Genomic DNA, 72089 nt, shown 5'->3' with positions numbered 1-72089 from the left:
GAGTGGCAGAGCCTGGAACGTTCATGTTGTATTCCCTTGGTGGCCGCTAAAGTGATAGAATCACAGTCCTGCAGATCCAGATAGCGTTGGTGGGTCGAATTTCAGTCAGAATCCCTTTTGGCCTGTCACATATCCCAGCCCTCAAAGTGGAGACAGAGGAACACTCAGCAGACTCTAACAGATCACAATGGTACCGCTATGGGATAATATGTAGCATAATCTACCGCAACTAAGACAAAACAATGTTCTGGGACAGCACCTTCTAGCAGGGCTACAATATCCATCACAATTCTCTCAAACTGGGTTTTAGTAAGGAGCACTGGGACCAGCGGAGCAGGCAAACTGTCTTCGGAGTGACTTGTGGACATTCTGGACACACTCCACATATTTCTGCACCCCACCATATATCCCGGGCGAATATAACCAGGCCAATATCCATTCCAAAGTCTTTTTACGAACAAGGTGTCCTGAAAATATTGTGCGCTGCTCTCATCACCTCGGATCAAAAAGACTTTGGAACAATGAACTGTGACACTGGCTGTCTGTATCCCAGAAGAATATTAACAGTGGCAAACCTTAGACAGCACCGCTATTCAAATCTATATTCATTCAGATACTTCAAAGGTTGATTTCTTAAACCTCATAGTAACATCATTAAAACTACCAAATAGATCAGGTATGAGGGGTTTGGAACTCTAGTGTGGTGTACATCATTAAGATAGACACAAGCAACATTTTACTGCAGCAGTATTACTTTTTAATGCATGGCACATTTAAAAAAAAAAAGTGTTACATTAATGTTCGCACAGGCTTTCTGTTCTATTTGGTGATCAATAACTGTGTAGTTCATAGCACTTGTATTATCTTAGTTCAAACACGGTTGAAATTGGATAGGATTTATTATATATATTTATTATATTAATGGAAATGTGGCGCACAGTTCAGAACTGTTGGATGCAATCTTTGGAAGAACTCAGACCACAGTCCAGATGTGTAATATGATCATTTCTATTTGTTTTTTCTACTATTAAAGAGCTATTCAGTTGTGTATACCCCAAGCATATTATTGTAGGCTATTTAGGCTGTGTTTGAGGACAACACAGAATGTGGAATTAGTGTCAAATAATTAAGATTATAACCCTACAGCCTTTAATAAAGCTAAGCAGGCACATAGAATTCACAAAACTTTTCCCTTTCGAGTTGCTATTCAACCAGTGACAATGCTATTTAAGGAAAACATTATTTACACAGAACATTTGACCTGGTTCCTAAAATCCCCATGGTACATTTTCAGAATAACATAAAGAAAACCTTTTTTGGTGTGTGTGTGGGTGGGTGGGGTGTGTATGTATGTTCAAAGCTACACAGCTATTGGTGAGTAAAATGTTCCGTGAACATTGTAACGGTTCTCAAGCAGTTATCTTTAATATTGTTCTAAGTCTCACATTTACTGTTTTTGCAACTTAGACACCTTTCCAATATGACCATTAAGCTGCAATTTTTCATTTAATGCAATGCATTTAAGTTAAGGTATAATTGAACTCTGCAATTTTAAGAAAAAACAATGGTGTTGATTTGAGCCCAGGTGCCCATGCCAGGCTAGATGGCATCTTGATGGAAGCACATGCGGCTTGAATGCCAGTATGGATCAGCAGTGAGAACAGGTCCCCAAGTGTCTCCAGGTGTACAGTTGGATATGGGCTTTCTGTGAGAGTCCATGGGTACATGGCAGGACCCACCTGGTATGAATGCAATTGATTTTTAAAATGATTCATTTACAAAAAATGTGCCATTATGAGTCTGGTTATGAGATCCAATATTGTAATATGGTATCTTGGGGGAGTTGGCAAAAACAGTTTATGCACGGGACTGATACTGGTAGTCTGACCTCAATTTAACTGCTGTATCAAGAGCCTCAGAATATAAATGTTGTGTTTTCACGGTTCATGAGCATAACTCATTTTTAGATAAGTAGATGGGAGGGATGTGCAGCATCACCTGAGACCGTGTGCGTCCACAGTATGTTTTTTTTTTTTTTTTACAGTTTTAATTGAGTGTCACTATTTTTATTTTGTAGCTGCTTGTAAGAATGAAAAGAATGTTTGCTGTTGAAATGCAGATATTTTAGAATAAATTGTATACACGTATTTGAAATTCAGATGAGGTATTTATTTGTATTATGTGGGAGTCATTGTACCCATAAACTCTGTATAGAAGTAAATAAACACTGACTGCATGTATTTCACCCATCCCCCTTTGTGAAAGTCATTGTTCATTATTTGTTTTTAACTGATGTTTGTATCATTTTCTTGTTTAATAGTGTTTAAATGTGTCAACCTATTGGCTATTTCTGTACTACCTTTGATGCAATTGTATGTATGTGTATAACATGTAAATATAAGGTGTCCCTTAAACCAAGCATCCCAGGCATGATTATGATAAGGGTTGCCTAGTTCTTTCAGGTGTGAAATGTCTTTAAGCAAAGAGGAATACATTGAGATCATTTTGATATGTGGTGCAGAAAGTCAACGGGCGTGGCTCCCCGATTTAACAAAAATCATCCTAATCAGCTTGATATGATATTACCAGTGATGCCTAACTTATGGGTCACCCTGTACACAAAATGAGTTTCAGAAAACTCACACCTGTCTGTTTCCATTTTCTAAATAGAGCACGCATTACATTAAGAGATATACTTTCACAGATAGAGTGTGCATTGCATTAAGCCACTGGCTTTTCCTAAAGGAAAGTTTGCACAATATGTGGCACATGTTTCATACAATATACCCTGGTGCCCCCTCAGTTAATAGTTCTTAAAAGCTTCCCTTGTGAAAACATCTTGCATACAGATTCCTTTTTCCACAGTTGGCCTGATCAAATTACATGAGCTTTGTTTTATATGAATGGTTATTTAAGCAGGAAAACACTGAGATAGAGAGGGCTTGATGTATTAAATGTTTTGTTAGTTTTGAGACAGTCAGTTTTCATTTTTGAATAATGTGATTGACACTAATGTGAATAACACTCACCAGGCACAGTTCTTCTTTTTTTTTTTTTTTTTTTTTATAACACATCTATGAAGATGAACCATTTTTTTTTATTTTAGTCTTCAATTTTAACTACTACTACTACATGTGTAACACAACTTTTACAATAATTATGAAGTTGATTAGTTTTTTTCAATTTTTTCACAACTTGTATGAATTGTTCCCAGATGTGTCCCTCAAGGTTTAAGGGACACCTTATATTTACATGTTATACACATACATACAATTGCATCAAAGGTAGTACAGAAATAGCCAATAGGTTGACACATTTAAACACTATTAAACAAGAAAATGATACAAACATCAGTTAAAAACAAATAATGAACAATGACTTTCACAAAGGGGGATGGGTGAAATACATGCAGTCAGTGTTTATTTACTTCTATACAGAGTTTATGGGTACAATGACTCCCACACAATACAAATAAATACCTCATCTGAATTTCAAATACGTGTATACAATTTATTCTAAAATATCTGCATTTCAACAGCAAACTAGATGCTTCATGCATATTGAACCTCAGACATGGCCAGTTTATTAGGGGGTATACTTTATAAATATGAGCCAGTCCAAATAAAGGTTTGGCCAGAAGACTTTTAGTAACAATTATCTCTTAAGTTGACTGAAAAGTCCAACTAGGAAGGCTATGCCATATCTCTTTCTAAACCCTGCCCCTTCATTTCCTGTGTTTGAATTTGTTTCCATCTTTGCATGCTGGTTTATGTTAGTCTGCATGCTGTTTCCTTTATTCCTTTTGTTTCAATCTAGCCAACACATTACTGTGTCTAGGAGGGTCACATGGTGAAACAAGCATTAGTAAGCCAGGTTGAGCAAACAGGCAGGAGAACAAAAAACAGAAGAGTTATGAATGATAAATAACTATCAAAACTTGTCTATGCAGATTGAGCAGATAACCCACGTAAAATGTTTTTCAGTGTGGATTCCATTTTAAAGCCTCAGTTTATTTATTTCTGTTATTTCAAATACAGTATTTGACTTTGGTGTTTTAAAACCTGCATCCCGATTTTGGAAATCAAACACAGCTTGGTGTGGTCTAAAATATTGAACACATTTAATTAAGAAATTCAAACAGTTCATTTCCATATAAGTACCTCTATGCAGAGAAAACACCACTCCTGCAGTCTCTCATTTGAAAACACTACTGCAACAAAAAAATGCAGGTATATGTGCAGCTGAGTGTAAATATTAACAAAATTGAGCTGATTTGAATGCCAAGTGATAAGTTTGTAATAAATAACTGATAAAGCATAACCAATTCACCATAACAAGGAATCTGAAAATGAGCATTTTTGAGCAAAGTACACAATCAGAAAATCTGAAAAAAACGAAAGATAAACAACAGACACCATTATATAAGTAAGCGGCCTTACTGTGAATCTCATTTCTTTACTCACCCCTGCTGCTCTCTTTCAGTGCTGATGAACTGAAGAAAACTCTTGTTCTGGCAGAGACGAGATTGGCATCCCGTCCTCTGCCAGTTGCTAATTTGAAACCTTGTGCAGAAGGTGGCCATCTCCTTAATTAAGTGATTAATTTGTTGCTAAATTGCCTCCACCACTGTGGGAGGACTATGTGCTGCTCCCACCTCCACCAGCAGAGGGAGCATGCCCGCTGGTTTCCCCACTGCAGCCAGAGGGGGAGGAGCCCCTGCCGCCTTCGCTGCCAGAAGGGGAGGAGCCCCTGGCGCCTTCGCCACCAGAAGGGGAGAAGCCCCTGCCGCCTTCGCCACCAGAAGCAAGAGCAGCAAGAGCTGCCTCTGTTTCCACCACCAAGGGAGAGGAGCAGGAGCTGCCTCTCTCTTCACGACAGAATGGACTAGGACAAGAGGCTGCCAAGCCTCAGCAGCCCCTGCATAGGTTGCTGAGGAGAGTCGTTACCTCCCGATGGTCCGCTTCCACCGTCGCCTTCCGTGGGACCGCTGCTAGCCTGCCTTGCATTGCCCAAGGATGTCTGCATCGCACCGCCCAAGAATGCCTGCCTCGCATCGCCTGGAGCTGCCTGGTGCTCCGTATCACCTGGGGCTGCCTGTGTCTCTCTTATATCCCCTAGAGTTGCCGAGGGTGCCGCTTTGCCTGGGGTTGCCAAGGGTCCCGCTTCGCCTGGGGTTGCTGAGGGTTCTGCTTTGCCTGGGGTTGCCGAGGGTCCCGCATCTCCTGGGGCTGCCTGTGTCTCCTTTGCCTCCCCTAGGGTTGCTGAGGGCTTTGCTTCGCCTGGGGTCGCTGAAGGCTCTGCTTCGCCTGGGGTCGCTGAAGGCTCTGCTTCGCCTGGGGTCGCTGAGGGCTCTGCTTCGCCTGGGGTCGCTGAGGGCTCTGCTTCGCCTGGGGTCGCTGAGGGCTCTGCTTCGCCTGGGGTCGCTGAGGGCTCTGCTTCGCCTGGGGTCGCTGCCGGCTCTGCTTCGCCTGGGGTCGCTGCCGGCTCTGCTTCGCCTGGGGTCGCTCTGGGTGGGTGTTCGGAGGTGGAGAACGGGAGAGCGAGAGGAGAGAGATTAATTTAACAGTAAAGTATAGGATCAGTGAAGGCGATTGCCCAGCCTGACCTGTGTTTTTGTGTTTGTGATTTTGTTTTATTGAAATATTTATATTGGCTCTGCAAGCGTTTTTTCGTTTTTTAAATATTTTATTTATTTTTGTGTATAATAAACGGCGAGCTGCGCCTTTGAACTGCGGTTACCTGTGTTATTCTTCCTCATTCTGACCTGACGTCACAGCAACACCATTGCCTGCCACATATATTATAATCTGCTAATGTTTTTGTATCTCGTGTCAATTTTAGGTTCTGGTGAAGGGAAAGTGCTATCTCTTACCCTAGAAACTCAGTGGAAACAAATATTGTGTGTGTAGATTTTTGCTGCAGTGCTCAGTTATTACTTCTTGTCTGTTTTGCTGAATATTGGAATACATGTTATCCTGTACAAGTGTCAGGGTCACTATAGCAGCATGGCCAATGGGACAGTATTGCATGGTTCCATTTTTAGTTTGACCAATCTGAAACGACGTGCTTACAGAAACACCCCCTGCCCTTCCCAGTCATCTCCACACCACTGCCACTGGCACAGATTCTGGACAGTTATATAAGTAGCAGGCAGTGCCAAATTGGGACCACAAGTATTTCAGCAAGATTTTATCAAACTAAAAATACTCCTTAAAGGCCTCCTAACCTAAACTAGAATTGATTGATTTGATTTGATTACGTTTTATGCTGTTTGAAATCATTCTGAGTAGACATTTGTTTCTGAGGCTTTACATTGAGTCTCTAATTGCTGTGTTTTACATGGTAGTTACTTAGTAAATTCATGTGTGCTTACACATAAATACAATGTTATTATGCATAGTTACAATATACTTAATGTGTAAATCTTTTTTGCTATGACATAACCCTAACCCTTTTCTGATACAATTGTGTACTTACATGTATCATGCAAACATATTTACACATTAAGAGGTAATCCCTTTTATTTCAGAACATAATGCAGTAAAACTTTTGTTCAGATATGTGGAAGTCTCTTAAGTATGGATTTTCTGTACTGCTGATTTACAGTTGTAATTACTTCTTCTAATATCAATACTTGACTCCAGTCTTGAGGTGGTTGCTTGTTGAGACCTTCACCTTTCTTTGAGTTTACCATACACTTTTCTCTTCTTAAGGAGTGGTCCGAAATTAGGAAATGGGGTCACAAGGATAATGTTTTAATGCCGTTCGACATATTTGTTGAGCAGGTTACTTAACCCTCTTGTGCTCCATCATGCGAATGAGATGTTAAATCAATGTCGTCTTGTAAGTGACTCTGCATATAAAGCACAGTTCACTGCCTACCTCTATAAAGCGCTTTGTGATGGTGGTCCACTATTAAAGGCACTATATAAAAAAATTAAGATGGAGAGATAGATTTGGGAAACTTTTGAAGGTCAAAAATAGAATTGGACGATGAGAAAATGATTCTGTTCCTTTTCCACTTTCATTTGGATTTTACTTTATTTATTCTGTATCTAGCAAAAATTTGTTATGGATTGTCATGGCTAATTTTGTGAATTGTATGACTTAAAACATTGTTTATAAGGAGTAGGTTGGGTGGGTCAGGGGATCTAAAAAGTTTATGAACATTAAACAGGGACCCCTATCATCCCAGACGTTTGATAAGCTTGGTGAACATGGTTGCTTTTTGAGTTGGATTCCATTGAAGAAACTTGCTCACTTTGGCCAGTGCCTTCTTTAATAGACTTCAGTACTCTGTAGAAGGCACTAGCAGGAGCGCTTGTCAATCTTATACGTTTCTGTGGCAAAGTGCCTGCCTCTGTGTGTATTTTGTGTTATATGTTGTGTGTTAATGTTGGTGTATAGTCATTGGTACATGGGATATAAACGGGTCTGTGTAACACGAGTGTTTAAAATGTATATTTGTATTTAGGCTCGAGGATTGGAAAGCACTTCACGTGCAAGTAAAAAGTAATAATATATGAGCACGGGGAATTGCACTTTATTAATTCATGTAAAGTTGTACCGTGACTCCAATTGAATGATTGATTAGCAATCGAGGCTCGGTACAACTGCATAAAAGCTGCATGTTTTCACTCACTTGGGGTTGTGTGTTCGGTGAGTGGAGAACGGGATTGGAGACGGAGATAATAATAATAATAATAATAGTAATAATAAGTAAAATATCAGCTCACCATGTTTGTTTATCATTAGTCCATTTTGTTTGTCTGTTTATTTTGGCTACCAGTGCCGTGTCCTGTGTTTTTGTTTGTCTTACAACCGTTTATTTTTTGTCTGTCTGTGCACTATTAAATGCTGAGCGAGACCATTTGCTCAGCTTCACCAAACTCCACCTCTCTGTTGTTTATTTCCTGGTTCCTGTTTCTGGTCTGACGTCCCCCACTCCGACTGTTGACAGATTCTTATATGTTTTACCTTAGAATTATACCTGAATGGTATGAGATTCCACTGAAGACAAAAGTTGCAAACTCAGTTAAAGAGGATCTTAGGAAGCTATGCTGAGAGGAGGCTGCCAGTTGCTGTTGTCCCTGAATATGATGATACCCAGGAAACTCAATTCCCTTTCTGTCTGGAGCCAACTAGGCTCACCTTCCAGACTCTTCCAGGAATGACATCGTTGTACAACCATAAATCTGAACACTCAGTCGTTAACTTCAAGGTAGACATTGACAGATAACTCCACAAAAAAAACTATATTGGATTCAAAAGTACAAATAAAATAGAAATTTGTTTTTACACACCACTACAAATATATCAAAGGCAGCAACACTAAACTTAACTTGGGTAAAAGTGTCCCAAGGACTTATGAAAAAAATACAAACATTTGTGTAATTGTAAAACAAACCACTCTGAATGATTGCAAAAATCATAACAAATGTAAAAATGAAGAATGAGATTTAAAGCTACACTTTAATTTGGAAGATTATACAGCATATTCACATTCTTTGATCATGCGTTACTTTGCATGTACTTGTTGCCACATGGTAAATATCACACAAAACTGATGTACAGTAAATCTTGTTTAAATTTAGCCAGGAGACATAAATGAATACCATTCTCTTAGTGGGCATTATATATATATAAAATCTATTAATCACAACTACTGGTCTACATGCTGGAAGTGTTTGGAAATTGTAAAATTGTAAAAGGTAATCCCCCACATTGTAATGTGGCAATAGATTCGTCGTCCAGTGAAAAAGGCTCCAGGAACACCTATGACTGCAGGAGCATCTATTGCATATATAAACTTTGCATCAGAAAGGGGTCCGGCTCGTGCCTGCAGATACGCGTTAGGGTACAGTTTTATTTTTGCTGTAAGCTTCTGAAAGCTGTCCTGGGCTTCAACCACACAGCAAAATGTTTGCGTCAAGGCTTGGAATATGATTTTTTTAAGCAATAAGAAGTTTTTTTTGTTTGTTTTTTTGTTTTAATTCTTCTCCAAGTAAAAATAATTTTAGGATTAGGATTTTAAAAATAAACAAACAAATAACAAAAAAAAAAAAAAAACAGACGCTATCCCAGGAACTGGTGTAATAGTAAAAAAATAAAAATAATAAAAATAAAATCTTTTTTATTAACGTATTTTGAAAGCATTGGATATATTTTTATTCTGCTTGGCTTATTTTGCTGTGGGTATTTTGTCAGTTGTTAAGAGACATGTTTGAAGTGAAACTGCATTTTTTTTGTATAAAACAAACTGGGCCTCAGGTTGAGGCTCAGACTATTCAAACTCATCAAAGCCCATCTCCAATTCACTGTGTAAAAAGAAAGCATGACGATTGTAATCTTCATCCCATTTTAACCTTAATCAGGGTAAATTCATTGATATTATTTGCGAGCCTGCCCCAATTTTTTGATAATAAATAAATAAATAAATAAGATTCCACATCTTCATTGACACACAGTACAAAGTCAACTGGCCAACAAAGCTGTGACGTATGAATAATTTTAGGCTTGCTTTCAAAATCTGTTTTGATTAATTAAACACAGCTCCTCCTACAAGAATTCCAGACTAGTTTAAGGTATTAATGGGTATGGGCTGAAGAATAAAAAATAACTTCTAAACCCTTATACACAGTTCCAGCGAAAACATATTTTGCTTTATACCGTCATGCTTTCTATGGGATGCACAGAAAGCATGATGGTTCTTTGTGAACAACTAAAAAATCAATCATTGTGTGAGTAAAGGCATAAACAATTGTCCCTCTGTGTTAATGTCTTCCCTCATTCATTGATTATTTTTGCATTATCCACTTGGAACTACCTGTTTGCAATTGCATGCTTGTCATTAGACTTTATTCCACTATGTCATTGTCATTATGCGGGGGTCTTTTATAAGGGTTATCTATTAGAGCTCCTATTACACATATTTTAAAAGTAATGGTAGGAATAAACAGCAAAAAATGCAAAGTGTAGCAATAATGTGTCAGTGTTGAATGCTATTGAGAAGAGTAAACTGTTGAAGGTCCTTACATATGGCATAGTACATGTACTGTTTCCTGTTAGAAAAATAAATAATTCTTCTTCAGTGGGGTGATTTTAGTTTGGATTTATTGTTTAATATCTAGGTAAGTTTATATCTCCTTTACCCATATTTTACACAAAACCCTCAAGAACTTGTAGCCTGTTGTGAAATTGGAATATGCTGGTGGTGTGGATTTTCTATAAAGCTTGGATAGGTAGAAGCGGCAGTGTATCGAGGCTTATAAAGGCACACCACATAATATCACTGGCGTGCTATGCTGAGCTGTATGTCATCATCAATTTAAGGTTTATGCGTTTAATGCTTACGCCCAATGGCAGTGCCAGCAGGTACGATAGCTTGCAGGAATTATGGGCTTGAGTTACTAGCCTCAGTCTCCATGGTTACAATACACTTTCTAATCAGCAGATTTACTCTTCAGACAGGAGGCCAAGGTGCCCCAGACAGAGTGCCAACTTACTGCCAGATTGACTTAACTCCTCATCAACCATATATAGTAGGTATACATAGGAATCAACATTTTTGTTTTATTTCCATCACTGGGATCTGCATTGTTTTCTAGTGGTGTCAGCTCAGCTTCAATGGGGCCTGCTTTAGCTCTGTTAAGGTTTCACACACAGTGGTCAAGACATTTCAAAGGTTTTGTAACGTGACGAATGCTGCACTTGGAACTACGCTTGGGTTGCCATTTCTCTTCACTATCTGTTTAGTTTATCTGAAAGTTTTGTTTCTAACAGTTTTCCTAAACATACAATGCGGCTCTCTTTCATTTTCTATGAAACACGTTTCCATTTGATTTACTAGCAGAGGCTTCTCATTGCATATTGCTCTATATCTGTTGTATTAAGCAGCTAAGGACAACTTCATCCAGCCGACTCTTAATGTGTGCTATTATACGTTCCTCCTACACATCGTAAAGTAGTTTAAATACAAAACCGTTTGCAGTTTGTTTGCATCTGCAATATGAAAACACATGTTAAAAAGAAAAAACAAAATGATTAGCAAAGCAGATGTGTAGTATTTGTAGACACAGGTCAAGAAAGATCTGAAACAGCCTTACTTGAAAGAATAAGTATGACTGTAATAGGGAAATAGAACAGTAAGCAGGAAGTTGCACTGGATGGACTTTCCACAAGATCTGCAGGTATGGCCCCCTTCCAAATGAACTGGCCTTGCTGGTTTAATGCAGCTTATATAGTGCTGCAATTCCAAGGACGTGATGAAATGAACATCTGCTTGAGGCCATCGCAGACAGGAGTCATTCAGTAAGCAGTCTGGAGCTGACAACATTTTGATTTACAAGAGAAACAGTCTTTGTAGCAGATTCGTTTATTGAGGGATTGCTGGAGCAATTTCAATCTTTGATCTCAAGCTCTGAGTTCTGGCATTTGTAAATCACATTCAGCCAGCAAGAGAGCTTCCAGTGCTTTAATTAAAGTCATTAGTATTTCTCTATATTGTCTAAATCTATTGTTGTTATATAGGGACCTTCCCAGTTTAACCATATTTGCATTTTTATTTTATAATAACTGTTGTGTATGTGTGTGTGTGTGTGTGTGTGTGTGTGTGTGTATAAAGGGGTGTGTATTAAGAGCTCAATGTGTTAAGAATAAAATACAGTACATTTGCTGTATTGTCCTGTGACAGGGAGAGCCCTGTTGCTTGTTCCTCCACAAATGTGTGCAGCTGGGATGTGTAACTAGAGACACATTGCTGGGCAACCAATTGAGCAGTTAGGCTCTCCTGGTGCTGAGGTGATCGGGAGGTCTGGATGGCCTGGGGGGCATACCCTGGGAGGCTGTGTGGAGCTCAAAAAGTGTTTGTGCTACAGCTCAAGGAGACTACACCTCAATGCTAACAAGAGGTGCACTTTGTTGACATCAAGGAGGAGAGTGTCCACGCTGCAGGATTATCTACACAAAACCCTTCCACTGCAAGACAGTACTCGTGAAGTCATTTCCCAGTCGAGGCTATTTAAAAAGGCCATTTGAAGAGGCAGGAGTTGCCGTGAGAATGTCGGGACTCCAGAAGCCCAAAAGTACATCAGTTTAGGGGGTGTTGATCCCAAACAGTGTAGAAAGGGTTTGCGTAGTCTAGTAGGTTTATGGAGTGGGACGTTCCATTTAGTGGGACTATAGCTTGCGATTTGTGTGGCAAACTTTTATTTATAGTTTTGTTTTCTTTATTAAATGTGACACCAGGGTAACCATTAAGTTTGTTTTTTTTCAAAATAAAAGTAATTTTTAACTAAGAAAGGAACAACCAAATGGAGTAACAACATTGGAGTTGTGCCAAATATTCGTTTTTCTGAAGGTGTTTTGTTCTTTTAAGGTGTTCTGGTGTTTTCAATTAACAGTTACATGTTGTTTAATCTAGCATTAGCTAATATAAAGTATTGGGTAGTTCTTGTATTGAGCAATACTAGACCTGATAATCTTAAAATGAACCAATTTCTTACTTAAAGAGATATTGTAACATGTTATGGCGGTTGTGAAGAGTGTGAGTGTCAATACTGACTTCTGCAGTTGAAGTGATGCAATTGTTAGGCAAAGGAGCCTAGCTCTCTTGTCTAGCAGTTCAATTGATTGGGGAGTGGTGGTCACCAGATGGCACCCAGCTCTAGTGCATCTGTTATCAAGTTTCAACCCCCTGGTCTAAGAAATAAACCCTACCAGCTTCAAAAACAAACCAAAGGGGGTGTGGCATTTGTCAAATTTACCCCATGAATACTTGGGTATTCCTAAATAGATTGCTGTCCTCTTCAAGTACGTACAAAGGATTTTGTTCCACAAGTGCAGTACCTATACAAATTCAAACAAGTTAATTTAAGGGACATGTGCAATTTAAATATCATATTGGCCGGACTGATAACACATTTAAATGCAATGGGCATGAATGTAAGTATCACTCAAATGAATTGTACTCAATGAGATCTGGAAGAGACATTACCTTCTCTACTGCCACACTGCATATGCCTATGACATATTGTACCTGTACCTGAAAAAATATCCTGTTAACAGTAAAACACAGATGACTACTAAATCTGGGTAAGAACATCCTTTTCTAGATTACAGGTATAATAATTGAGTCTGTACGCTTGAATGTCTTAAGTACAGATAATGACCTAAAAGCCTGTCTATCCACAACAGAAAAAATGTGCATGTGTTTCATTCCTTTAACTAAGTAAAACAGACCATTTTCCACAATGTTATTTAACAATAGGCGCCTTCCATGCTGCCACATTAAAATGACTGTGCCATTATATGAACTGCAATTCCATTAACACCGGCTCAGTTCAATTTACAAATTTATTTCAGCAACATTTTTTAAAGCTGCAGCATCATGTTATTTTCTACAGTGAAACAAATTGCTTGGTGACTGTTTACAACATGTTTTACACATGCAGCTTAAGCCTTCTGTGCAATCTACACTTAATGCAAGCATATTTTAGCTGTAATTTAATTAACGGTGAATCCAACAACTTGAGAGTGCTTCAGAGACCTTGATTACAATTCGATAAAATGAAAAATCTTTTAATCAATAGGAGTTAATTAAAGACTGTCAAGCGAATTCCACTTTTTGCCAAACGGAAATTAAAAATAAATTACATTGCAAACAATACTTTTGTTTACAGGAAATATTTAACCTTTCACCACAGGTTTCTTTAATATACAAAGAGAATGTTTACAAACACTTTTAAAAATGGACGTTACGGGTCCAGTGTGACTTTTTGAAGGGGAGTCTATTTTCTATAATTGATTATAATTACAGGTTACATTACTAGTAACAACCTCAGCTATTTCTATAGATCCTGTAAAACACTGTTTTTAGTTATTCTGTTTACTGTTAAAAAAATACGATTAGCTGCAGTACTCACATCACAGTTAACCAATATCTTCTGGCTGTACCTATGGGGGGTTTAGATATAATTCCCGCTGTATATTATTCCATAGCTGGTACAATTTCATCAGCAATGCTGTGCTAGAATATATTTACTGCTTAAATGTTGGGAGCAACTCCTGCGGCGAAGCACTGGCACTGTTGGTAGCGTGTTGTAAACAATAATTATTTAAAGATTGTATATGTTCTCTTTCTTCTCGAGCTGTTTAACCTTTATGGGTAAAACAGCCAAAAATGGTATGTTACATGTTCAAACATTTTCATTTGTTTTGTCTTGCAAATGTAAAAAATTGTTGTTTGTCCAGCATTTACTGAATAAAACTAGCTCAATGATTCATATTTAGCTCAAGAGTATCCTGCTGGCCATTTCCATGTCTATTACAAGCCAATACCAGATCCATTACTGGGAAATAACAGACCTAGAACGAGCTAGTACAGTAGACTTGTATAAGGGTGCCTACGATATCTAAGATACTAACTAGGTAATTCCAGGTCCCCTATCACAGACTGCCAATGAAACACAAGGCAACAACTAGCATTGCCATTGGACAGTCCGGAATCTCCAAGGGGGCCTGGGTGGAGGGACGCATCCCTACCGGACGCTATAATGTCATTGGTTATCATGAAGCAATTGTAATGTATGCTGTTGATAATGTAATAACACTGACAGTTTCCCTTTCAGATTTATTTTGGTCTGATTCCAATTGTTTCCAGAGTTGGGTTTTTACTGCATCTATGTCCATGTGATTTTTTAAATCTCCAATATTCTGTGGAAATGATTCATGCAATGGCAATGATTTAATCAAAGTTCTAGCTAGCACACAGAAGACAGACTGGAATAAATATATTATACAGTATTTAATCTCTGAGGCAGACTATTATAAACACATTATTCCACTAGCAGAGAATGTTGCTTCATTACTATAAATCATTGATATAAGTGTTTTGGCAGAGACTGTTCTTTTACATAACAAGCGCCCAGGGCTGATGCAGTCCTACCATGTTCCAAATTATTAAAGCATCAGGAATCTTGACCTGAGCCATGCTGTGGAATGATTGGTTGTGTTGGTTGTAAAATGTGGTGTTTATTTGCCATGAAACAGTGTCATTGTTTACTTCTAGACTGTAGCTCTGTTTTTGGTATATCTGCACATTCCAAACTGATGTATAAAACACAAAAACCAAACAACCTTCAACAGAAGAAAGGAGAGAGGAGTAGAAGTGCAAGCAGCAATTCCCCAATCCAATATAGGACAGGCAATAATCAACAGTCTGATCACAAAACAAACACACATTTTTATTGGGTATTTACTTGAGATTTGCAAGATAAAGGTCATGGCAATCAAAAACTGATTAAACGATGTGTTGTTGCGTCCGAAAAAGGAAGATTTTAAAGCCTCTTGTAAAAGGTTTGCAGCTTTACCTGTTCCAGAATTAGCAGGAGTTATGCTTATTTGAGCTAACAGGGCTCGTTGTGCAAGAGAGGGACTAAGTGGACAGAGTATATACTCTCCAATAGTTCACCTCTGTGGGGCTATTGGTGTGTGTACTGTAGGAGATTCTAAAAGAATACATTCATTTTAATATTATAAAACTAGCAAGTACCATTTAAGTCTCAAACAAATTAATTATTTGTTTTCCCTTTAGAAAAAAAATGGTTTTGTATTCACTTTAAAATGAATATTTCAAATTTCAAAAAGTTGAAAATTGTAATTATGCTACAAAACTTAAATGTGAGATACGTCATTAAGGTAATCAATTAGAGAGCAATCAATTATAGTGGTTCATTTGTTGCAAACATTGCCTTTTTATCCACCCTCGCGATGTCTACTACCACTGGCTGTTAAGTATATTCTGTCTGGCTCACTTGAAGATACACTGTGGAACTCTTCCATCACCATGCTGACATACAGTACAAACAAACTCAGCCACAGACACTCACCCACCTTGGCACATTCATAAATGTAGAATAATAATATTCATGAAGCTCTTTCCCCAGAGAATTAGGACAACAGAACATGTCTCTAGCAACATGACGTTGACTACATCAGAACACTGGACAGCATGTTGATGAGACAGTGGGTGTTTTACTATTTTCAGAAACAAAATGAAACGTTTCCTAATGGTTAAATGTGATAACCTTATCAGGTATCTGGAGCTTCATTACTACGCCCCTAGTTGGGCCGATATTTTTATTCTTTTCTAGTCTTTCTTCACATGTAATTTTTATAGTTTTATTTTATTAATCTTAACTTTTTATGATGCTTTTAATCATTCTTTATGCCATTCTGAGTTATGTTATTTTAAATGTCTTAAATAATTTTTCATCTAAGTGGCAGCACAGCTGTCTGTGTGGTCAAGTGTGCTTGTTGATATTAGTGTAAGGTTAATGAAACATGATATGCAATACCAACAGATTTGGAACAACAGATTTCAAGCACAGTCTTGTGACTGGAGATCACTGGAGTGCGTTCAATTGAATTAAACATTGCCATATTTAAACATCCTCTCCTTTAAATCACTAAGTATGACCCTCTCTGGCATTTTACATATTTTACAGACAGAAATGCACTACAGAGACTCGCATGCACTGATGGTTGATTTGCATAACCCCAGTTCAATATGTAGTTATCTCGATAGAGGAATACAGATGCTCAGCTTTTTCTAACACACATACTCGCTGCAAGAACAAATGTACTGTCTGGACAAAAACTGCAGCTGTATGATTTAAAAACTCTCTGACCCTGAGGTAATGATGGAATCTTCATAGTCACTGGGCAAACTTAGCCCTGCCATCTCCCCAATCAGGTGTGTTTAGCAACATGACAAAGACGTGTAACCAATGTCACTGTTGTTTCCACAAGTCTTTGTTCATACAGTGCAATGGACGTTAAATTGCTACTGCAAAAGCATATAGAAAACAGTCTAACAGATAGATCAAATTGATACACTCAAGTAATAATTCAAATCTAAGGCAGCAAAAAGACAGATGGGTTTAAAATTACAACATACAATAAAGATACAGTGAAAGCTCAGGCTTATACATTTTATGGCACCAGTATTTAGATCTGCCATTGTTAGACCATTGTGCGGTGGAACACTGCTGTGGAAGACCTACCTTGCTTGATTTATGGTAGGATGCAGCCCTTACCAATTTTATTATAGACCATGCCCAATAGAAAGCCTGTCTTGTAGGAGTTCCTGATGTTCTGGCAATAGGGTTTGGAAGATAAGAAAAGCCCCTGCTGATAATTGTCGGTAGAAGCAGTAATTAAAAAAAAGATTTGTTTCTCAAATAAATGCACAATGTCAGATGAGCAGTCTCAGTTTGAACAGGCAGGCTCTTTTTTGCAGGGAAAATACAAAGCAATTAAAAGCCCATTATAATTTACTCTAATTACTTAGCTTTACTTGCATAATTTAGTTAACATTTATTATTAAATGGATATACTGGCAGATTGGTTTTATTGCCCCAGGTAATTGCTGTAGTCTTCCTGTTTGTAAAATCTCCTGAACAGTATTACCTTTTGTCTTTCACCTTCTTCAAAGCAGCCACGAAATCTGTGACATGTATTTGTATCATTTTGCTTATTCCTGCATACTTAATAAGAACCCAAGAAGGCCAATGGCAGCTGATTCTATGAAGCTGAGACACTCAAAAATTACTCAATAGAAGATGGATCAGTCCAAATTAACTCAAGCTTACAATCAAAGTAGGAGGAAAACCTTGTTTAGCAAAGACCTTTAATGGAGGACCTTCCTTGTGTCATTAATTCGTGAAATAAACACAGCATTGATCCTCAGTCAAAAAACACATAATGTCTTGTTTAAAGTCTTAATCCATGAACTGCTTCACACTCTTCAGTCCATTTAATGATTGAAATTCAGTTTGTATCATAAATGGGAAATTAGTTGGTGTCACTGTTTGAATGCCAACAAGAAGAATAAAGCATGTGTTAAAAATGTGTGTTTTGGACCAGAAGACAAACTGGATCTTATCTTGCTGAAGAACTTTGATTGACTGGACAAGACAAATTGAAATAACTTGCAACAGGTTTTTCACTATTGAAATCATCAGGGCAAATACATGTTAAAAGATGCCGTCTGGTGTAACTTTAGACCATATTTAAGACACTGTCTTGCAAGTGTACTGTAGGTGGGACAACTGTTTAAATTAAGAGTTGCAGGTCGATCTCTTTGTCTCGGCGGAGACGACACACTGCCCCCTGTGGTACTCCCTCCACCGCTATGGCGATCCACTCGGCGTTGACGCCCTAGTCCATGTATGAGCACTCCTTTGCATGTTCTCGCCTCTGCCATTGCTCCCGGCCTTTCTTGAAAAGGTCTGGTCAGAGAAGGCATCAGTTCTCCTAGTGGCCACCAGGCGGTCCAGGAGAATCTGGTTCTCAACCCTGTGCCAGCCCTGGGAGATCCCGCTTCACTGAGATCTCCTTTGCCAGGCAAGAGGCACACTTTGGCGCCCGGAGCTGTGCAGGCTCCAGTTATGGGTCTGGCCCATGAAGGGGACCGCTGGTCAGCCTTAGGTCTGTCAGATGTGGTAGTGGGTACTCTGCAGAATGCTAGGGAGAATTCCACTAGGTCGCTGTACATCTAAGTGGAAATATTTTCAAGATTGGTGCCGTACTAACGGTCATGATCCAATCTCCTGTCCCATTGAGTTGAAGCATCTCTCCATGAAGACAGCCTTCCTCTTGGCTATCACCTCCGCAAAGCGGCTTAGTGAGCTGCAGGCGCTGTCTGTACATAGCTCCTCCATGCGTATTTGGGATGTTGGTAGCAGAGGCATGCAAACCCTTCATTTTCTCCCCAAGGTGGTTACAGCCACCTACATTGCTTTAGAGGAGGATAGGAAGTTGAACCTTCTCTGCCCCGTTCGGGCATTGAGATGTTATGTGGATAGGACGAGAGCGCTGCGTCAGGTTGACCAGCTCTTCGTCTGCCATGGAACACTATCCCTGGAACAGCCCCTTTCGAAGCAGCAACTGTTGCATTGGATTTGCAGACACAGTCTCAACTGCGTATGATGGTGCTGGCTTACTCCCGCCTGCGTGGGAGGCCGCACATTCCACGAGAGGTGTGGCTACATCATGGGCCCTCTTTTGAGGTGCCTCCATGCCTGTGATTTGACATGCAGCTAGCTGGGCTACCCCACATTCTTTTTCCAGATTCTAGCACCTGAACTAGGGTCCTTGAGGTTGCACACTCGCACTGCTGACCTTGGTCAGGCAGGGCTAGGCGTCCCTCATATGCTGCCATTCTTTTCTCCCTCGGGACGGCTCTGGTACTCATTTTCCCATAACGATGTTTTGGTGGCCATCTTCAAATTGAAAGGGAACGTTAGTTTACCTACCGTAAACCTGGTTCCCTGAAAGAGAAGATGGCCACCACCCGTGAGGTCTCATCGGTCCACATCACGGTTTCGTCGCGAAAAGAGGGTGAGGCTCCCCTGCGTGATGATTATGTACCCTCGGTAGGCGGGACCGAGGGGGTCACCGAGGGGAGGAGGCCTATCGGCAGCTTTGATAGAAAGAGCTCAGTTACACCTACCAATAGACAGGAGTATATCCCATAGCAATGTTTTGGTGGACATCTTCTCTTCCAGGGAACCAGGTTTACTGTAGGTAAACTAACTTTATACGTAGATACAGCTGTATGATCTGCATAAGTCTGATTTAGAATCACAAACATCTCGCAATCACGCCATACCTGTACCTGTAAAGGTTACAGTAGACATTCATTTTCATGCAACAGGTGCCATCCAGACAACAACTGAGGACAGATCAGGCATCTGTCAGTCTTCTATGTCAAAGATACTGACTGATGTCACAGGTGCACTTTTCTGTAGGTCAAAGGAATGTGTACTTTTTCCAATCAGGGAACAAAATAGAATTAAACACAACAGTTGTATAGATTGCACACATGTTGCAATATCCCCAGATTCAAGGAATGACAACATAATTCTTTAACCGTGCAAGTTGTATATGATGCTTAATGTTTTATCACGGATGTAGTTGTCAAGTACCCTGGCTCATGCTCATTATTTATCATGGATAGCAGTGCCTTGTTCACAGATCCAAACAGGGGATTAAAAGTGGAGGCTGGCTAATTTTAGAATACTGTATATTAAATACATAATTAACATATATGACCATGCGAAAACATATGTAACAAACCCATATTAATGTTGAACGTTTTTATTATGATTTTTCACAAACATACATACACATTCAGATATTGCATGTAAATTATATGAATATTAAATTTGCATCTGAGAATACATCGTGATTATAAAGGACTTTTTTTTTCTATAGGCACGCTGTATTATTATTATTATTATTATTATTATTATTATTATTATTATTATTATTATTATTATTATTATTATTATTATTATTGTTATTATAAGAAGGCGCTTTTTTATCCAAAGCGATTTACAGAGACTAGGGGCTGCAGCACATCTGCTGTTCTGCGCGTTAGGTCCCAGAATCTTTTTTGAACTTTAGAGTATTTGACCTTTTTATGGAAGAGGTTGTGTTTATTTTTTCAGTTATATCCTTCTGTATTTTAAATTTAACAGTGGCTCCCGACCTTTTGCCGAAAAGAACAGCTAATAATGCATTATTTTTTTCCCCCATTGTTGCGACATCTGCACTGCCTAGTTGTTTTCCAGTTAAATTGGAGACTAAATGTAACTGATTGTCTTGTTAAGGAACCGATAAATCAATTGTCGAAGTCTCGACGTATAATTAGGTGGCAAAACAACTCTTAGTGAAAATGCGTTGTTGTGACCTCTATTTTCTCTATTAAAATGAAGATCAGGCCCTAAAATTCTCGCGTCAGTTAATTTTTTTTTTTTAGTAAAAAATATCTATTATTATATATATATATATATATATATTATATATATATATATGTGTGTGTATATATATATATATATATATATATATATATATATATATATATATATATATATATATATATATATATATATATATACATACATACATACACACACACACACACACACACACACACACATAACGTGTGCTTTTAGAAAAGCAATAGTGGTCTGGACAAACACTGGACGACAGTAGGATCTTTGTTTTTACTGACTGTACCAGAGAACTGTCAGAAAGCCGAGCTTCCGACGAACAAGGTGCAGTTTTGGGAAGTGGGTCGTTCAGTGTGAAAGCTCTCTTGTTTTTACGTTATAATGCGGCTCTCAGTTTGTAATGTGTACGCTGGATACAGCGACAATCACATTTTATCAGCCCATCTGTTAACTGGACATGTAAAATTAAAGACCGTGCTGCAGCTCTCCCCACCACGTATGCCACACGCCCACTTGGTCCGTGTACGATTTTCTTTTTTTCATACGGTGCAGTGTAAGAGCCTGTCGACAGAGAGCGCCTAGGATTTTCTTACTGACACACACGCAGAGAGTGAAAAGCATAGAGGAATTTGTTGAGCATGTATTTTTCAGTTCAAACTGTGAAAGCTGGCTAAAATATATTGCAACTGCCAGATTCAAGAACTATGAAAGCTGCTGAAGGATCGTTTCTATCTCAGCTGTAAAGAATATTCTTAGCAAATGACATTTAGGTTGGAAATAAAACAGATTTTTCGATCGCCGCCTCGTAAGGGGGGGTGGGGGTACTTTATGTTCTGGGGTGTACTACCAGCAGTATCCCTGTTTGTCCCGCAGCGAAAGATTACTGCTTAGAATTTTTTGGATAAGACAACTCTTGTGAAAAAAAAGGTAAGAGATCTTTTTTGTTTTGTTTTTTTGTGTAATTAGTACACGTCAGTTGGTGTGCACAGTGGGAGTCGCTTGAATGTGTTTTTCTGGGGGTGGTCTGCACTCTACCGACTGTGCAACGCAGAATCAACAAAACAGTGTAATCCCGTTTCAAGTTCTCACTTGTTATATTTAAAAAGTTTGCAATTTGTGTGTGTGTGTGTGTGTATGTGTATATATATATATATATATATATATATATATATATATATATATATATATATATATATATATATATATATATATTCTGAAGACAGTGGATAGCTACTTACGGGTCATTTTGTTAACTTTGTTTAAGGGTTGCATCGTTATATTACACCCCGCTGATGGTACCACCAGGGTAATGTGAGGATGACACTGCTGTTTAATTTGTGAATCGGAATGCAATTATTCTTAGAAGAAATAATTAGGCTATACACGTACATCACGTTTAGACTGTTTAAATGTGATGACCCAATTTACTTTACATCAGCAATTCTGAACTGTCCACACATTACGTTTGCAGAATAGTAAGAAAGGGTGTGTATCATAAATTGAAAACCGTTATCTAAGAAACAATATTTACACACACACACACACACACACACACATATATTATATATATATATATATATATATATATATATATATATATATACACACACACACACACACACACACATACACGTGTGTGTGTGTTATAATTTAACATATATAGATATTATAATTCTACATCACGCCAATCGTTTGTTTTTAGGAGTTCCTCATCAACTCAGACCAGCGTACATCAGAATCTGACATCCTTAGGATCACACTATCGTATTATTCAGTTGTTATTGATTTTCTGTTGTGTTTTCATTGTTTTTTTTTATTTTTTTATTGCTATTGAGATGTAAACTAGCGGAAAATGGCTGGAGCGGCAACAAAAGCTTTCATTTTACTTCGGTTCTAATATTCAGTTAATTAGAAAGCTAGATCCAACTTGTATTTAACTTTTTGGTTTATAAATAAACTGGCTTCACGGGTTCTTTTGGCAAACAGCCATATAGTGAAGTATTTAGAAAGTTATGAATCAACCCACAGTTACTTAAAACCACAATGACTTTGGTTTTAGTCTTGTATGCCACAAAACTTTATGAACATAGTGCTGTAATAGTATTTATACTTTATTTTAGATTTGGTTGATTTATGCCCAGAAAAATAAATATTGGTAAAACCCGCACTGGAGCCACCTCCACCATACTCCATTTTAGACATCTGTTCTGGATCATTTATCTATATTTACTTGATGATTTCTGGTCAGAGTGATAGTGCAGTGTTTGTGCTGGATGTCCCCTCAGTTAATATTTGATTTGCTTTCTGGATTGCTATGTAAAAAGCATGTCAAGTAAAAAAAAAAAAAAAAAAATTGTAGGACAAGGTGTGGGAGAGATGGGGTTAAGTTTATCCTTGCTAACAGTCACATTAGGTAGTTGAGTGCTAATTGGGGAATGGCCACCTGTATATAAAGGAATTAAAATCCTTTGTTGGGGGTGAGTTTATAACTGTGTTGTTGAATGTTGTAGTGTAGGTGAATGCCCAGCCTATGCATGCTTATTTTCTTCTAACCTTTTATTTTGGCCCCTGTGCCTTTGTTTATTTGTGTTTTGTGTTGAATTAAAGAGCGCTTTGAGCTTAAACTGCAGCTTCTGTCTCTGGGTTTGCTTTCCTGCCGCTGACCTGCCTTGACCGCAATGCTACCCTGCTACACATGGCTGTCTAGAGTTCTGAGCGCTGTTTTTAGTGGGAAGCTGACAGATGCATAAGCTGATCTGATGATGGGTGCCAATCTGTAGACCAGTATATACAGTAGGTAGAAATATAAACCAGGATCTTAGACAATTTGAAGAATCATTTTAAGTATAACTGTGCTTCTTAACATCGACAGGAGCTAATATGATCTGTCATTTAAAATGTAAGTGGAATCCACTATCAAACACCTTGCAATGATCTACACACCCCCATTGTCCTCTGCATACATGTTAATGATTTACATCCTGCATGATTTCTGTTCTTAATATCTATAGACTCACACAGTACATGTTATAGAAGAGAGCAAAAGTGAAACAACCCCCCCCACATTCTACCAAGAAAAACACAAGGATCGAAAATAAAAGTAAAAAATAAATAAAAAGCATCATAGAACAGTATCATTTAGGGTTTCTGATTTTTGGTTTTAACCGATAAACACAGATAAAACACCCCCAATACAAAAAAAAAGTAAAATAAAATGCAATCTGTGTATATCCAATGAATACCAGAAGAACACTGGAAATGGTTACTCAGTTCACATTGACTTCACCCCTTTCCCCGTGCAGTTAGTTATGCAATGTCCCTCCTTCCTGGCTTGTATCCAGCATGGATTTGTTCTGAATACTTTAAACCCACCCAATGTATGGAGTGCCAGCAAATTACAACATTTTTATATGAGACTCAGCAGATAGGGAGGATTGTACACACTTGCGAGATTTAAAATGGACATTGCAGTTAGATATTGAGGATGGTTGTTGCTCACAGGATTTAAAGCTATATCAGTTTGATAGGGAGAATTGTACACACAGGATTTAAAACGGGATTACAAATTGTGGATTTAAAAAAAAAAAAAAAAAAAAAAAAGCCTAGACACACAAACACCCCAGAAGAATATGCCCATGACCATAAAAATTTAGTTGTGGAAGACAGCAAAGGGAAGAAGGTTCTAGTGTGTAAGTACTGTAAAATTACTATACATATTGAGCCAGATAAAAAAAAAAAAGGCTTAAGAACTTTGGGAAGTAACTGAAAAAAAAAAATTCATACAGTAAATACAAAGTGAAAGCCCAGAAAAAAAAGACTGTTTCAGTGTATCTATGTAAAACTCAAAAATAGCTCAAAATAAACATAGAAAAATTAAATTAATAAACATTGAAAAACAAAAGCCCAAAGTACAATATCTCATAGAGTATTGTTAATCATAATGTACAATGTGGTAAGCAGAGTAATTACTGAGTAAAACACTGTAAATGAGCAGTAATAGCAATGGAAAAACTTTTCAAAGTGTACAGTTATAATGGAAGGTTACCAAGGTCAATTTCTATAAGGGCTGTATTAGAAGTTTAAACCTTGTATTATAAAATATACTTTAAGAGTGATATTAGATCCTGACGGATGTAATACAGACATAAAGGACATAAAGAACAAAGTTGCATGTGTGTAACTTCTATTTACCAGATTTGCAAGCAAACACAAAGAAAGGGACGAATCAGAACAAGCAGACTAGTCTAACTTCACAGGGACAAACTTCATGTGGATCTTTTTTGGCAACCTCAAGGGTCTGGTTTAGCATGCTGCAATTTGTATTAAACTTGATCTGGTTTACTGATGAACTCAATGAGCTGATCAACTCTTGGTATGTGGTAATTGTTAGCATCAGTGATACCAACAGTAGACCAAGCAAGTGGATCAAACACACATCTTCCCTCTGTTGGGACTCAATTTGGTACACTGCGATTGATTCATGGTAATGTATTTAGCAAAGTGCTCTGATTTATTAAAAGAGGAGCGAGGGCAGGTTGAAACATTTATAAAAAGACATATCTGCAGACATCTTTAATGGCAATGTTTTTAGGCATGTCTCACTGATTATATGTTCTTCATAAGAGTTGTAACCTGTTTTTAGTTCTTTGATCCAGAAGTGTAAAACTCCTTTCAGAAGGGGAGCGAGGGAGGCACATTCAGATTGTCAGAACACCATTCAAGCAGGATAAAGATGATGAGGACCAACTGTTATGAGGATGAGAAATGGGTACAAACACAATGGGTTGCAAATACACAAATTCTGTCATAATAATAATAAGAAGAACAAACAAAATGACAGTCTGTCAGGCAAATCTGTATTTTACTTAAATGTCATGTTATAGTATGCAAACTGGGAAGTGAACATATCTGTGAGGAGAACAGGGTATGTTCATGAACAATATTTATTTTGTAGTACAGTAGTTCAGAAAAAAAAAATGTGTTGCAGTTAAAACATTTCATAACATTTATAAATCCAGTTCCACTGCATATTAAAGCTTGGAATCTTGAATTTCTCAGAGCTCTGTCTCTTAGATAATTTAATTTGTCAGGACATATTTTCAAATCATTACCTACAGTCTTTAATAAACTCATTACTTTGGTGGAAGAACAGTACAAAAACAGCCTTTACACAGGTCTAACCAATATGTGTTGTGTCTCAAGGTCTCTTCTTGCACTTTGCAGTTGTTTGTTTCTCAGTGGTGTAGCATTATGCCCTGTGATGGGTTAAAAATAGTTTTGTTTATTTTTTGTGTAAATAGGATGGAAGAGCTGAAACAAATTTGTTGAGAAACTAAAAGAAAAAAGACAGCACAGTGTAGACAATAATCTAGTAAAAACTCCTCCTGGAATTTAACATAGAATGGCAGGAAAGTATGTTTAGCTTTATTGAAAATATGTTCAAAATAGCAATTAAAAAACTGCTCTTCTGATCAGAAAAGTTATCCGTACCACCTTTCCTTTTTATAGAAATGCTATATAAACTGATTTAAAAAAAAAAAAAAAAAAAAACGTATTCATAATGAACAGACCAATCAAACATTTTAAGCAATGGGTAAAAATATAGCCAGCTGCCATATTACTACTACTATTGACCATTTATTAGTTGCTGATAAAAGGAAAGAATACATTATATATGTTATTCACCCTTGAATGCTGTTCCATATTTTGTACGCCTGTTTTCTGTGTTGTGCTTTACACTCATGTAAACTTTGTTATTAAAATATTATCACAGTATACTTACCATATGCTACAGTAAAACATGTGTTCTCACTCCCAAACAGTGTCATCAAAACAGCAAAGCTTTTTAGTTTTTTTGACTGTCAGCCAGATAATTGTTGCTGCTTTGTATTTATGACAATCTGTGAACAGAATTTGGCCGAAAACTTAAAAAAACTCAACAGGTGTGAATTTCAAAACTTTTTATTACAAAGTGTAAAGTACGTTTTGTTTGTTTGTATTGCCAAACTAGATATAATAAATACAGTAGGTATTAAAACCGAAAAACAAAATCAAGAAATTTACACTTTGAAGTAAAGAGCTTTGAAAAGTACAGGTTGGTCCATACCAATCAAATTCTGCATTTTGTCATTTTTACTTACGAATGACGGTTCTCTGTTGTTTTCTAAAAGGGGTTTGGCGTCTGTTCTTGTGTTTCCACACACTCTCTAATCTTAGGGTGAGTTTACAGAACACTTAAAATAACATCTTTAAATAAAGTGCAAGATAAAACGTGTGAATAGTCCTCATTGTATCAGATCGAGATAAGCCAGAGATATGGCAAGGGTCAGTTTGGTTTGCCCGACACTGTCTGCTTTTTTTTTTTTTTTTTTAATTTATGAAATTTGTATTTTTAAAAAAAGTGAATTGTAACTAATTCAGCTGGTTCAAAATCTATGGAAATAAAAGGCAATGCTGTGTATAAACATGAATTAGGCGTTTTCAATGAATAAATGATAAGCAGAGATGCAGCATCTTTTTTTAACCCGTTCCTGTCTTGAAGCATACAAGGGTTGTATTACCCTTTTCACAGTCAGACACATGAGATCTAATGAAATGCACCTCGCAAAGTAAATGACCATCCATAACAGCCCATTGTACATCTAGCGGACAAACAAGTGTCTTTTGCTTTGCACCGGCACTGTTAAGTATTCATAAGGACAGTAGTGCATGAACCAGAACTGAATTTTCTGGAGCCCAACAAAATCATTTCTTTCTTTAGTAACCTCTGTTACCCAGGCATGAACATTGCTTTAGTCCCATTCCTTTGATTGGGTAGGGAGAGAGATCATAATGACTTGCCAACGTGTTCTACCCGCTTTAAAATACCCATGCTGAGTTGTGGTTATATGATCAATGATGTGTATACTGTGCTGTCCGAATTCAGGGATTGACTATTTCAACTGCTGTTACCTTCCAACATGTCTGCCATACAGTTATCTATCACTGTTTAATTTTTAATAATTAACAGATGTGGTTTATTATCTAAATGTGGTCCTCCTATTCGCTACCTCTGTATTTCTGTGTTGACAGGTTGAAGTTAATGGGTCCTGCTGATCAGAGTCCTTTTTAAGTACCTGTAAGTCCTGCTACCCTACATATACTTGTGTTAGAGAACCGTATTACTGTTGCATGCAGATCAAAGATCACATTTATTATTTCAAACGTTTTCTTGCACTTTGTTTGTACTCGTGACTCACTGAAACTTGGAACATACTGTAGTGTACCATGCTTGAGTGTTTGTGACCTTTTAAAGTAAGACGGAATGAATGGTTATTTATTTCGTTAAACATTTTTTTAACCAAGTTCTTTAAAACTTACCACAGGGTTGCTTGTCTGTTTCACATGCATCATTTCACTAAATGTTGAGTGATTTTATTTGATTTAAAGTTCACTAAATGCTGAGATTGGATTTAAAGTATCCTGCTTCATCCCTGAAAAGCAACAGAATGAAAGTTAATGTTTGACTACTGTGCAAAGTCTAAGCCACCAGAAAAGCACTTCTGTGATTACTGATTATATGGTTTTATTCGTTGTGATTACAGCGTGACAGTATATTTTGTGTAATGACAAACGGTAATAAAGTTCTGTTGGTGAAACAAAATTACTCTTATAAAACTTTACCGTGGTAAAAGCATAGCACACTCACAGAGGTTCGTTTGCCCCTTTAAAAACCATAGACCCGATACAAGACTTGTTTTTTATTGCTTACATGCATGTTTAATCAAACAAAATAAACATCTAGCTCCTTTGGAGTTTTAACGACACATTTGCAGGTTTGCTGACTAACAAATATCAAAAACACACCGTTTTTAACACGAACATGAAACAGGAGACACGGTTCCTGTTTGCTTACTCTTACGACACACGGCCTGCCACTTCACACAGCAGGTGCCCAGAAGAGAGCAACTGCTTTCCTTAAATACTCTGTACCTGGCTCTAATTTACAATAGTAGCCAGGGGCAGGGGATAATTAACAGTTACATTACACACATTTTTGCATGTGTGTTTGGCAGGGAGGATTTTAACCCCCTCCCTGCTCTGTTATATATATATATATATATATATATATATATATATATATATATATATATATATATATATATATATATATATATAATATAATTTTGCTGATCTTATGAAAACCTCTCTCAGAACAAAAAAAAAACATGGTTCATACTAGCTTACAAATGCATATACAGGATTCCAGCAGCCATGGGCTCTCAATTGTAAATTATTCTACAAATAAATGTACAACAACACAAGCCTTTCAAAGCAAAGGAAACGAGCAGCAGGGTCCCATAAAGATTTACTGGTACTGATGGACTGGCTTGACCTGTCGTATTTCTAAAACACACATGCTGGGAATAAACACTAACTCATCTTAAGCTTACATAGTGAAAGTTAATATATTTTCTGTTTACAAGTCTATCCGGTTTTGTTGAACAATAGCATATTTGTATGCAGCGCTCCTGATAAGGTTTTGGGTCTGGGAGTAATTTACCCTCAAATGTGAACACGGAGGGAGTAAAATGCAACATTACCTTGAAGAGTAATCTCTATAAATAGTGTATAATCTTTAATGGTAAATACTGTACAATTTTTAATGGGACCGTTACAGTTTCCAAGTCAAGACTAAAAACGCACTTGTATAAAATGGCTTTCTTATTTTAGTGGGTTTTAATGTAACTTTAAAATTGTATTATGTGTATACTGTTATTTAAATGGTCTGATTATGGCAGTTGTATGTGTGACATGCTATACAAATGTGTCCTTTTTTTCCGCTATGTGCAGTACATTGCTTAGCGATACTTGTGTATAAAAAGCTCTATATAAATGCAATTAATAATAATTGTATTATTATTATTATTATTATTATTGAGTACTTTAAATATAATTCCTGTTTTCAGTGGCATTGAAAGAAACAGGTGGTTCCATGGGTTGGTTTGGTATACATTATATGATGTATCGCGCATTCAGACTCTTCTCAAGTGTTGTGCAGAAGGTGGCAGTATTACAGAAAATTTGATTTTAGGTATCCTGCTTCCCAGTGCATTCCCAGTTTACTTACATACTGGGATGTATCAGTCAGTGTCCAGGAAGTGGACCTTACTATAGTTTTCAAACAAGGCCTTGAGTAGGCGTCAGGAAAGTAGTATTTATTTTGTCTAGGGATCACATTTTCTTATAAAAAAAAAATTAATCTGGGATCTTTTTGACACTAAAATAAGACTGCTGGCCTGATTTATTATTTGTCAGTATTGGTTCTGTTAGCCGCTAGTCAGTACTATTTTGAAATGGAGCACAGGCTAATGTTCTTGTGGTTAAAGCCCAGATGGATCAGTTCCCACAAGAAGCAGTCAGATTTATTTAATGTACAGTTTATTTTTGCTCAATGCAATATTTCACAGCAAGATTCCCTGTGAAAGGTGACTGTGGCTGACCATTATCTGAACTAGGCAAGTCTTGATGACCGTATCTCTCCAACATACTTTTGTGCATCACTGTAATGTAAAAACTTCATTCATACAGCTTACACCTTAACCAGAATCCAGATGTAGAATAGGCTGGCATGTGGCTGTGAAAAAGTGTTCCTTTCTCAAATAAACATTCCTAAGACAATGGTGATCAAATTATGTCAGTTAACAGTGCAACTCTACAGTCTAGTCTCAAAACGGGGGGTTAGAGTTTATCCCTCAGCCACCAACGAAAGTTTATATATACAATTCTGGTTAAACCCAAAACATCAAAGTTGAACAGCCTCCAGTCACTGACTTGGCCTAGAAATAAACTCAACTTCATTTAATCACTTCTTAGGGAGTGTACTCACTACTGACTGGTCATTAAGGGGTTAAAACTAATAATGATGCCTTAAACAGAAGCCACAGTTTATATAATTTGTGTGTTGGCATGTTTATAACTCAACCTGTGCCTCTGAGAGCTTAACATTATATATTGAGACATAATGTGTAAAGTTTGGCTCTAATGTATTGTTCCAAGGGGGAGATAATTTATTCTGGATTTCTGTGGCTGTACTGGCAGTGACAAGAGACAAGTAAAGTTATACTGTATTATATCAGTCAAATAAAAAAATAAATAGCAATCAAGATGTTATCCAGATGCTAATTACTGTGGATGGGAACTAGAATTGGAAACAAGATCATATTACATCTGGAAGTAGTCTTTATTATGGTAAGGCTTCCATCACAGGAATGTAAAGATTGATATCTCCCCTTGAAATGTAAAGATTCTTCCTTGTGCAAGCATTCGTCCTATTTAAATGTATTACTTATTAATACATTTAAATGTATTATTTATTTTATTATTCGCCCATGAATCTGCCATTTCTTTTTGTTTCCATGGGAGAATGCTTTACATATCCAGCTTTTACAAAAGCTGCTGCTGAACATGTTGTTCTACTCATAAGCAAAATGTACGATTCAATACAGCAGTCAGAATATTGGCGGATTTGCATTTCGTATGTGGGGATGAGTTTGGGGCATTTGCATTGCTGATTTCAACTAGTATCTGCCCCCATTTCTTAATGCATCGTATTTAATACACTCAATTCACATGTCCAGTACAGACAGGCTATGGCATGGCGATTAGTAAATAACAGGTTTAAACTATTACACGGTTATACCATGGCTAAAATGATGATACCGCTCCTCTACTCTACAGAGCTTAAGTTCAATGTAAACATCAAATGACGCAGTCTGCATTGGAATGTGAGAGTTCTATTCAGCCCTCTGATTGGAGCACCCATCACATGTGACCACAAGCTGCCAATCCATATAAGTACTTGCTTTAAAATAACCAAACAAATAGACAGTTTACAAAGAAGGAAAAACAAACCGCTTTGATAAATTTACCCTGTTTCTGAAGCAAAAAATATCAAACCATGTCAATGTAATGCATCATTTTCTCTGCACTTCTGAATTCAGTAAGCTTAAATATCCTTTGCCTCTGCTAAGAGAGTGTGGTAACCTCTCCTCGGCTCATTAGAAAAAGGTCATTGTTTGTAGTTGAACAATGTCCGTGATTAAGAATCATCGCTGACTAGGCTACACACAGCAGCTTGGTAAATCCAGAAATTTATTGAATATCTATTAGAACTGTAAGTAGAACTAGAACAACTAGAACTGCCAGGCAATTTTACCGCTCCCAAGCCCCAGTATCAATACCCATCGAAGTGTGTTTAGTTCTCAGTGTGCCAAGTTTAAAATCATCAGCTTCAACTGTTCCACAGAAGAAGATTTTGAAAGTTTTTTTTTTCAAAAATGCGTCAGTTGGCCATCTTTTTTTAACGCACAAATGCCATTTTTGAAAATGTAAATTGTACCGACACAGGCACGATGGTTTTCAAGTTTGGAGTTAATCAAGTGAACCGTTTTAAATACAAAAAGAAAATGTAGGAGTGGGGGCAGCCATATTGTTTCACGAAACATAACCATTTTGACATATTTGTATCCCGCTGGCACCGGAAAGATGCCTACCAAGTTTGGAGTCTGTTGGTCAGGCGGTTTTCAAGTAAAAGCAGTTTGTTGTTAAGGGCGCATTTCGGTGAAATTTGTGGCAGACATTTTACTATTGAATTGTATCACAGCAATTTCTGCTTTGCAAGCAGGTTTGGATGCTGATAATATATGCCAAGTGTCAGATCAATCACTTCAATGGTTCCAAAGAAGAACATTTTGTGAGGTTTCAAGAAGAAATGCGTCATACTGCCATTTTGGTTTAACACCAATTTCTTAAGTCAGTTGATACAGATACAGTATTGATACAGTGTCAAGGATGATGCTTGTGAAGTTTGGAGTTAGTCAATTAAACCGTTTGTCAACTGAGGCTGCTTTAAATCTAACATGTAAATGAACATCTGGCGGCCATCTTGTTTTTTTTAAACCATAAATATTTTGACATATTTGTATTCCACTGTTACTGGGACAATAACTACCAAGTTTAGAGTTTGTTGGTCAAACGGTGTTCAAATAGCAGCAGTTTGCTGTTAAGAGCGTGTTTCGCTAAAGTTTGTGGCAGCCATTTCGACATTAAAATTGATTGCAGAAACTTCTGCTTTGCAAACTTGATGCGGGTTTGGATGCTGATGATATATGCCAAGTGTCAGATCAGTCGCTTCACCGGTTCCCAAGAAGAAGATTTCGAAAAGTTGTATCAAACAATCTGTCAGGGCGCCAATTGCAGAGATGTAGCAGCACAATTTTTGCAGCATCTGATAGCCAGTGTATCCAGCTTGTTAACTGCCAAGTCAGAACCTGATCAGTCACACAGCTTCCAAACAGCAGCAGTTTAAAGTTTTGGGAAGGAAAAAAAAAAAAAAAAAAAAAAAACCTTAACAATAAGCCTAGCTTGGAAACCTAATAACAAGCCTCTTGGAAGTTCCCTTCCCAACCTGTAAACCACTCAGTAGTTGTTAAAGTGGCAGGTTGACTTGCACAATTTCAAAGTTTGCATAAGATCTGTGACAGTGAAAGCTGCCTGAAAGGCAATTGGAAAAGGTGTGTTGTGTTTAAATCAGCAGTATGAGGCCTGAAACATGTTTACCTGTGATTGATTAGAAGCCATATTGCCAGGTAATGTTTCCCTTGAAGATCTTTCTGCTGGAAAAGCTGTGAAGCCAATTTTTAGCCAATGAGAAATCAAAACTGAGCACTCCACCCCAAGTGCAATGATAAATAGATAGGGCTGTCTGCCTCTGTAGAGAGCACAGCTGTTGAATGTCAGTACAAAATGAAATGCTGCGAGTAACTATGCTTGTGCCTCTCAAATTTGTTCAGATTTAAATGGGGCTTTTTAAAAATTGTAATGAACATTCTCCATAAAGGACATGATTTTACATAGGGGTTAATTTGTAAATAAAAAGTTACCTACTCTTATAATTAAGGAAGAGGGTTAACATTGTTGTTTCTAGGTCTAATGTACTGACCTTGATTTGCAGTAGCTTCCATGTATGCCTCCAGTTCTCAGCAATGTACCAACCTTTTCTAGCCATGTTTTAATCTTCAAGTCAGAAAAATACCAGTGACAGACTGACTAATCTGAAGAACAGAAGCTAATTTTTTGGCGTTTTTCCATTTGGGTTGTGAGAAAAATGAAGTAATTTACTTACTCTTAGATGTAAAATATATTAAAAATGATATATATATTATATAATATTCATAATATATATATATATATATATATATATATAATATTTATATAATATATATAATATTGTAAATAGATATATATAATTTTTTTTTTCCATATGGTTCATTTACAAACTGTGATTCGGTGCAATCTGGCACAAATAAACCCCTGGTTTTACAAATCACATTTGGGTTTACAGACAGACTTCTAATTGTATGCAGAGAATTACCTGCAATTGAGTGACTGCAAATCACAAGATGTGTTTCAGCACATCTTAGCAAAGTAGTGCCAGATTTTCACCCAGTTCCTTTCCTGCCCCATTTTAAAACATTTCATAAGAGAAACTTAAAAACTTCAAGTTTCTGAGTTGTTTTTTTTTTTTGGCTGCAACCTGAAATACCTGCATCCTGCAAGTTGCATCTTCAAAGACACTCAGCACATCGCTAAAGGCAGTCAAGTTTGTGTTTGCATTTCAAATCAATGACAGTGTACTTGTCCCAGTGTACTTGTACTAACCCTTTTAAAATATTTACACTCCCATCTTGCAAAAGGAAAAGCCTCTTAAATAGCTGTATTCATGTGCACAACACTCCTACAGTACATGTTAACAGCACTCTGCAAGATTAGCTTTCTTTTTCACTTCACTAGTTTTAATTTGAACTACCTAGTGCATCAAGTTGAACATGTGGTGGAAGATACACATTTGTTGCCTTGGTTTCATAGTATGCATCCATTAAGCTCTGTGTAGCTGGTTTCTAACCCAAGCTCAGTAAGACACTGAAAACCATACCAGATGGACCAAGTTTCTCAAACCCAAACATTAATGAATTGGTAATTTGTTGTAGGAAATCCCTCGTAACAAGCTCTAAACAATTCCCTAGGGATATGACTAACACATCTCCTCTCTTGTGTGCACACACCACCTACTCTTGAACTTCGCTCCATCACCTGTGGTTTATATGTCATTAACCACAGTTGTGTGAAAAACGCCTCCCTAGGATTTAGTCCTCATGAGCACAAATGACTCTGCATTATCGTACTAAGATACTATACATCTTTGTTTGCAGTGTAGCGTAATTACCAAACTGAATTGGGTGAAGTAGTTCAGACACTGTTTTCATCACAATTATCAGAATAGTTTTTATTTGTATTTTTGAAAGCCTTTTTTTTTTTTTAATAAGTTTGAATGGCTCCAGAATTTCATCAGAATTTGGAGGGAGGCTGGAGACATTGGGCTAGATTCTCAAAGCTGTCTACTGTACTCCAGTTCATCATTGGCGCAATTTATTTCTGAGAGGAAAAAAATTCCAAAACAAGTAAGAAACCACTTTGGATTTCAGCTGTCTTCTGTAAGAGTCCCACTGAAGTTTTCTCTGAGAAGAAAAACTGAAAGAAACGCATGGTCAAAGGGAAGGTCATGCACCCAAGTGCAATCTGAAAGGTCTTCAGCAAAGATCTTCTGCAATAGAAGTTCGAAGAAGATTGGTGAAAATCAAAGGCAGTTTATCACGTTCATGTACTATGCAGTGTGATGGACCACAGATTGAATGAAGACCCTAAAAAAGCATTCACGTACCAGCAGAATGTCACAAATGTTTAAGTGCGAGCCTTATTTCCAGAGAACTGTCCTTCAGATGAAGACTAGGGGAATACATTAACCGGAGTACTGACACCCTAATGCAACATCTTTAGAAGTTGATGCTAAAGCTGAAAGTGGAGATCATGGTAGTTATGTACTGGACTTAGAGAGAGCCAAGGGATACTGGTTTTGAATAGCAGGATGATATTGTGCAAATCAATGGACCTCTTTTCACAAGAGATACTGATATTATGGCTTGTGTTTTATCAGTTTTGTGCCACAAATGAGGACTGACCAAATTACTTCAAGAGCTCTACAGCATCAAGGGAAATTATAAAAGGATATTCCTCATGATCGTATCAAACTGTGTACTTCATTTTTTTTTTTTTCCGTAACTAGGGAGTGGCATGCTCTGAAAGCTATGTGAACCTGCAAGAGCACGATCACCTATCCAGTATAGAGCTGTTACAGTCTTCAATGGGACTGCTACAAATCAGTCGCAATTCCATTGCTGATCTTCAGCAAGAGTTGATTTTGATGTCATACTGTTGAGAAAATGTGTAGAGAAATACATTTCTTTCATGTTGTTTCCTTAAAATGTATTGTGTATAGGCCTAAGTGACTGTTGTTGACAGAACAGTACAGTTTCTCCATGTTGTCTAATGAGAGATCTTTTTCAAACCGCACTGCAAGCTGGTAACGGGTCCAACAAGCAGATTTAAGATTTGTATTCTATGGATGGTGAAACTGTGCATCGCTGGCTTAGTACTTGTGCGTGATTTACAAAACCTGGTAATTTTAATAAAGTTCTGGACTTTTTCACAGTACTGATATTTAATTGGTTCAGCAGTCAAAAACTATTTTGGAAACCACATGGTCTTTTGGTATGAGATGTTATTCTACATTCTGTGGATGTAGATCACAGTGGTCTAATTGTACAGCACGTTTTTCCATAATTGAAGCATATAATGAGGCTTTACTGAACAGGAAATTGAGGCCTCGGAGTACACTTAACAATCCACCCACATACACTGTATAGCGATTATCTATTCTTTGGGCTGGCAGTGGACAGACTTCTGACTTGATTTAAAAACAAATCCCCCCTTATTATGGCCAACCCTATCTGGAACAGCCAATTGTCATAAATTACTTTTGTAGTCTTGTGGGATCCACTTTAGTTACAGCCGTTTTTTGTTGGTGGGAGGTGAAAGTGCATTTAATCGCACTGAACTACATCAAGTGTTGAAATTCTAATCCCAGAGTGCCGTGCGTGGTTGCATCCAACTAAAGTATCCAATTGCTGTGTGTACCAGGAAGAGTATACCTTTAACCCAGTACATTCTGTTCTGTTCTGCATACTCCAGGGATTGATGGTTGCCATTTTCTGCATAAACACGCCAGGGTTATTGTACATAGGTGAAATTCTCTTCTTTTTTTTTAGACTAGTTTTTGTTTTGTTGCTGTTGTTTTTCTTAGCAATTGTAAACAAAAATAAGAGATTATAACGATTCCCATGCACAGATAGTTGGTCAGGTCTAATTCTAGTTTTTCTTCTTTATTAGAAAACTGAGAAGGTAAGAAAGCTTTCTTACACCTGCTTTTCCTTTATAAGGAGAGGGTGTTTAGCAGAACATCAGTGATATATGAAATAGATATTCATGGCAGAAAAGCATATCCCGGAAAAGAAAATGAAACTGTCAATCAAGATCTGCAAAAACTTGAAAAATAAACTTCAGTCCCAGAGAGTAGAAGCAGCTTTACTGGATTTGCCTTCTAATTGGAGCAACAAGTCAACCACTTTTCAAGCCATCTTCAAGCCGAGTAGAAGAGCACGTCATTATCGCCAGGAAACGTACTAAACAGTAGATGGGACTTTGATTAAAAGATAATGGAATAAGTTTAATCTGTGCATACTGTGCATTATAACTCTCTACTTGTGTGTATGTGTGTGTGTGTGTGTGTGTGTGTGTGTGTGTGTGTGTGTGTGTATGTGTGTGTCCGTATGTGTGTTTTGCAGAACGGAATTCATAACCAGAGCCAGCATAATGAGGAGTGACACAGTGAAGTACATAACACTTGAACTGGACATGTGTTTAAGTTCTTCAAAGCCACAGCAGACTTGTCAGCAAGATGACAAAAAACCCTCAATGATCAGTGTGTGACCTTCTCACTTGTGCATGCCCTGTTTCCAACCCCCACTAACTATTATGTCAAACAGCACTCTTAAGGTTATGATTTCAAGTGGACAGAGGATTTACCAATGGGTAAGGGCCAGTATTATTATTCGTCTGCCAAATAAACGAATAATAACAATAACAATAAATAATAGTAACAATAATAATAATAATAATAATAATAATAATAATAATAATAGTAAAATACCCATAATAGCAAACTAAGGAGTTGATGTACTGAAGTGTTGAGCCTGTCACAATACTCGCAAACCAGTTGCAAAAGAGTCGGAAGTCTTGGGTGAAATATACTAAACGTGCTGTGACAGGTACTTGTGTCACATGTGCAGGTAACCAGTGATATGCAACACAGAGAGACATGGGAGTTGGAGTTGAAACGCTGCTCAAGTGCGCAGGATTTATTCACACACAAAAAGAAAACAAACAGGTCATGTGCCGCTACCAACAATAATAGCACAGAGAGGACACATACAGGGGACTGTGCAAAAGTCAAAATAAAACATAGTACAACAACTACAAATAAAAGGTGCCACACAGGGCGAGCGCTAGCCTTGCTGAACGAGGCCTCCCGTTCCAAGAACCTGTTACACTATGCAACCCTCGCTATACATTACTTGGGACCAATATCCCCTAAACTAACCTACTTGCGAGCCAGTATTGTTAGTACATCTTAGTAGTAACAATTACCTAAGCAGTGTTTCTGTAGGTAAAAATGTCAACATACAACTGAAACATTTAAATCACTCAACAATCTTTTTTTTTTCCCCATCTCTATCACTAAGAATTACAGAAAAATTGGCAAATATACTGTGGTATTTATTTAATCAGAGAACAGAACAAAGAAAATTCAGAGGCAAGCAGTAGCAGTAACACTATTCAAAAGCCATCTGAGAAATCACTGGTCAAGTCTCACTCCGCATATAACATATACTGTATATGCAGCAGCGGCATCTACTTATTAAACTAAATAATCGCCCTGACTAGCGAGTATGCATTATTTAAACTCGACACAACAGACACATCTCACCACTACCCTTTCAGAAACATATTTAAAACAAAGTTAAAATCTATCCTGCTGTCTGCTGACACAACCGTTGGGCTTTTAAACGAGGTCGGGTTCGGCATAGAATTCTGTTGTGCTCGCCGCGGTCGGGAAGGACTGCAGCACTGCGCAAACTCACACAGAAGTCTTTTAGTCCACGTTTCATCTAATGCTGGTTTACAATGTAGTGTAATTATGCCGCTTACCGGCAACGATGTGAAAACAGCCTCAGAAATTATTGGTCAGCTTCTCTTGAAGACCGCAAAGCCTCATTAGGATCATTTCCTACAAAATAATAATTATTTAAAAAAGCACTCTGAATCCCCTCTCTCGATGTCAAGTGCCGCGTTTTGCTGCTAGATGCGGCCTCGTGCCTCACAACACACCCAGGGCGTGTGGTAAGAATTGTCTTACCGCACACCCTGTCATGGATTTTTTCTTATGCATCACCTAGAATTTTAGGATTGAGACATAATAATAAAAAATAACATCATGTAATCCAAAAAAAAAAAAAAAAAAAAAAAAGTATATTGCAAAAATCAGCCTTAGTAGTACAGTATTTCATGTTCGATTTCGACTTTTTCCAGTTTTTGTCATTTTTTCGTGAAGTATATGGAAAACTACAAAGCAGCACGTAATTCAATATGTTAGCGTAACATTATTCAGCAGGTTTCATTCGACTTTATGAAGCGAAATTAGTTAATTCTACAGGGTGATGCAAAACATTTGGCCATAGCTGTATTAAGATAATAAACCCTATGCACAGGAAGGCTACAGCAGCAATCATGTTTTATAATCATGAGGACCTGTGGACTACATATTTTAACCCAGCACATGAATCAACTATTTCCTATTGAATTACAGTGAAGCACCAGTAGCCTAACCTTTCATTCATGCTTAAGTCCTGATTTATTCATATGCGCTTCCACTTGTATTGTATTTGGATGGCCTGTATTTAGATGTAGATGCCCTAATGTAAGTAAAAGCATCTTCCCCCAGTCCTTGATGAAGGGTCATGTCCAGTTTGGTTTTCCAGTTATACTGAAGGTACATCTCATCTGGGTAAAGGAGCCCCTACATGTACAAATGCAGAGCACCATCATTCAGTTACATGAATCAATTGAATTCAAGTTTTTAGGAATGTAGTATACAGCTCCTGTCACTATATGTTATATTCTTATCTTTTGCAAGGGATATGCATTTACTAAAATCTATTTTCTGTTTTGTTATGCAAAATCTTAAGGTTTTGTCCTAAGTATCTGTATATCTCCTTGTGTGGATTATACTATTCAATGCACATTTCAAAACATTGTAATTTAAAGGTAGTTCTAGATTAATTACTCAAGCCTTAAAACACTCTCATTATATTTAAAATGAAACCCTTGGTATTGAATGCTGTAATAATGCCGCTGCAAAACTGGGATTATAAATAGCATTTTAAAAGAAAGATTACAAACCATGATATTGTGTAATAAAATGTTTAGTTTTTTGTGTTTATGAACTTGTTTCTTAAAGTTGAATCATATTAGTGTACAGTATGCATGGTGAAATTAACATTTTGCTGTCTGTCAATTGCAGGAGCTGGCATCATGTCTGCAAGGCTAGTTTTTCTGTCTTTGGTCTGCAGGGCTGTGGCTGTTGGAGAGCATGTTACTACGTCACATGGTGAGTTTGTGAAGTTGAAGTATTTTTGTAAAGTGTATTTTCATGCAGTATATTGTGTGTGTGGTGTTTAGTACTTCTGGAATGCGACCATCCAACCATAGTTGCACGTGCTACAGTCAGGCATGCTCCCTCTCAGAGCTCTACGATGCAGACTAACTGGGAATAAAGTTGAGACCATCACGTTTCCCAATTTCACCATAAACCATACGTCTAAATTGAACAATAACACATTTAATTACGGTAAGCCCTAACTGTGAATGTGAAACACGCTGTATTGAAATAGCAACACCACTGATTACAAAATATTAAGGGATTTGTCTTTATTTTATTTTTTTTGCCACTGAGGTTTGTCAGGTAGAACAGTAAGAATAGTAATAAGAAACAAGTTTGAGATATGAAACTCATTGTATGCATGAAGTTAACTGCCGGTGTGAGAGCTGTGCGCTCAGAAATGCAGCTTCTGTGCAGATAACCATTTGGACTTTTTATGTAGAGCCATGTTCAGTTACTACAGTTGCTGACAACTGCCCTCAGTTTTCTTTTGATTGGTAGCTTCAGGTACTTATCTTATGCAGTCTCAGCAAGCAGCTGCTGAGACTGCAGTGTGATTTTGTGAAAAAGACCATCTTTTGATATCTGCATGTTAAACATCGACTTGATGCAAGGTGAAGTCCAGTCATCCTGCGTTTGCTTCAGAGATCGTAGCTAACAAATATAGATCATATCCAGGGGAACCGAGCAGAGCATGGGTATTAGGGAATGTCTTTAAACAACAAATGAGTCATTTAGTGAAATCCTTTGATTTGACTCTGGCCCGATCTGAAATTTGAAAGCTTATATAAACACCTTGGTGAAATGTGCCAGTGACTTTAAACTTGTATGTGCAGTGTTGTGTGATCATATGACTTTTTGCTTGAAAGAGACCTGACTCTCCTAAGATATTGGCATGAAACAGGTTGTTCAGATAGATTTTATGATTCTCGTAAGTCAAGCATCACTTTGGGTAAAGCACAATAAAAATGAACTGTTTGTTCAGTAACGTGGCAAAGTTGTCCTTGCCACAGATAAATTTGACCTTAAATGTCTGCCGTAGAATTTCAACTGTCCTCTGTGTAGACATACTATTGTTCAAGGATATTTTATAGTTGAGCTTGAAGGTAAAATACACAGAAATTTTCTGTCTACTCTTGTGTAAGTGCTTTACTTAACTGGCAATTTACAGAAAATGGTATTGCAACATGCCTGTATCACCCATGAAGCCTTAACAAGGTGATGTGTTTCACATGTGCTTGCTGTGACCTTCACTGTCACCACAAACCACATCACTAGTGTTCCATGCCTAATTAAAACAAAAACTGCCAAGGGGTTGGGAAAGTTGGAAAGTTTTATATTTGGTGCTGAAGTAGAATCGAGAACAGTGTAGAGTTGCTCAGGTTATAGGCCTCTAAAAGGCTATATATTCTGTAGTGTGAATTAATTAGTTGTGGTGGGAATCTGAAACAAAGAAGGTATGACGTGAAATGTGTTTTAAGTCGTCACTCATTAGAACACAAGTACCTGTACCATTAAAAAACAGGAGAGGCTTTATACAGTCTTACCTCAGTATTTCACTGTCTACCTTACAAATACAAGAACGGTTCATTACTAAAGGGCCCTTTTACAGTATAGTACAATGTACTGTCAGCATGGTTAGTTAACCACATTTATGAATTATCAAATCGTGACAGAACAAGGGAGCGCTGTATACTCACTTGATTTTTACAGTCTAGAAACCATTCTGTGTGGCGAGTGCTCTGTGCTGCAATAAAACCCTGCGCCTTCTCAACTGAGCTGCTTGGGCAGCAAGCAGTCTTGGAAAAAATGATCCATCTTGATGAGCCCTGGAAAGGATTGGATTGCACAGATGTTCTGAGGCCATGAAATATAGACTCTTGTAAATCTTTTTTTTGTTTTGCTGAAACTGCAGTCATCAGTGCATAACAGCGCTAATGGATATGCACTGTTCACCCTCCGCTCCTGGAAAAAAAATGAATGGCAGCCGCTGTGGAAAGTCAGCTGAATTGCAAGGAAAAGTCTTGCAGTCAGCTGACCTCACTGGCCTTTGACTTGCCTTGACCCTATACAAAACCTCGCAGAAATGAACAAGGAGGTGTGTCTCAAGGAAGCTGTCAGTCAGTTTATAAGAGCACAGGAGCTTTTAGTCATGGAATTGACAAGGAATTAAGACCTCCATGGAATTCAGTGACCCTGGGAGTCAACGCAAAACAACCTTACAAATTGTAAAGCTTACTAAATTCAGTTCCTGTCCTCTCTTTATAATGTTTCGCTTTAAAGAAAACTAGTATTAATCATGACAGGTTTGAAATGTGATTGTCACTCCTGGAATCAGCATTGCTACAAATTGTTCCGAGCGTGTGACGTTGTACAGCAGGAGCACAGGTTACAATGTGCCTGCATGTTGTAAAGGACATTCTACGTGTACAGAAAAGGAGAAATTCTGGAGAAATGCTGCTAATTTGTAACAAAGTAAAACTGAAGATACAGTAATAACAAAACCAGAGATGCCATATTATGCTGGGAATGCTTTTGTTTTTGCGAAGTGGTCATGAGAGCAGCTGCTAGGTAATTATCCAATGGCGGCAGTTAAATGTCCCCAGCTGAAGGCAAGTGCACTTAATGAAAGACAAGGTTAGTTATCTGCAGGTAATGACTACTGCCGAGGATATTAGAATTACAATTCATGTCACTGATTTAAAGTGACTTCAGGATTATAAAATCTTGTTAGTTTTTAGAGGGCATCTACCAGTGAGAGAATGAGGATTCTGCTTGGAACCTGATTGGCTGAGATGCTCATTGACAACTTTGTGCACAGTTTTGGGTTCTCTGGACACAGTACATCGCGGTAACAGTTCAAAACCTGTGTGCTTATTCCTTTTTCACAAATAACAGAATAAACCATACAAAACATAAAACACAAAATAACTCGTAGCTCTCTTTGGGGTGTGTCACAAAAATAGCTGTAGGGTGACGTCAGACCAGGAAATGAATCCCATAAGGTAGCATTACAGACGAAACTGTCACTTCTGCTCTCAGTGCTTTTATTAAATGAATAATTCAAAACACTCAAACAAAAAGGCACGTTGGCCAAACAAACAAACAAGTATCGTGCTGGTTTTGAGCCAACACGTACAACATTTGTTTCATTTCTACTAGCTGCTTTTACTTGCTCCTCCCGTTCTCTACCCCTCGACACTCTCCTAATGAGCACAGAGTGGGTCCTTTTATTTTCTGTGGCTGGAGCCTTAATTACCCATTAATCAAATAATTACCTTATTAAGGCTCCAGCCACATTCCCACGAGATCCACGGTGACTACACATTATACTCAAAAAGTAGATAATGTTGGACGGCTTTCATCCACCCACACACAACGTAACAACATAATAATAATAATACAAAGCAAATAATACAGATTCATAAAAGAGGGCGGCACCCCGTCACAGGGTGCTAACTAAAGTTCAAGGTGACTTTTCCCTATCCCACACCAGGCAGCTAAGCCACTTACCGGCTTCACAAAAACTCTTTTCAAACAGCACAGGATTTCAAGTTTCATGATTTTTCATTTCGTTTTGTTTTGTTTTCCTTACCCTCTATCTCTTTCTCCCCCCTCTCTCTCTCTCTCTCTCTCACTCGCTGTTTGTCTATCTCTCCATCTTGGTCTCCACCTAGACTCGAAAGTGTCTTTTCCACATTTTTTAAATCAGTCCCAGTTAATTTATTGAGTGCACCTGAACAGCGACTCTCCACCGCATCAGTGCTTAGGTCACCAATTGCACTCTGGGACACATAGTTTTCCATTCAGCACATAATACCACCACCACATCAGTGGATACCAAGTACGTATTATTCTGAGCCTTGTGTACCTTCCTTCCGAAACCTTACTATATATTACCACCCCCCCAGCTCAGACCCATAGAAGTGAGCGACCTTGGGGAAACAAACTGTGAACCTCTAAAGCGGCCGTCAGCGTATCCCAATTTTGCACCAATTATGAAAATTGTGAAATTGTACAGCTGGAGGCTTAAAAACCATCTGGTCACCCTAGCGTTTTCTCCCTATTTTCGATGCATCCACTTCAGGGGAGCATGAACTGTTAAAATTTTTTTTTTTTTTTTTTTTTTAAACCCTCAACTCGTAAATCCTCCCTGTCAGCCTCTGGTATGCGGGGAGTTCTGAACAAACCTTTTCTCTTGCTCTGGTTATTATATCGTGCATAATCACGTTTGTTTTTCCTGACAACACTGAAAACACGTCCCTGTCCCTCCCAGTGAATAGCTGAGGGCAACAGGTCTATGCAGTTATAAAGAACTCATGTATGTGCCAGTGTTTTCTGCCAAATAACCTCTAGTCACATTTTACTAACATCAATAAGACACCGACTACCAAGGCTGATAAGGGGAACCATATTTCTTTGCAAACATAACTGGTAGAATACTGAACCTGCAAAAGATACTAGACCAAACACAATTACTTTTATCAGGTATAGTTTCAAATTTAAATAACACCGTGTAACAATTTTTTTTTTTTTTTGGTTCCTGGGTAGTAAGTGTTATTTCCTAATTGCTTATGCCTCAAAAGTATAGAAAATGGCTATTATTCCCCACAAACTTTGCTTTTGTGACCAGGACAGTGATATTTTGAAATTTACCTATTTTCCAGAACATTCCAGATAGATTCAGTGCTGAGTAAACATGGAGTAACTTCTAGAACTTTCCAGTAATAGAAATAGTAGTATAAATACAGGGGCCTTAAGCCCACCAGTTCAGTTTAGTTCCAGCTGCCTAAGTGGATACATATCTGCATTTTTCTGAGATGGCATCAAGAGGCTGCAATGGTTCCTGATGGGTCTCCAAGGCGGTTTTACCAAGTTTCCCTGCTATCCTTGCCTTTGGAACAGCAGGGACACCAAGGCACACTACCACAGGGGACTGGCCACAGCGGACCGAGTTCTCTGTGGGGAGGAACAACGTCAAGTGGGAGCCACTGGTGGAACCCCTAAGCTGTCTGAGGCAAAGGTCAAAGCCGGTGTCTTCGTCGGACAACAGATAAAGAAGATCCTGGAGTGCAATGAATTCCCCAAGAAGCTCACTAGTAAGGAGAAAGTGGCATGGAACAGCTTTGTCACAGTGGTTCGGGGCTTCCTGGGCAATAACAAGGCCGAAAACTATGTGGAGCTGGTTGAGACTCTGGTGAAGAACTACGGCACAATGGGCTGTAGGATGTCCCTCAAAGTACATATCCTTGATGCTCATCTTAATAAATTCAAGGAGAACATGGGAACGTACTCGGAGGAGCAAGGCAAGCGCTTCCAGCAGGATATACTGGACTTTGAACGCCGCTACCAAGGACAATATAACGAGAACATGATGGGAGACTACATTTGGGGGCTGATTCGTGAAAGTGATTTACAGTATAATCGTAAATCTCGAAAAACTACTCGCTTCTAAATCTTTCGCAGACATTTTTGTATTACTTTAGTATAAATACCTGTTCATTTGGATTTATATGTTGTTTTTTTCTGACTTTATGTGAACGAAAAGACACATTCGCCCGTTTTCCCATTGGAAATAAGTAAATTTCAAAATATCACTGTCCTGGTCACAAAAGCAAAGTTTGTGGGGAATAATAGCCATTTTCTATACTTTTGAGGCATAAGCAATTAGGAAATAACACTTACTAACCAGGAACAAATTGTGTTACATAGTGTAATCATTCTCAATCTTTAAACCTTTTAGAGTCTGTACCTGGTCATTAATGATCATTCAAACCTCTGTGAAGGTAAAGGTAACACTGTTTTCTGTTATGAATATGCTATCTGTGTACGTCTGTGGAATTCAGTCTATGTTTTAATGGGTGTCACCTTCAAGGTAATGAAAGAATATAGCTAGCTTAGAGAAAAACACTTCCTATTTATGCAGCAGACAAACATTAGCACCAGTTAATACCTTCTTCCATGTAGAAAGCTTGACTACAGTAAATGTTTTCTTTTATTCTGTCATAATTTTAAATATATTATTAGATATATATATATATATTATATATATATATATATATATATATATATATATATATACATTAATCTTCGATATATATATATCTATCTATGTTTATATATAATCTATATATAAGATATATAGTATATATATATATATATATATATATATATATATATATATATATATATATATATATATATATATATATGTCATGCATGAAGAACAATTCTTATTAGATGAAAGTCTTAACAATGGCTCATAGCCTAAAGCAGTTGTGGGGTCATTAAGTAGCTTTTGCCAATGGACCTTGGTTTAAAACAATATTATGTACATAGAGTTTGCCCTTCGGGTAAGTAATTTAAAACAGCCTTTGGGTAGGAGAATATTTTTGGATTTGCTGATAGAACCCAGAAGTAATCAGTATAAAGTATGAAGATTTGCAATTGTCTGTTCTGAAAAAAAGTGGTACTTTACTATGACAGTAAAATGTACTGGCTTCATTCTTGCTACCACTGACTAAAATAATCATCTTTCACATACAGCTTTGTGTTATAGATTGTAATTAGAGAGTGATGCAGGTGAACCTATCTATTGTGCATACAATGCATATGTAAACAAAATATTGGTAAAGGATAAACAGGGAGAGTGCATAATGCCAGGGTTAGCTCTGACTACACAGCCCAGCCCCAAATTAAAAAGGACTCGGGCGTGCTTAGGCAGTTGTGGTTTTTCATTTGGAATCTTGGGAGACATTCAGTATGCTGTACATTGCAATTTGTAATACATACCTTCTAACTATTCATTTTCTTTAAAAGCAGCTATTCAGAAAGGATCCAACCACAAAAGGTTAAAAAATGAACAATTCTTTATTGCATTTCACAAATGACCTTGCCCATAGTGAAACATAGGGCCGGACCAAATCAAAGTTAGCGCCTAGCGAATGAGGACGCGAAAGCATTCACTGAAGTAAAACACAAGAAAAATTCCAAGTAAAATCTTGCAGAAACAAAACAAGCCCTTTTCGCCGTTGAAAAAGCAGCCATCGCTTGTTGACTACAAGTGGGTTGAGAAGGGGGAGTGGTTTGCCATCGCTATTGAAATCTACTCAATTTCAGCTATAAATCTCATTGCAAGACCGGATTTCATAGTCAACTTCTAACTTTTCGAAAGCTATTGTGTGTTAAGCAAATAGTAACAAAAAATAACACTAAACATCCTGATATGTATGTGCAAAAACAAAAAAACAAACAAACAAACAAAAAAACAGTGCATAGCTCAATACGCTCCACTGACCTCATAGATCGAACATTTGCACACAACACTGAATAATTTAAAATGAATACAGTATCAAATATTACTATGTATTATGCCTGTTATTATCATAATATATGTTGTGTTTGTTCTAGGCAGCAAGTCCAACAACATCTTGTACATCTGGATGTTGTAACGTTACAAAAAATATATATTCTGTGCACCGATTGTTCTTCTTTGATCTCAGTATGATCTCTAGAACACGTTGACAGACAAAGCAACAAAGCACAAAAGTCTACAACAGTTTACAGTTACTATATATTACAGGTTTACTGCATAACTTCACACCATGAGAAGTGGGATGTGAAAGTGCTGTTGCCTATGGGGGTATGTTTGCATTCGAGCATCGAGTGTTTAGTGCGTGCTCCGCCAGTAATTTAGGGAGTTGACAGAGTTCATCAAACGTGTTCTTGTTATTAAATACCACAGTTACGTTCAGTACCGGATTTGTCATTTATTTTTAAAGAAGAACTGCACACATTGGAGTGATGTATTAAAATCGATGTGCGTCTGGGCGGATATAGGATTTGGTTCACCGAATCCGAGCCCTGCTTTAAAAGTAGGTATTCGGGCCGAATCCAAAGCTGAATCCTGGATTTGGTGCATCGTTTGTTGCACCCATAAACAAAACACGCACAAGACTTTTCTTCTTTTACTACTTTTTTTTGCACCAGTTTGAATTAAATGTTTGATAAAGCAATACATATTATTTCTTTAATAGGTACAAACAATAAATTATTTTCTACTCATGGACAGCTCATGGTGTCTCTTTCAGTGATGGTAAAGCTTTGTAGATATATTTCTGTTATTTCTTATCTTTGTAGTAAGCTACAACTACGGTGCATTTTTATTTTTAAGTCCATGGAGGTACTGCACGTCATCTGTGACATCACTTACCTCTGTTCAAATTATTCAATTCTGAAAGGAACACTGCTGCATTATGTTGAACTTCGATCAAACTTGAGGCTAGCAAATGTAAACAAACTAGAATACTAATAAAGAATGTATGAATGTTTTAACCACTTTAAAGGTATTAACTTTCAGTTTTTAACATTTAGTTACTCTCACAAAGTACTTCAACATGTGTAGGCCTACACAGAAACATTACTTGGAGTCCAACTTCTCAGCATGTAAGAACAAGCCCACTGCTCCAGCACAAGGGAGCACATTTTATTTTGGCTGTACCTTGTCAGCATGCCAAGCGGTCCCCTCGAAAGGTATAAATCTGTGTAGATAACAAAATTACGTAATACCTATAATGGTAGCATAACTGTCATCTCATCAAGATGAAGTTTTTAAATTTGCTTTGGGTTTTCGACAATAATAATAATAATAATAATATAATAATAATAATAATAATAATAATAATAATAATAATACAAATACAAATACCAGACAAACAAAATTTTTTTAAAAAAATAAAAACGTCTGTTGATCAAAAAAAAAACAAAAACCAAAAGTTTGGTGGATCACTAGATTAAAGTAAGTTTAAGCATGCTGCTAGGAGGACCACTGTCACAATGTAACCAAAAAACTACAAGATTAGTGGGTTTTCAAGAAAAAAAAACAAAAAATTAAGTCGTAAATTATAAATTATAAAACGGCACAGTTCTTTGTTAATTGGTTAAAATATCTATTTTGTTTATTTATTTTATTTTATTTTATTTTTTTTTAAATCTTTGTTCTTGTGCAGTTTCTATGCAGCCTTGTGCTCATCAGTGCTCTGGGCAGCACTGTGCCAGTCGGGTATGAAGATGCTGGCATTGCATGGTGCTGACACAAGCCAGGGCACAAAAATCATGAATCAAAATCAAAATCATGCACGCTTTCATAACAGTGACAGAACAGTGCAGTACGATGCTGCAGACGTATTTTTCAACATTTTACACAATAAAAATAAAAGCAGACGATTTATAATTATTATTATTATTATTATTATTATTATTATTATATTATTATTATTACTAGTAGTTGTATGCTATAGCATTCATTGATATTCAAACGAAACAATAGTACACAGATTTTTGATCTTTTTTTTTCTTTTTCTACCCTGGCTGTCTTCGTGTTCTCTCTCTTCGCATGTTACTGCCTTGTTTTCGCCCCTTCAAAAGGTCACAAATTCCAGCTGGGGATTGGTCAACAGCTGTTTTCATGTTGCCTTTGGCGGTCCCTCCTACTCCTGCAAAACTTCTCTCCTCGGGATAAAGAAAATGTGATATGGAAACTAGCAATATTATCGCATATACACATTTCACAAGAGTGATCAGGGTTTGATTTGGTCCTGCCCGTAGTATAATTTGGCCCATGGCCTTGCCCATTGGAGCTTGATAGCCGCCCCAAGCCGAACTATGATGTAATGTATATTGATTGAATGATAACTAGTGACAGCAGGCAGGACACATGGCTCCCTGGGCCACCTTCCTCCTGGACAAGACGCGCTGCAAGGTGGAGGCAGGGGAGGAGGAGGACCAGACAGTTGTGCTCTTTAATCTTTAAGACCATGGTCAGGATATAACTCCAGGAACTAGAGTACAAAATAACCTCTACACAACAACCAGTATTGAAGGATGTAAAGAAAATGACTCTTGACTGGTGTATTCTTACACTGAGTTCTTCTCCTTTTTTCTGCTTCATCATAGTGAAAGTGCATTCGAGTGAGCACATTGAGCTCTGCCTCCTTTCTTCATAATCGGCTACCTTTTAAACAGGCCATTGGACTGTTAACATTAATGGGCTGTTAACGTGATAGTCTTCACAGTCAGCTGTCAACGCATTAAAGACCTTTTAAGCTGATGGCTTTCACGTCTATGTGGTTGGTGGGTAAGAGAGTTCATAAGGCTGTGCGTTGTAGCAAAACACAGGAAAGGGGCTTGCTTTTGACTGAGGACCACTTTGATTCCTTAAAATCAAATAGGTGCTTTTAGGCAATGCGCTGCTGAACTTCATAGTGCATCTCTTCAAAGTCTCTGCAGCAGGACCTGCAAACCTTCTGGTCACAATTTCCCAGAAGGATGTAATGTCTGCACTGTGTAGTCAACAAACACTTCTGTGAGTAAGTGGCCTGACGGAGTAAAATAGCTGTGTTTCCTTTGAAATTGACAGAAAAAGAAAAAATAAATTCATTTCAAATGCCTGCCACAACACTGTCAGTTCTGTGTATGAGCTAACATAGACAGCCTGGACAAAACTGACTATAAGATGTCTGCAAGGTGTTGCAGTTCTGGAGACAGCATGATCATTCCTCAGTGATCATGCTGCGCAAGGGCATTGGATTGCAATGAGCACAAACCTAACAACAATTAGTCCAGGATGAAGAGCTGTACTATCTGTGCATTGATTGGTTGTGTGCAGCTTGTTTTCTCTGTGCTGTGCTGCCTGTGTCCTGTGCAGCAGGGGTTCCGAGAAAAGTGCAGATAGCTTCAGTCAGCATGGAGCAGGCAGACACAGTCCATCCTGTCTGTGATTGTAGACTTTTAATAAGTACGTGTGTCGAATGTGTCATGAACTAAGAACGCCACATGCTTGCAAAAGTAATCCAGTAGGGATGTGTATGAAAGCTCATGGATTAGATTTGAATTACTGACACCTATCATTAGGGTCACTCTTAAATTTCCAATGAGTTTATTGGGGTTGCCCCTGACTGACAGTCAGCATTTGAATGCTGTGAACCTCAAAACTTCAAAAACAAGACAGCTACAGTAAAGCTGTTGGCACGGCTACACTGTGGTTAAGCAAATACAAAAATAATGATGTGTTGGAACTTGTCTGAAACCAGTGAACATGTTTTAAATATCAGCCTATTTTAAATAAATATGATTTATTTGTGTATATCTGTCTGAATTGAAACATGAAGGTTTCCTGCTGTTCTCTCCCACATTGGATATTTGGTCTTGATCACTTTGACCTCATCATCAGGGCAGGTCCCTTGACTTACAGCAGTAGTTGTCTGGCTTTTTTTAAAGTATGCATAACTCAGTGCGTCCTCTGGAGGCACAAGGAATGTAGACCCTATTCCCATGCTACTGTCTCAAAGAGGCATACAGCAGAAAATAAAGAGGATACAGAGATATTATATCTATAGCATTCCAGTCAACAAAGGAAAAAAATACGAAAAAAAAAATTGATTTCAAATCTATCCCCTAAAAATGAGTATTATAGTAGAAATATGTTTTTTTATTATACTTGTGCTTTATTATGTGTGTGTGTATGACATGCAGCTTTTTTCCTTACATTAGAATTGCAGTGATTCAAAATGGGTTCTTTTTGTTAAGGTCCTGATGCAACCTTTGAATATAAACATCAATCTATCTTTCCTACTTTCACCTGAAGAAGAGACCTTTGAGGTCTTGAAAGCTTGTGAATAATTATTATTTAGTTAGTCCAATAAAAGGTATCTCTTCTCCTTCTCTTTGTCTAGTAGAAATATTAATATTTAAGATTTTCTTGTATAGCTACAAAAGTTTTGCATTGCCTAGAATTCTAGGATAGAGACATAATTGAAAAGAAAAACTGTATGAACATAATTTAGACCTTTTATTTAATATCATGTAATCATAGAAACTACAAAATGAGTCTACTGGAAGCCATAATACTAGTACAGTAGTTCATGTTAGATTTTGAAATGCCACATTTTGGCCATAGCTGGGAGAGGTGTTAGCAAGTATGCTTGTTTGACAGTGGAAGAAAAAAAAAAAAAAAAACTGAAAGCGTTGCCAGACTGGTTTGACCAATTGTTATTGCTGTAATTACAACGTTCTGGCTAAAGAAAGTTTATCTAGTATTACAGAAAGCTCTTTGTGTTTGCAAACCTTGTTTCAGGTTGTCTACACGTTCTTGATATTTCACCTGGAGAACTGAAACAGAAAGAAATTACCTGGAAGTAATAATAATACAACTGAGAATGTTCTATAGAACCAAATCAGTTTTCTATTGAAAATAAATATTTGCTGAAACTTATGCTTCTTGTAAAACTACACATTGGAAGTGTACAACGGTTAAGATTTATGGAATTGTTTTTGTTCACTCCATTAAGGCCAGATATGAGATTCTTGGCTGGCAGTGCGCAGTATAAAATAGACTTGCCATTTGGAAATAGAATGCAAGCAGCTGTGTAACGGAGAGGGTTTATTTTTGGTGCTTTGCCCAAACATACGATATTCTAGATTTTTATATTGATGGTTAGTGTTGAGCCGCTGATTTTGAAGGCAGAAGAATCTCTAGTTATTGTCTCTCTCAATGTTTTTCAATGTCATTTAGATTTGAACAGTTCAGCAAGCTTAGCTATGATGGTAAAGCAGAATAAAGCAGCAGCTTACTTTTCAGTTCTTGCGTGCAGTGCAGCCACTGACGGTACAAGCCCCGGGCCACAGGTACGGTTCTGCTTGTCCACTGGTATTAGAAAACAGAGTACTGACGACAGAGTCCAGCTGTTCTCTCTTCCACCGTTCTTATCCCTCTCAGTGCTCGCACAACAGGGCTATATTTTTACACAGGCTATTCTGGTAGACATTAGCTGGTTTATTCAATCGCAAACATTTATTGGAGGACAGTTACATTCCACTGTAGCTTTTCTCAAGTTGTATTCTGCTTGCTCCAGAACAATCAAACAGGCATATCCAGCTGTATGGAGTCTTCACACAGTTTACAACGAAATGTGACATCCAATAGGCACCGTTCGCATTGTTCAATGATCTAAACAGTGGCCACTAAATACTAAATACCTACTGTTGTCTTTCCCACTAGAAGTGATTCCTTGATTCACTTTGTGCCATCACTACATACAATAACTAAACAGTGGAATGAGGCCCACAACTAAAAACAGGTTCATACATTTTAGCGCAGCAGAATTAAAATCCACTACTGTTTAGATCATTAAAATAGACCCATTAAGATGACTAATGCACACTAGTCAGAAACATTGACACAGGAGAAATCTCAGTTGTGCTTGCATTCTTAGTAACTAGGTGCTTGATCAGTAGTGTGCAAATACATACACCCATAAAAAACAGTTTACACAGTGAACCACTGCACAAAGTAAACCACATGAATCCTTATACTGCACTGTAAGCTTATATGCATCGTTACAGTAGGGCTGATACATCTGGAGACGTTAAATGGTGTACTTGCTTTAGCAGTTGATATTACCAGAATGAGAAATGTTTGATATTTGTTGGGCAGCATAAACAGCCAGGGTGTTCTGTGATAAAGAGCTTGTTTTTTGAGATGCAGAGTTAGCTGTTGTGTATCAGATTGATGGTTTAGGTATGAGTGAATAGGTCAATCTGGCAGCCTAATTTGGGGTATCCTGGGATATACTCACTGGCCATATTTTGGAAACCTCTGTGCTACATGATGGTCCAGCAGCTGGTATTTTACACTTGACTTGACTTCCGTGTTCAGTAACTCTTGCCCTCCAATATGTAACACTGTCCCAATACTCTTTGGAGGTTAGTACGTTACCAACCAAGGAAGATCGTCCTAATCTAATATCAGACTGCATTAATCCAGGCTATGGTGTGAAAACTGAAGTCTCCCATACCACACCCAGATTCAGTCCGACAGAAGGTTATTACATTAGTTTGAAGATCTGTGGAAGTCCAAGGCAGTTACTGTGTTCGCCTTCGTAGATTGTGACAGAAGACAGACAGAATCAGTGCACAAGAGTCCACATTTTCAAAGAGGACCCTAATAAAAAAAGTAGCTGTGATTTCATGGGAGTACCTCTGATAATCAACTTTATTTTAAAAGCAAACTTTCCAGCTTGCACATGTGGGCTCTATAGTGAAGCACCAGAGGGAACAAAATTCCTTCAAAATGTCAATGCCCTGGCACTCTGTCAATGGACTCTACACTTATCATATTACACGCTGCTTTGTGAAGGGTTATAAATGACAAATCTGTGCACTTTTTGAAATGCCACTTAGTGCTTTTAAAATTTGTGAAGTTTACAGTAATGGCATGTTTGCGTTCAATCTTTCATTGTACAGGGACACAATAACATAATAGTAAGGTTGGTTTCTTCTTAGTAGTGGTTTGTAAGTGAAATACAGTAGTCTCAGCATATAAGAATACCTCCTAAGGGAACACATTTTCCCTTTGATTTACACAACCTACTCAACACTTTGAAGAGGCAAGAGAATTTTTTTATTGTGAAACAGCAGTTAATGAAAAAATAAAAACAAACTGAAATTTCTTGATTAGTTAAGTATTCACCCCCGTGAATCAATCCTTGGTAGAACCACCTTTGGCAGCAATTACAGCTGTGAGTCTTTTGGGGTAAGTCTCGATCAGGTTTGCACATCTGGATCGTGCAATATTCGCCCATTTCTTCTTGGCAAAATTGTTCAAGCTTTGTCAAGTTGGATGGGGATCGTTGGTGGACAGCAGTTGTCAAGTCTTGCCACAGATTCTCAATCTGATTCAAGTCCGGGCTTTGACTGGGCCACTCTAGGACATTCACTTTATTGTTTTTAAGCTACTCCAGTGTCGCTTTGGCTGTGTGCTTGGTGTCATTGTCCTGCTGAAAGGTGAATCTCCGTCCCAGTCTTAGGTCTTTTGCAGACTGAAGCAGATTTTCCTCAAGGATTTGCCTGTTATCTTCATCCATTTTGCCCTCTACCCTGACAAGCTTCCCAGTCCCTGTCAATGAAAAGCATCCCCATATGATGATGCTGCCACCACCATGCTTCACAGTAGGGATGGTATTACTTGGGTGATGTGCTGTGTTGAGTTTGCGCCAGACAAAGCGCTTTGCATTTAGGCCAAATAGTAGAATTTTTGTTTCATTGGACCACAGAATCTTTTGCCACATCTTTTCAGAGTCTCCCCATATGCCTTTTTTCAAATTCCAAGCGGGATTTTACATGGGCTTTTTTCAGCAATGACTTATTTCTTGACACTCTTCCATACAGGCCAGATTTGTGGAGTACCTGAGCTATTGTTGACACATGGACAGTTTCTCCCATCTCAGCCATGGAACGCTGTAGGTCTTTCAGAGCTGTCATTGGCCTCTTGGTGGCTTCTCTGACCAATGCCCTTCTTACCCAGCTGCTCAGTTTGGGAGGACGGCCTGCTCTAAGCAGATTCTGGGTGGTGCCGTATACCTTCCACTTCTTAATGATCGACTTGACTGTGCTCTAAGGGATATTTATTATTTTGAAATCTTTTTATACCCCTCCCCTGATCTGTGCCTTTCCACAACTTTATCCCGGGGTTGTTTTGGAAGCTTTTTGGTCTTCATGGTAGTATCTTTGCTTTGAATGCACTGCTCAACTGTGGGACCTTACAGAGACAGGTGTATTTAATCTGGAATCATGTGAACCACTTTTATTGCACACAGATTGACTCCATTTCACTTACTGTGTGGATTCTGAATGCAGTTGGCTGCACCTGAGCTTATTTAGGAGTGTCATAGCAAAGGGGTGAATACTTATCTAATAAAGACTTTTCAGGTTTTTATTTTCAATTGATTTGTTTTTTCACCCCCATTTTTTCACACATTTGAAAGTGTTGAGTAGGTTGTGTAAATCAAAGGGGAAAAAAATCCCATTTAAATGCATCATGATTTCAGTTTGTAACACAACAAACTTTGAAAACGTCCAAGGGGGGGTGAATACTTCCTATAGGTACTGTACATGCACATACAAACATATACAGTGATCCCTCTTTATAGCGCTGTAGTCGGGAGCCATAGTTAAGAGACCGTGCTGTTTGTGTTCCGCCTTATAATGAGAATACTGGTGTTAGTGTAATGGCATTATGGAGAAAATGGGAGACATGACTGTAATTTAAATATGGAGCCAGTATTTATTAAGTCCTTTTGTGCCTTCACCAGCACACTAATGCTTTTTAGATTGAGGATAATAATAATTATCATCATCATCGTTATTTTGATATAGCACCTTTCATAGTGGACCACCATTACAAAACGCTTTACAAGATACGAAACTTGGGTGTATGAACTATGCATCAGCTGCACAGTCACTTACAACAACGTCTCACCCGAAAGACGGAGCACAAGGAGGTTAAGTGACTTGCTCGGGGTTACACAATGAGTCAGTGGCTGAGCTGGGATTTGAACCGAGTTCACTGTATTAATGAGCAATTGCAATGCAGTTTGTTTTTTTCTCTAGAAGATTCTACAAAACAAAGTGGTTTCAGTTTCAGTTTCAGATGATGTACAGTATGAAGGGACAGGCTCATCCGGAGGGAAACAGGCCAGATAGAGCCTCAGATCAAAGTGTTGAGAAAAGTATTTGTAGGTGTTATTGTGCGTGTGGTTTAGTATTAAGATTAGTTGGCTACTGCCACCTGCTGGTAGTATTTGCATCGCTCACAGAGCGTACGTTGCATGCAACATCATGCGGAAAACGCAGCATTGTGCTGCGCATATCGCTCGCCATTTATTTCTGGCGAGCGATATTTTTTTTTTTTTACTATTTAAGTAAAATAATTATTTTAACGGGGTTAATTAGTTGATCAAATATTTTAATGATGACTTGGAGAACTAACCATTTTTAACCAAGCTTTTCCTGAGATTTCTGCATAACCTGAATATACGGCCTGGTAAAACAGCCAAGCTGTTCCAATTCATACAGTCACACACTCATTTCATTTATAGAATATTCTAAATTTATATATACTTTTCGGGTCCCCTCAAAATCTGAGGCCCAGGGCTGCAGCCCCTAAAGTCTGTGCATTAACCCGGCTCTGGGTGACCTTCATAGCGGGATACATTTTGTACTGTTTGTTTCAAAAGGCAGGCTTCTCTTATCACAGTCATTTTTGTCATTGGAGTTAATTGTGGTACAGCCACAGCGGGTCCCTCTGCTACACTTTGAAAAATACACAAGCACAAGGGCTTCAAAGGGTTTTGCGATTTCTTTTTTAAGCAAAAAGCAAACATGTACGATATGACACTTTAGCGTTTCCAAGTAACCCAGTACCTTCAATATTTTTTATATTCTTGGCAGATATTGTGCAAACATGCTCTTTTCACCTGTAGCACAATGCCACGTGGGTCTGTTTGAATTTACATTGCAGAAGCAGCAGTACAGTCCTGAGTTTGTGCTGCATCAGGTTTTCTTCACTGTGACAAAATCAATAGCAGTCAGTGTGTGTTTGGGCTGGAAACTTGAAACAAACACTGTAGTCTGATGTTTTTTTATTGAAATATTTGGGTAGTGGTGGCTTTGTTTGCTGTACAATTCCTTTCTGAGGCCATTTTTTTTTTTTTTTTTTTTTTTTACTTTTCAATTTCTATAGGTTAATGTATTCCCAATTTCTTTTTCTCTTGGATACTGAGCTAAATTCTATTCAACTTGTCAGTGTTTTAGTAAATTAGCATTTTTAGCTTGGAGCCCAATTGTATTATAATCAATTATTCTGTTTTAAATAGGTGAAGTTTGTACAGAGGTTACACTTAACACAGATTTAACTTGGCAGTTTTTAAGCATTTTTTGAGCATGACCATTCTTGAGTAGTTACTGTCTGTATCGGACCTCTGCCAGTGGGGTTGTATCCAAATCTTTTTTTTAATTTGTATTATTGTGTGTACTGTATGCATGTTTGTGTCATTATGTCCCTTTTCATTTAAAAAAAATATATAAACAGGTATGAGATACTGTACACATTCCATTAACTCTACATAATAAACATGAATTATATTTATTCTGCAGCTGTGTGTACAATACAAAGATTTCAATAAGATACACAATGATACTTACAAAAAATGTATTTGCAGTTAAAACACACAAAACACACGTCTGGTATTTTCACTATGATAAAGAAATTATTGTGATTTGCCAAAATGCATTCCATTTGATTTTGTCATTTGATATACACTAGGTCTGATTCGTGAACGTTAACTATTGTAGGTGTAGCTGGTGATTATACTGCCTGGATGCCCAGAATCACACTGAACACAGACGTGCTCTTGTCTGGACCCCGTAGTTTCCTATAAGGGAGTTTCAAACCTATAAACTCATGCTGGTCTTCCTTGCAGATTGCTGACAGATATCTACTTCAGTATACAAGTGCTTTAATTGGTTCACACTGGTATTAAGTCATGGTAGAGGATCTATACGTGATGTTGAGGAAGACCCAGCCTTGAGCAGTGCTCTGCAGGCTTGGAAACCTGATCCATAGATCAGACAGCTGAGTATGTCCAGGTGTTGCGAAAGAAAAATCCCCTGCAGTGGTGCTCTGGTTAGCAAAGCCAGGCACATATCTGCTGCCTGCTGTTCTATTTTTAAAACACTAATGATATCAAATTCAATAAGTCTTTCTATCAGTATTACAGAGTGCACCATACAGCTTTGTCCAAATGTTTTGCATCACCCTATAGAAATAACTCATTTTGCTTCGTAAAGTCAAATGAAACCTGCTGGACAATGTTGCGTTAACATATTGAATTACATACCGCTTTGTAGGTTTCCATATACTTAAATGAAAAACTGACAAATTGAAAACTGTGACATTTCAAAATCTGAAAATTCTAGGCAAATTTTTTGACCATAGCTACATATATAGACATCCTTGTTGCATTGTGTGTGTATTTGTTGACTTGTATGATTCTGCAGCTGCTTTAGTTTACAATCACGGACACGGGGGTGGGGGGTGGGGGTCGTCAGTCACAGTGTTGCTTTATATTGCTCTGCAGAAGCTTTACCTTTCATCTTTCATCTCCTGCTTCATTGTCTCACAGATCAAGCCTTCTGCTTCTGGATAGGTAAATGTGCTGAGTGACTCAGTGAGTAAACAAATGGATTTGAATGCTGCCATTGATCTTGCTGTTTCTTTCTGTTGGGAAGAGCTGAGGCACAGCAGAAGAGATTGATTCATGTGTGCCCATGTTATCAGTAAAGGAAACAGATTTCATAGGGAACAAATCACTGTGGAATGGAGTTAATCAACCACTGCTCTGCAACTGTAGATGCACATTACAAGTAAGGTCTCCTGCAGCTACACTACCGTTAAAATATAAAGTGCCACAGTTCTTTTAAATACATGCCCTTTTGTGTAGTTAAACTGCACTGCTGTTGTGTGTCCAGAACAAGAGCGTTTATCCAATTCTAAGGACACACCACAGTCGAGGGAGTCCATTTTCTCTGGTGGCAATATGATCCAAGTGCTAGAAAAGGCTGATAGCTCCAGCGAAAGAATTAATCAGGGTGTCCATGTTTTGCATACTTCCATGTTGCAACATACTGTATTACAATGTTTAAATTCCCTGTTGCTGCTGTGAGGATTCACCTGCTCCCCTGGTGCTTGGTAGAAAGGTGTCTTTCTTACCAGGAGGTATAAGTAGCCAGGCTGCCCCACATGGCATAGACAGGTATGCTGTGTACCGTGGTGCCTGGAGAAATCCCTGGCTTTGGATGAAATAAAAAGCAGCTTCTGAATTGGCACCCTAGTGCTACCCACAAAGACATTGGCTCCAGAAAAACCAACTGAGAAAACAACAACATTATGGAATGGACTTTTTCTCCACTGAAACATGAACAGAAAATAAATTTAATAGACAGTTTACTTTGTAGTTAACATTTATTGTAACAACTTAATCCAACCAGCAAGCAGTATGTTCCAGTTTCCGTTCAGACCAAAATAAAAGGAGCTAGCCTGAAAAGGGGTCAGAAATTGTGATATAAATAGTTTTTCAGCTATATTTTATCATCTCCTATTGAGAAACTGAGACTTGCTCAATCAGGATTATTGGTTAAGCAGAACAAAAAATCATAATAACGTTTCTACTAAAACTTGACTTCCCAAAGGAAATACTAAGCATGTGAAGTGAGTGCTGCTCTTACGCTATGTTGTTTGTGTTGTTTCTCAACTGTATAATTGTTTTTATTATGTATTGCCAGCTTATTTCTGATTGACTTGATGGAAACGGTATATGTTTAGTCACAAGAGACAGTCTTCCCCTACATTACATATCAGTTAATAAAAATGAATAATCTTGCTTCATAGTTGTTTTTTTTTAAGAATAAAATAAATTAAGCCCTGTTGTGATCAATAGGGATTGGGCTCTGAAGCTTGTGTGATACCGATATGCATCAGAAAACACAAAGGGACCAAACAGCTTTTGAGCCAGTGTAAGGTTTGCACTACATATAAACCTGCAGCGGACTCTTTATTCAGTGAGCCCCTGTCATTTATTGTATTAAAAAATCATGGTGATGGTGTACTGGCTAGTTACAGGTGATTGCAAAGTGAGGTTGTTTTCTTCCTGACTTTAACAACTTTTAAATGTGAATTGTGAAGAGTTCCTACATGCACATACAATGTCCAATCACTGTCCTGGAGGGCCGTTCCAACTCCAGGTTTTACACATAAAACTATAATTAACTACTTCAGGATCAGGATGGAGGTTTAATTAAACAATTTAGAACAGGGTTGGAGCAAAGACTAGGCGTGGAAGGGACAACTTTGGCCTCCCCTGGTTTCCTGTATATGAAGATTTGTAATCTGTTTTTCTGGTAACATTTCATGTTAAGCAGTAGTTTTTTATTCTTACCCTAACCCTTACTTTATTGATTAATAACTTAATAACTTCTGTAAAAAATAAAAAAAAGAAAATAAAGAAAAAACAGGCTCTTGCTGTCACTCCTTTAAACTTTGCTTTAAGCATTGCAATGCTTGGCTGAAGGACAGCACTTTTGAATCCATGGCACAAGCAGTTTCTTCTGTAGTGGCTTCAGTTACTTTAACTATGTACACGTGTGAAGTTATAGTGCAAGAGTGAGCGGTAAACATGATCAGTGGGGGGGAAAAAAAAAAAAAAAACACATTAGTACTGTGTACTTAACAGCTACTGCTCCCTACTGGGGGCTCTTATCATAGTGATGTGAAACCAGAGAAGCTGTGTGTCAGTCTACACTTACTGCTATTGATTTCTAACAACAGGCAAGCCTGTAACACCATACCTCCATTAGCAGCAGTAAACCTTTATTTATTGTATATACAAATTGAAGCTGCTAGATCAGTTATGACTGTCTTTTTTTGTTGTTTTTAATAAAGGCAATTAAATTGCAATGTTTCAGAGATTAACTGATTTAACGATATGTCAGAAGTTAAAACCTGTGTGGTTCACCTGAAGTAAAATTTGCCAAAGTGAGATTTGTATGTTTTTAAAAGAAACTGCAAATGTGTGTTACTTTGTATGTAAAGTCAAATATTTAAATACGATTTTAGCTTGTTAATTTAGAAGAAGTAAGTAGTGGAAACAGTGTATGGTATTTCTAATTTTATAAAGATGTAGAATGAGATGTATTATATTGTATAAACCCAAAATCATAATACGGTGTACAGTTTAAATATAGGTTTATTAGTAAATAACATTTCAGTCTATTGAAGTTATTTATTTTCATTCAGTCACCTGTAAGGTGTTTTTATTTTTTATTTTATACAGTTTAACGTGGCATGTTTTGCTTTTAAGTCCCCATGGAAACACCCTAGCCTAAACATTCTGGCAATAGGTTGCTCTGGAAATATACTACGTCTGTCTTTTGGTAGATGTGGCACTGCAAACGATGTAACTGTGTGGTGAAAAGCTGAATTTTCATTATATGCTATACTCTATGTAATAAATGTGGATGGTAAAAGCCTTGGTCCTTTTTGTACTTATGCTTTCTTATTTCTTGACCTCTGCACAGCATTTCCAGCCACACCCATCTGCTGTGGCTCTTGCCAGCAGGCCCTGTTCCACTAGAACACTAGCTGTATTCCTTCAAGGTTATACATTTTAATCCAGTTGGATTTATGACATCTCTAGGCAGCCTCACTCAGTAAATTTTTATTATTTTTTTTAAATTAAAAACAATAACAAGACCATTTTGTACGCAGCAACATTCACAGTCATGGTAGGAGAACGACGGCCATATTATTAAATAATTAATAACTGTGGTGGCATCCTCGTTACTTGAACAGTAGGAACGAAAGCAATTAAAATGAAGAAATATGTAATTGTGGTGTTACATTATCCAACGTGAAGTATTCTGAAGGTCATTTTACATGGTTTGTGGTATAGAATGTTGGATATTAGTCAGGTTTGACAAGCACTTTTTAAATCTTAATGGAAACTGTTCATATCCAGTCTAACTGCTCATGAGACAGTCTTGCTGAGCACAGCATTACGAACGCAATATTGGCACAATCTATCAAACACAAAAATGTCAATGACTTTAATGTGAGTCCATTGTCCAGTAAAAGTACAAGTAAAAGTGTGGATTTATTTGTAATTTATTTTGGGGTTGTGTTTACAAATTCACGTTTTGGGAGCTAGTATGAAATTATTTCACAATTACATTGAGGATTTGTGCACAGCAGCACTGCAGTTCCAGAATTAGACAGTGATTTGATATATATTTTTAAAACTATTGTTTCCTTAATATTGTGCACACTTAGGCTTCTATTTTCTAATGACATTATCGTTCTCTTTCTGTGTCTGTCTCTTTTTTTTTTTTTTTTTTTTTTAGTTCCGCCAAAGCGTCCTTACTTTGTCGACTGCCGTTCCCCAGAACAGGAGACATTTAGTTGTTGGTGGAGTGCTGGGGATTACCAGAATCTAACAGGGCCTGGTGCACTGAGTGTCTTCTTTCAGAGAAAGTAAGGGATTTAAATACGTTGGGGTTTTTTGGGTTTTTTTTGTGTGTGAAAACCAATGGCTAGTTTAAAATCATTCTGGTCAATATGCATATTTCCATAGTCACTGCTTGTGAAGAATGCACTTGGATTGTTCTTGAGAATCCAAACATAGCCCCTGTAAAATGTCACTTTCCCCTGCAAGCTCAACGTACCAAGTGCCTTTCTGTTGCAGCAGATGCCGTCACCAGCATCAAAACCCAGTATCTCAGTAACCTTTTGACTGAGTGACTTCAAATTTGCAAGGTTATATTCATTATTTGTGCTAAATTTATTGCTGACCAATGAGATTGACCTCTGACCTAATATGGATGCCCTATCCAGGTCATGTGACACAATTATATTCTATGATTCTCTTAATAATGTTCCAGTTCAACATTGTCAGTGCAGTCGAGTTGTGTGAAGTACAGTACGGTACATTTTTATAAAAACAGAACGAATGTATTTTCTTGCTAGAAGACAGGTAACCAGGGAGAAAAGAGTTTACTTTAAATTAATAAGATGTATGACCTCTTGGTTAGAGTATACTAATTCTGACGTTGCATCTGCTTAAAGTAATCACAGATTTGATACCTTTAACTAGCAAAATTTAGATTTATCCATCGTTTCACAACTCTCTCAACCTAACGCATCCTTAGGATTGTCCACTTCCACCCCACAAGAATGATTGACGCTAATAAGCAATGCCAGCGGTCAAATGAGGAATGTCAGAGCTCAAACTGTGGATACGTATATAAAACCCATGTGTACCTCTTTGTGTGTGTGCCTGTATCTTTAATGTTTTTTGTTTGTATTTGAACAGTAGAGATGTTTGGAGGGAGTGCCCAGACTACATCACGGCTGGTGAAAATCACTGTTATTTTAATAGTACCTACACATCTATTTGGATTCCATACTGTGTCCAGCTAAGATCACAAATCCAGGACCTTGTTTATCATCAGATGTGCTTCACTGTGGACGAAATAGGTACATACTTATTTGTCAGGTATAAAATCACAAGCTTGGCTCAGCCAGAAAATTCATTTTTGTTTAATTATTAGCAACACTAAAACAGCCAATCATAAATTCTGAAATAAAACTTGGGTGGATTACCGGTTGATAATGCCTTAATAACACTGTCCAATTGATTCAAGCAAGTATATCACAATTTTGCTTTGGGAGGGTGATCAAACTTACCAGGTTATAGAAGTTGAAGGTTTAATAATACATTTTGAATCATTTTTTGGCAACATGTATACATATAATTTGGGTTTTGGATGTTGTTGAGCATATTTTTAAAGTGTAAATTGAAAAAGTAAAGTTTAGTTTGTACTTTTTTTGTAGTGTCCAAGCAGATCTGAAAAAGGAGGTAAATGTCCTATTGTCCTTTTTGTATTGTTCAGTTGTCCCTGACCCCCCTGTTGGTCTGAACTGGACGCTACTGAACATTAGCCAGACGGAGCAGCACTTTGATATCCTGATACAATGGGAGCCCCCTCCTTCAGCAGATGTCAAAAAAGGCTGGATAAGTCTAGTATATGAGCCACAGTACAGAGCTATCAACATGTCTGATTGGAAGCCGGTGAGCTGATGTGACGATAGGGATTCACAGTATTAAGTACATTGTAATTATACATAATAATGTGTTTATCCTTTCATAGCTTTTTAATTCATAAATTACTAGAAGGTTGATTCCTGAAACGTATTATTATTTGTTTATTTAGCAGTCGCCTTTGTCAAAGGCAACTTACAGAGACTAGGGTGTGTGAACTGCGCATCAGCTGCAGTCACTTACAACAACGTCTCACCCAAAAGACGGCGCGCAAGGAGGTTAAGTGACTTGCTCAGGGTCACACAATGAGCCAGAAATTCCTTTGAACTGGGGACCTCCTGGTTACAAGCCCTTTTCTTTAACCACTAGCCATGCAGCCTCATAACACTTAACACTGCAGACCAAGGGAGTCTAACTCCACTCAGAACAGAACACTGCTATTGCATTACCTGTAATACAACTCCACTCAGAACAGAACACTGCTATTGCATTACCTGTAATATAACTCCACTCAGAACAGAACACTGCTATTGCATTACCTGTAATATAACTCCACTCAGAACACTGCTATTGCATTACCTGTCATGTAACTCCACTCACAACAGAACACTGCTATTGCATTACCTGTAATACAACTCCACTCAGAGCAACACACTGTATTGCATTACCTGTAATATAACTCCACTCAGAACAGAACACTGCTATTGCATTACCTGTAATATAACACCACTCAGAACACTGCTATTGCATTACCTGTGAATTAATTACACTCAGAACAGCAGACCATATATATGTGTGTAGGCAATATTTTTGTCTGCTAATTTAATTTAAAGTTTATCTTACAGGAGTTATCTTGCTGTTAACTCACTTAGTTTTTGAAAAGAGTTAAAATAACATTATAACATTTTAATAATCTGAAAACAGGAATTAAACAGGATTAAACGCTGCCGCTCTTGTTATTAACCCCTCTGCTGTTTTTCCAGCTGAGCGTGATTTTATTAGCATTCCTACATACAATTAAAACCCACAGTGGAAAGTGAACCTCTGGTGTATGTTTTACATGTTTTAGTAATGCTGTATAATCATCTCAGAATGACCTGTGTATTTGAGTAATACAAGCATGAATCTGATCTTTGTAATGCTTCCTCTAATCCCCAGCTGGAAGTTGAGAGAGCATGCTACCAGTCTGTTTATGGGCTGAAGACTGGCATGGCATATGAAATCAGGGTGCGGTGCAAACAGGCTGTTTCTGAAAAATTCAGTGAATTCAGCGACAGCCTTTATGTGTACATTCCTAAGGTGCCTTCCAAAGGTGAGACTAATCCTATGAATATTTAGAAAGATTAGTTTGTTAAATATTTCAGTTTTAAATTCATTTGAGCATAGTCACATCATGTCCTCTTGTGTGCCTTTTTCTCAAGCAAATGTTAAGAAGGACCCAGCTTGTATTAAGTTGTGTTGTCCTAGACAAATTCACTCTTTATTTTTGGAGTAGTCTGTGTTTGTGTATGTACTAGCATTAGTCACTTTATAGGTATAGCCTTTTTTTTTTTTTTCAGAAGCCCTGTTTCCATTTACAATGGTCTTAATCTTTGGAGCACTGGGAGTGATTGTAGTCCTAATGTTCATTATTTTCTCCCAACAACAGAGGTAAATATTATTTTCAATCGTTCAATTTAATAATTACCCACTTGTTCTTGTACTTAAAGCCTCAGGCTTTTCTACCGCTTCAAACATGAGCTAACCCCATGTCTGATTACCCTCTTCCTGAATTCTGTCTTTATTGCAAATTTACGATCAAGCATCCCCTCTACACCCCCTCTGCACTGTCCAATGCAGTATTATGCTAAGGGTTTTTAATTATTTTAGAAAGTTCAGTGACCTTTCATAAAATGCATAGGTAATCCCCCTTAAAGTGACTGCCCAAAAGAGGCCAAATATGTTGGTGACATGTCAAATATTCATGAGTGCAGAAGCAGTGATAAAGCACGATTTAAGAACACATAATTGGATAATAAACAGATACAAAATACAGCATTTAGCATGCTAATTCAGAGGGTATGAAGTATTCCTTATGTGTAGAGTTAGTAACAAGTAATGTGCTGCACTGAGGAATGTTGAGGCCCAGGCATTGCATGTTCCTGGTATGGCACAGTGTAATAATTGTGCTGCATCTTCACATTGCTTTCCTTTTATGGTTAAACTGCAGTATCTGAGTCGGACAGATTGTAGTTATAAAGATTAACAATCAGTTTGACAGCCAATCCACATTCTGTGACTATAATACAACCCTCAGGAATATTTCATATATGGCTTTTACCTTGACTTCAGTGACATCTAGTAATTTCCACATTTCTGGTTCCAAGGTTGATGGTGTATTTCCTGCCACCTGTGCCAGTCCCAAAAATTATGGGAATTGATCCAGAACTGCTGAAGGTAATGTTACAGTCAGAACACTAATATATAGTAATTCATAATAAAATGCAGTGCTAATTTAGGACATTTTTTATGTCCTGCTTGCTACAAAAAAAAGTTATAACTTCACCTGAAAGTAACTATTTATTCTCTTTGATTGTTTTGTTCCGGTGCTTGGCTTAAGATCTTTTATGTAAAATATTTGGAAAAAGCTTTGGATCATTGTCCTTGCAGATCAGCAGTTGGTCTTTTATCTTGACGTAAAGAATTTCACAGCCAATGATATAAACACCATATACATCACGCTAGATTGTTTGTATATTAACATCTGCCCAAGAGTTAGATGTACAGTACTCAGTGTATCACAAGACACCTAGTGCATATAAGCGTTTCAGTTGCAACAATTGTCTATTAAAACCTCTTTAAATATTTTTTTGTAAATATACAGAAAGGCAAACTGGATGAATTGAACTCTATTCTCAGCGGCCATCACACCTTTAAGCCTGAACTCTACACCGATGACCTGTGGGTGGAGTTCATTGAGCTGGATATTGATGACCCAGACGGGAGATCCAACCACTCGGACACTCACAGACTGCTTGGCTCAGAGAACCTGAGCAGTAACTGCCTGAACAACAAGGACGACGACTCTGGACGCGCAAGCTGTTACGAGCCGGAACTCCCTGACTCTGACACGCTCGACCAAAGCCAGGCTGATACCAGAGAAGAGAAGGCAAGCCTCCTGGACTCTGCCCATTCGCGTACTACGGATCTCAGGCCAGCTGGCAGGAGCCACCCTGGAGCCACTGCTGAAGGAGCAAGCAGAAGTCATCCCCAGGTCCAGTCCCAGCTGAGCAATCAGAGTTGGGTAAACCTGGATTTCTATGCCCAGGTGAGCAACATCACTCCAGCAGAGGGGGTTCTGCTGTCGCCCGGCCAGCAGAGCAAGATTGAGAAAAATGCAGAAGCACACGGCTCCCCCAAAACCCAAACGTGCCAACTTCCCATGACCGCAGACTGTGCCTACACCTCAGAGATGGATGCGAAAAACATAAGTGCCACACCTTCCCTTAGTGGGAACGAGCCAAAGATTACAGTGAGCCCCTACACTGTGAGTGAAGCCCCAGCCAGCTCAGTTCCACCAGTCTCAGACTACACCACTGTGCAAGCAATAGATTCCCAGCAGAGCCTGCTTCTGAATCCCTCAACGTTGCCCACCAAGGGCACTCCTGTGCCAGCTGGATATCTTACCCCAGAGCAGTTGAACAGCATTATGCCCTAAGTGTTTCAAAACCACAGACGCAAGCTTGCTATTAACTTTTTCATCATTTTTACATCAAACCAAAACATCATGCCGGAGGCATACAGATGAATGACTATTGTGTGGCAGTAGTGGGCAATGTGGTGCAGCAGCGTTGGTTTCCTTGCAATTACGTAAGGTTTGATGGCAAAAATAATTTAAAAAATTTAAAAAAAAAAAACACTACCCTTTGAAGCAGGATTCCTACAGTGGCTCAGTTATCATTCTGATTTGAATTTTGGACTGAAATTCCGGTTCTATGTATACAGAAAATGTTGAATAGTATTATAAGTAAGCACACATTGCTGGATCAGAGGGAACACAATTATGGCACTATCCCACACAAGTGTTACTTAAAATTAATCCAAATTAATATGTAATTCTACATAAAATCTTAAAAGGGTTAGAGGAAAAAAAAAAACTGAATGTACATTTAAACTTCTGCTGACTTTGTCTGGAGCATTTTTTTTTTCTAGATGTATAGAATTAGAAAGATAATGTACATGGTTTTTGGTGTTTACATTATTTTCCCCTAATTCTGTGATTTGGTTCTGTATAGTTTGACACAGTTGACAACCTGAAGTTGAGTTTTAGTGTATAAAACATAATTATCCTTACCAGTGTTTGAAATAGAAATAAAATGCTTGTACCCAGAGAACTGGGGGCCCGGGGAGGGGGGGGGGGGCACGACAGAGGTTATACATGAGTCTGCAACATTAACTAAAATGTGTAACGTGTCACTGGAGATATTCATTAAAGCACTAACTTCAGGCTTACTAAACCAGCAGCCAATAAATAAAACAAACAAATAGGCTTTTACTAGGTTTAACTGCTTGGTTTGTCTTTTTAACCAGCCTTAAAGGGTAAGTAATGACCTTTTTATTTTATTGTGTTACATGTTCCCATGTGTTGCTACAACTGTTTACGTAAAGTATATGTATTGTTTTAATTGTATCACTGAGATGGATTTACCAGTGAGCAGGAGGATAATGGGAAATGCAGTTCTTAAAGGTCCATGCGGGAATGCAATTTAAAAGTTTAAAAAAGTGGTCAAAATGTAAAAATAAATAAAAATATAAGTAAGTAAACAATACACACACCTTACGTAAACAGTTGTAGCAACATATGGGAACATGTAACATAATAGAATAAAAGGTCCTATGCATCCTTTAAATGTGACGCTTCATCTTTAAATGGAATAGCACTTGTTTGGAGGTCAATGAGCCATATGATTCTTAAAATCATTTTTTAAAAATGAAATATATATCTAACAATTATTCTGTACGTACTTGTTACCTCTGAAAATGTCTTAATTTTCAGTTTTGAAACACAGACAAGAGCATGAATGTAGTAGTTAGATTCCTCTTCAGGGGAAAATAGAAACAATGCAATTTCCAGTACCAAGCCTTTTTCTCCTGCACCTTTGCTAGAGGTTTGTGGAAAACCGGTTGCAACAGTTAATAGTAAGTTGTTGGCAGAGAGAATTATTTGCAAAATATCAAACACTTAATTTTGTAAGGGTACCTGTTTTATTTTAATGGATGTCTTTTGAAGATGAAAATAAAGAAAAAATATTGGGTTGGGTAGGAGAGGAGGGTGTTGTAAAATTTCAAGAGTTCAGACAAATCAGATCTAAACACACATGCTATGGGTTTTTTTTAGTAATGGAATATTGCGGTTGAGCCCCACTGGTTTTTGGTTGTGCATTGCTGTACTCTCTTTTAAGTTTGATATTAGATCTCAGGGTGTGATTTTTTTTTTCTTTTTGTGCGGGTATGTACCCAGGTGAGGATGGGAGGAGAGGTTTGAGTTCCGGGGAGGGGTGGAACATGACACTGTTTGCAATAGGGTGGCTGGGAGATCAATGTGGTGATGAGGAACAAGGTGGGGAAACTAGTGGGTAGGGTGGGATGGATTAGAGCTGGACAAACCTCAATTGAGTGAGTTGAGATGAAATCACTAGTGTAAACATCTTGTAGTATTCTTGATGAGGTTTTTTTTTTTGTTTGTTTTGTTTATTTTTTTTGGAGATTAAAGGCTTCTGTCTTGTCTATGGTCTACCAGGGGTTATTTTGTGAACAAAATAGTACCAAATCTTATAATTAAGGAAGAGGGATAGCATTTTTGTTTGTAAACCTAATATACTGACCTTGATTTACAGAAGCAACGATGGATATGCTTCAAGCTGTCATCAGCTTGTAGATTTCATGCCTTATTGTTGGTGTTGGTAGCTGCATGCCTGTCTTTACCTAGTCATGTTTTGAAATAGTCTTCAGGTTTGAACAGTGCCTGTGACGGGCCAGCTAATCTGATAAACGGGACGCTTTTGTTAAGGGCACTAGTTTTTTGGCATTTCTCAAAAAAGTAATTTCTTTCCTCAAATGTCGAATCCTAAAATATATATTTACAGTACATTAGAGCATGTTTTTATTGTACATGTTATGCATGTAGAGTTCTTTTTTGCAGCATGTTGTTTTTCATACATTTACAATTGTACAATTCTTGCCTGTCAGACAAAAAGATACTGGATCTGGGATCCGGTGCGATGCGATGCGATCCGCACAAATGAACCCCTGTGTGCCACAGTATAAAAATCCTACGCTACTATTCTAAGAGCAGGGGTGATAATGCCAGTGTAATTTGGGCTACCTTGGTTAATATATTTCTCTTTTTAATTGTCCATGTACAATCAGGAAATTCATTACAACCCTTTGACAAGAGTTTACAAAATTATATCATTATTACTTTTTGTAGTAGACAAACATATTAACTTCAACAGCCATTCAAAGGAACCGCGTCTGAACACCTCACTGCATGACGCTCCCTATTTAACAGTGTATAAACCTTTGGTCGGTAGAGACCCCTGTTCCAGAATAAAACATTCTCTAATTCTCAGATTCTCTAATTTCAGCTCTTCTACTGGCTTACTGTTCATCTCCAGACACATGGAACTTGCTTGAAATAGGGTTTAGCCATTATTTTTTGTATGTATAATGGTATAAACTTGCCTTACTACTATATTACAGTTTTTGCATTTTAAAAGAAAACATTTTACCATGTCTGCCTTAAGGAAACAAAAATATGCAACAAACAGCCCATGGGAAAGCTGTCCATTAGAAATGTGGTCTGTACTGAAGTACAAGTATTTGGTCTCTGGTATCCAGTCTTTTTCAGTGATTTTTTTTTTTTTTTTTTTTTTTATTTGTATAACAGAGAAACCAAAAGCTGTGCGTTTTTAATGTCCTATAACTTTTCAACAATAATTTACTCCTATTAAGGTACACTATCAGACAGTATTCCATCAATACATAGCTCATGGATTATTTTATTTTTTTACTTCTGTGTTGAAGCATTTTCTTAAAGGCATAAGCTAA

General features: G+C 37.8%; 1 protein-coding gene across 4 annotated transcripts; it reads left to right on the top strand.

Moving 5' to 3' along the window:
• Positions 1-21369: 21369 nt before the first annotated feature.
• LOC121300445 (growth hormone receptor-like) lies at positions 21370-69653 on the top strand. Of its 4 annotated transcripts, none has more exons than XM_041229016.1 (10): positions 21370-21725; positions 27870-27915; positions 40375-40461; positions 63304-63433; positions 64272-64435; positions 64852-65030; positions 66159-66312; positions 66560-66650; positions 67367-67436; positions 67864-69653. In XM_041229016.1, the coding sequence occupies exons 3-10, from the start codon at positions 40386-40388 to the stop codon at positions 68695-68697; spliced, it is 1698 nt and encodes a 565-aa protein (XP_041084950.1). In that variant the 5' UTR covers positions 21370-21725; positions 27870-27915; positions 40375-40385; the 3' UTR covers positions 68698-69653. The 4 variants fall into 4 exon arrangements, with proteins under 4 accessions (XP_041084950.1, XP_041084959.1, XP_041084967.1 ...); XM_041229033.1 differs by lacking the exon at positions 21370-21725 and adding an exon at positions 22427-24487; XM_041229025.1 differs by lacking the exon at positions 27870-27915.
• The last annotated feature ends 2436 nt before the right edge of the window (positions 69654-72089 follow it).

Source organism: Polyodon spathula, chromosome 2, assembly GCF_017654505.1.
Source record: "Polyodon spathula isolate WHYD16114869_AA chromosome 2, ASM1765450v1, whole genome shotgun sequence".
Lineage (NCBI taxonomy): Eukaryota > Metazoa > Chordata > Actinopteri > Acipenseriformes > Polyodontidae > Polyodon > Polyodon spathula.
This window is presented reverse-complemented; position numbering and strand designations above follow the sequence as displayed.

Coding starts and splice junctions, on each gene's coding strand:
- LOC121300445 (XM_041229025.1), top strand. CDS start 40,386: ATGTCTGCAAGGCTAGTTTTTCTGTCTTTGGTCTGCAGGGCTGTGGCT. Junction 64,436..64,851: donor CTTCACTGTGGACGAAATAG/GTACATACTTAT, acceptor TGTATTGTTCAG/TTGTCCCTGACCCCCCTGTT. Junction 66,651..67,366: donor ATTTTCTCCCAACAACAGAG/GTAAATATTATT, acceptor TCTGGTTCCAAG/GTTGATGGTGTATTTCCTGC.